The sequence below is a fragment of the Dermacentor variabilis genome, unplaced genomic scaffold (assembly GCF_050947875.1).
Source record: "Dermacentor variabilis isolate Ectoservices unplaced genomic scaffold, ASM5094787v1 scaffold_22, whole genome shotgun sequence".
NCBI lineage: Eukaryota > Metazoa > Arthropoda > Arachnida > Ixodida > Ixodidae > Dermacentor > Dermacentor variabilis.
The window spans coordinates 591,424-653,671 of record NW_027460390.1 but is presented as its reverse complement, the minus strand read 5'-3'; the positions used below and the strand labels follow the sequence as shown (position 1 = coordinate 653,671).

The 62,248-nt window shown below is 46.0% G+C and overlaps 2 protein-coding genes across 2 annotated transcripts; both read left to right on the top strand.

Moving 5' to 3' along the window:
• The first annotated feature begins 23,132 nt into the window (after positions 1-23,132).
• On the top strand, positions 23,133-50,508 carry LOC142568591 (sodium/nucleoside cotransporter 1-like). Its single transcript, XM_075678470.1, has 8 exons — positions 23,133-23,482; positions 29,209-29,350; positions 31,631-31,813; positions 32,783-32,944; positions 39,244-39,369; positions 45,310-45,437; positions 49,329-49,500; positions 50,461-50,508. The coding sequence occupies exons 1-8, from the start codon at positions 23,133-23,135 to the stop codon at positions 50,506-50,508; spliced, it is 1,311 nt and encodes a 436-aa protein (XP_075534585.1).
• Positions 50,509-51,993: 1,485 nt separating this feature from the next.
• Positions 51,994-61,844, top strand: LOC142568596 (putative nucleoside permease NupX). Its single transcript, XM_075678474.1, has 3 exons — positions 51,994-52,146; positions 55,434-55,614; positions 61,691-61,844. Exons 1-3 carry the CDS (start codon positions 52,003-52,005, stop codon positions 61,759-61,761), a joined length of 396 nt encoding a protein of 131 aa, XP_075534589.1. The 5' UTR covers positions 51,994-52,002; the 3' UTR covers positions 61,762-61,844.
• The last annotated feature ends 404 nt before the right edge of the window (positions 61,845-62,248 follow it).

Sequence of the window (62,248 nt, the reverse complement as noted above, 5' to 3'; positions counted from 1 at the left end):
ATTCGCAAAACAGCACTAACAGCCTTGCCAGCTCGTGGCAGCTCGCATATATGGGGGGAGCGTGGGAGAGGGAAAACGCGACATAAAAAGCAAAGAATGGTTATTACTATAGCCACGGCAGGAATTTCGAACAAACGGGATAAACTTATATTCAAGGTACGGTACGTTTCTTATATTTCTTAAAGATAAACACAGTGCAAATTGGTCCAGCGGACAACTTGCGCAGGGCGTGCAGACGCAAACCCAAATTAAAACACCGCAACGTCTAGACTACACTGCGCAACCGGCCGCCCACCAAATCTGCACTTCTATACCCGCTGTGGTAGTTTTGGGGCTATGGCGTTGCTCAAGGTTTCGGATTCAACACTTCTGCCACGATGCGATGCGCTGTGTGAGGCAATGACAGTGCAAACCTTTGGGCAGGCTATGAACAATGGCGCATATAACAACGCCTCAAGCTAACATACCTCGCTGTGTGTTCTGTGTACTATGCAGAAAAGCACAAGTGGTGCACGCAAGGCAACGTTTAGCATCAACTCGCCACTCTGGATCGTATTGCATTAAACGCTGAAGAACTTTCGCCGTCAGCATCCCCGCAAAGAATCGTCAATCAACGCAAACAGCACAGAAAGCTTCGCTTACATCGATTCCCACAGTGCGTGGGATCCGCATATAACTTTTGTTTGCAAAATCGGGCAAGTAGCAGTGCCAACGGACGTTGTCTGTGTAAAAAAAAAAGCAAAATGATTTTGCTTGAATGGATGAGTTCAATATATAACGCTTAGCACTGTTACTTCTCTGGTTTGTCAAAAAGAAAAAGTGAATTTCCCTTCGTCTGCGCCCATCACAGTCATGATATTGTGTTATATTTAATTATGTCGACAGTACAATATAAACTTGCAGCAACAATTTCAGTAAGAACAGGGCAGCAGTAATAAATGCGAAATCTTTCTTTAGGGCACCTAAATCACTGTGAGCTCGAAAGTTTGATATATATAGGGGCATCGGACTACCAATCCACAGTGAACATACAGCCGCAAGAATTTTTCGAAATGATACTTCAAAATATTTATGAAGAACCAACCCCTGTTGCTATAGGTGCACGGTTGCTATATTTAAGCCTTACGGAATTTGTTAAAAATCGCCTGTAGCAGATGACATAATTCTAGTCCCTGTGCTGGATTATTCAGAGAAGCGGACGTTACTTGAACGAGAAATCAATCCACGTATACAGCTAATTAACAAAACTCACTAATTGACTTCCTAATTAATTATCTTATGGTATATATGACAATTCATTAATCGTAGCTGATGAGTTTGAAATGTACCCACTTGGAATGAATTTCTAAAATGACAACAGTTTGGTATATGCGCCATAAAGCAGCCGTAAAAATTAGTTGTTCCACTTTTTTTAAAACAACACCCTCTTTTATGGATTGAAACGCAAAAACAATCTTAAGTAATTAATTTATCGTCATGTTGGCGCTATCGTCCCTCGCCTAGTGACCGATCTACAGCTTTTACCCTGGTCACATCACGCGAAGGACCACGTTGGCGTCACGACGTGCAAAAAAGGGGTCGCGAAAGCCCGGAGAGGAGCATTGGATTCTTTTTTTTTTATTTGTGGCTTCCCCGCAGCGCTGCCATGTTCGGAAAAATGATTGTTGCAGCGTTCTGTACACGGTGTGCGTGTATTTAAAAAGTGTTCAAAATGTCTAAGTAGGTTGAGGGGCCCTTTAAGAGTAAAACGCATGTGTCTTTGTTGAACAACCCCAGCTATTAAATGCGATCTGGCAGCGAAATTTGAGCAAGAACAGATCAGCGGTAAGCACGAAATATTTTTTAAAGGACAAATGCGCTCCCTTTTTCTACGGTGACCTGCGTTTTGAAGACACGGTCTTCCTAGCTGACTTCAGATGGGTTTTGGCGTATCCGGAATCTGGGTATCTTGTAATCACTTCCAGAAGAAAAGCGGTTGGTTAGGTGACGTGTAGTTGTTGTATTAACATGAAAATGGTATTAACTGATTCCTCTGCATGCCGAGAGCACGAAGCAATAGTCAGCAATTAAGGACATTATAAGAAATGCACAGTTTCGCCCGAAAGGCGGAGCATCGATTGCGATAGGAAATAATTTTTATCGACCGTATAAGCTTGTAAACATAGACATACCAACTAAATTAACAAGCATGGTGTCACGCGCGCACAAGCAAACTAACACATCTCACTCGACCGCGGAAACTCGCTGTAGAAACGCTGAAGTGAGAAAGCACGGCAGCAGCAGCGAGCGAACTGACCTTCGTGCTGCATATCGCATCAACGCGAACTAATAACCCTGTCAAGCGTGCAAGTTAAGTGCACTTACGGAGAGTGCACTCGGTTTTAAGTGCACTTTCCCAAATCCAAACGTCGCAAGCGGAGTGTACTCGCAGAAGAGTGAATTCAGGTCGGAGTACGTTAACGGAACGCACTTTCCTGATCGAGTGCGTAGCCTCGCCACCAGCGGTTTCAACGATACAACATGTAATGCATAGAAAACGGACACGGAAGTTCATTCAAGCTGTTGAACAGCTTTTACCAAAATAATCAGAACAAAACTCGCTGATATTCCGTTCTAGCAGGACCAAATGCCGCCTTGTCGCGCATCACCATCTTGTTCTGGATTGGCTTGGCATTCGTCTTGGCCGGCCTTGACTTGCAACACTCTTATGATAAAAATATTTTCGTTTTTGTTGAGTAAATATGAATTATTACTGTTTTTTTTATTTATAACACAACTAAAGCAATCGCTTCTCAGAAGGTATTTTCAATTTTAATCTACATATATAAAAAAACATGACTTTAGTCTTTCGCCATTTTTTTTAGGGCGAGCGCGCTCTGTTTTCCCGTTTAGCACCGCATAGTCTAAAGTGTCACTCAAGGTCCCGAAGTGCACTTGTCCGCTTGACAGGGGTATAAGGCGCGAAAACACAGCGCAAGGCGGACTCTGTACCCGTCGCAGATGACTTTGAAGATACAGCAACCCGGAGTAGAGCGCGCCCCCTCCCTACCCCCCCCCCCCCCCCCGGGGGGGCCTTGCGAGCGACGGAAGACGGCCCTCTTCCACCCCACTTTCCTCGCTTGCTTGCCCGAGAATGAGCCGCGATCGCCGGCTCACCCTCGCATGTTTCACTCGCACATACAGCATACGGTGTACGGTGACGATTTTATCGCCCTTGGACTTCATGCTAAACCTCACGGCGACGCCCACAGCGACGGCAGAAATGCGCCTGGAGTGTCCATGTAATTGCTATCGCAGTAAAATAGGTATCATATTAGTCGTAAACAGGGTGGGATGTGAGTTTCTGTGTACCTGTCGGCCTCTGCCATGCCACTGCCAAGTGCCATTATACTGCCGCACGCTCCGCCAAATGGCGCGAAGTGTCCGAGGAGACGCTAATAGCATCCATCCATCCATCCATCCATCCATCCATCCATCCATCCATCCATCCATCCATCCATCCATCCGAGTTCGGCATCAAAGAACGTCAAACGCAAAATCAGAGAAGCTGAGACAATCTCTTGCGGTGGCGGCAGTGGAAAAGAAACTTGCTATGAGTAAGCACCTAAGAGGAAAAAACAAAATCAGGAAATAAACACTTTATGATAACTGAAAGGGAAGCCCTTTAATTTTCGAAGAGAGATCAGGATGCCTTAGAGCGCTTAGTTATAAAGCAAGGTTCTCCAAGGAAGAAGTAGCATATGCTTGCCGCGGTAAAGTTAGGGAAACGATGGACTTGTTTGATTAGAATGTGAAGATATCTACCTAGCGGTGGGTTTAGGCTCCTTTGGCCTCCTTGAAGCCCTTGGCTTAAGTGATAGCAGCGGGAAATTAAACAGGCCTGCAAGAGAAATTAGTAAGAGGCGATTGGCGTACACTCGCTGTCGAAACGCCGGAATGAGAAAGCGCGCCAGCAGCAGCGAGCGCATTGATCTTCGTGCTGCCTCTCGAGCGCTTCAACGCAAAATAAGCGAACAGCACTCACGAAGCTATCAGCACTCGGCATACTCTGTCCCCATTGTAGATAGCTTCCTAGATAGGGCCTGCGCGGCCGCGCCATACGCAGCCGCCGCTGGAGTAGACACCCCGGTGCCTTGCACGCGATGGAAGACAGCGCGCTACATACCTCCCCGCCTTTCTCCCTTACGCGCGCGAGATTGAGCAAAGCCTCCTAGATAGCAGGCTTGTACACTCTGCTTTATGAAGTCATGCTACTTGGATAGAAATTTCCGCTGTCAAGCCCAACGTGATGATAGGGACGTCCCCCAGTAAACTGCGGTGACGTCAGAATCACCGCGGCTTACTCGGGAATATCCCTATTATATTCTATATGGCAGTCGGTCAAGGTAGCATGACAACATGGATGGAAGTGTACAGGCCTTGTGTTATCTGGGAGGCGTTCATTGGATTGAGCCACCATTGTCGGCATTACCGTCGCACGCTTTCACTCACACATACAACATACGGCACGCGGCGACGATGTTATCGCACTCGGACTCAATACGGAACATCACGGCGACGGCGTAAATGCGCCTGGCGTGTCCATACAATTGCTATCGCAATAAAAGAGATTTCAAGGACGCGAATTTGCCTTCGCTTCGAGCGATCAACACCGCACCGCCCACTTCCTTCAGCAACTAAAAAAACAAAACAAAAAGAAAACTATAACTAAAAACAAAACAGTCTCGAAGGCCATGCCTTGGCGTATTGCAGACCAGTCAGCTAGATTCCTAGAATACTGGGCGAGTGGGCAAATCTGTTCGCGAAAACGTGAGGGAGCGCGAAGCGCCTGGCGGTTATTTAAATACGGGGACATATATGTACATGCTCGCGGTGAGCACTGAGCAGTGGGTGCCTCCGCTCGGGAAGTTTTGGTCATCTGCCACGCGCTGGGTAACGCACACTCTGAGGTGTGCATCAGCTCCAAATAACGCCGATCTTGCAGCACCTTGTTGCATAAAGCCAAGAAAACATTTGCATATTGCCCTTTCCGCTCCATCTTTACATTTACCTCTGCGCTAGCGAGCTTGATAGGCGGCTGTTGCAGTCGCTGTTTCCGCGCACGCATGGTTCTCCGCGAGCGCGTTATGATATAAAACGTCTCCTGACCAACGAAGACAATGAACTTCTGAATCGCGGAATAGAGTAGAACAAAGCGGACTCACGGGAAAATATAGCAAAAATGTCATCATCATCATCATCATCATCATCATCATCATCATCATCATAATCTTTTTATGTCCACTGCAGGACGAAGGCGATCTCCAATTACCCCTGTCTTACGCTAGTTGATTCCAACTTGTGCCTGCAAATTTCCTAATTTCATCACCCGACCTACAGACCCTTTTTGTACACGCCGTGGCAGCAGTGTCTTCATGACCCCAGGAAACTTCCGGTCATACATTTCCGACAGTCAAGTTATCCAAGAAAACTGAAATATTTTCTCGCATAGTTTACTGTAGGCACATATTCTTCATGTGTTCAGATAAGAAAGTGCGCCATGCGTCGATCTCATGTATGGGCTTTTTTTTGTTGCACTGAACAATAAAATTAACTTGTCGAACATTCCAACTTTATAGCAAAACTGATGCAGCTGGAGGGTTCTGTAAACTTATAGGCTGTTGTAACTTGCGCTGTTAGAGAGGGTTTAACCGAAAGTCTTCTGGGAAGCCTGTTTGTAAGCATAAAAAAGGGTCGATAGTTTTCTGCCGTCCTCAACAGCGCTTTCCTTCGCTTGGCACCGATTCTCTAACTTTAATGGTCCACCAGTTATCTACACTACGCTTTACATATGGCCCGCCCAGCTGCATTTTTTTCTCTTGGATCTCTGATCCACACTGCTCTCTTCCTGTCTCTTAACGTTATGTCTAACATTTTTCGTCCCATCACTATTTGCGCGGTCCTCAACTTGTTATAGAGCTTCTTTCTTAACCTCCAAGCTTCTGCCCCATCTGTTAGCACAAGTAGAATGCAGTGAATGTACACTTTTCTTTTCAACGACAGTGGTAAGCTCAAAGTCAGGATTTGGTAATGCCTGTCGTATGCAATCCAACCCACTCTTATCCTTCGTGAATTTCCTTATCATGATCAGGGTCCTGTACAGAGAGGCTGGCTGGCGATACTGAATTTTTGCAAAGGGAAGCGCAGAAGCGTTGCGAAAAAAGGGAGACCTGCACAGGAAAGACGCTCGTATTTCCTGTCCATGCTCTGTCCAAGTGGATTCGGCCGCATCAAGGTTGCACCGTTCGAAACTGCTGGCGATCCTGCTCGCCGTGGTCGTTCGCACTCTTTCGCGCGCTGCTGCTTGCGATCAGACTGCTCAGATTGTGTTCCTAATTACATGTGACGTGTTTTTATGTCTTCAGAATAAATTCATTTCTGTGGTTTTATGTCGTGCTGTGACTGTGCGTGCATTGCGGCCGCGTTGTCGGCTTTCATTTTGCTATGTTATTGTATTTGCCTTGGAGGACAATTATTTTGCTTGTTCTACAAGCAGCATGTGTCTCTCGTGTTGTATTCTCGCGCATATAGTTCTCCGTCAGTAGCTTTTGCGAAACGCTGATGACGTAATTTTGTGGTTTTTATCGTCTTTATTGTGTTTCATTCGTTACCACAGTGACCATAGCTTTGTAGTCGCTGTTGTACACCGCGATCGGTTATACTGCTGTGCTAGACATGTTCTTGCGAAAGGTTAAATCTATACACGACCGGGTGACACGTCGTCGGCACATTGACGTCCGTGTAGCCCTCAATTCCAAACCGTTCCAACAGGAACGATACAATGCACTTGCCGCCGGGGCGTGTTAGGTCGACGTTAAGGTCGACGATTGGTCGGTACACTACTGCGTTTTATCATGCTTTTCGACCCTCCAATGGGAGCGAAGGAGCGCCGCCATGCCACATTTTCTATATGGCCATGGAGGTCATGCGTCATAACATGGTCGATAAGATAACATTCGGAGAGACCGCCGCGACTGTAAACATAACGCGGAAATGTTAATGCACATTATACATAGACGGAAGATAAAACATTCAGAGCGACCGCCGCGACTTCTTTTATTTGTTTTTCGCGCATGCGCATGGGGTTGCGCCGGAGGAGTTTTCGGCGTACAGGCGACAGACGGATGGCGGACGGACGAATCGGCTAGCTTCGCTGTAAAAAAGCTCATCCGCGCAGTGAATTCGCGCTCGCTAGCAGACGACTCACTTCATCATGAAAGCAAAATTGAATACATCGAGTAATACAATCCGTGCCTCAAATATATATGTTTGGCGAAATGGTGCAAACTTATATTTGTTCATGAAATAAAGCACTATTTTAAGAGCCTACAATACTCATGGCCCTCGGCGCCCGCAGCGAAAGCACGTCGAATATGCCGCGAAGCGATTCTCCGCCCCAAGTCTGTTCGCTCGCAGCGCTCCCGCGCAATTTTTCCCATCGCGGCGCCTCAACGGGACAGCGCCGTACGACCCGCCCGACCTTCTAATCCTCCCCCAGTGTTGCTGAACAGGACAATGTCGTCTGCAAACCGAAGGTTGCTGAGATACATTCGCCATTGATCCTCCCTCCTAATCCCTCCCAGTCTTGAATACTTCTAAGCAAGCAGGGAAGAGCATTGGAGAGATTGCGTCTCCTTATATATATATATATATATATATATATATATATATATATATATATATATGAAGTTACTCGAGAAGCGTTTGGCAAAGAACGAACGCGTTATTAAAGGTTAGTGAAGCTTTTATAGCCTTTATCTTGTGACGTCCCCGCAGCCACTGCCGATTCACAACAATATATATATATATATATATATATATATATATATATATATATATATATATATATATATATATAGGCTAATTCGGTCTAGGCTAATTCGAGTTCTTACCATCCTATGGCGCTGTAGTGACCATAGGATGGTAAGAACTCCAATTAGCCTAGACCTGAAGAGGGAACGGAAGAAACTGGTACATAAGAAGCCGATAAATGAGTTAGCGGTAAAAGGGAAAATAGACGAATTCCAGATCAAGCTACAGAACAGGTATTCGGCTTTAACTCAGGAAGAAGACCTTAGTGTTGAAGCAATGAACGACAGTCTTGTGGGCATCATTAAGGAGTGTACAATAGAAGTCGGTGGTGACTCCGTTAGACAGGATACCAGTAAGCTATCGCAGGAGACGGAAGATCTGATCAAGAAACGCCAATGTATGAAAGCCTCTAACCCTATAGCTAGAATAGAACTGGCAGAACTTTCGAAGTTAATCAACAAGCGTAAGACAGCTGACATAAGGAAGTATAATATGGATAGAATTGAACAGGCTCTCAGGAACGGAGGAAGCCTAAAATCAGCGAAGAAGAAACTAGGAATTGACAAGAATCAGATGTATGCGTTAAGAGACAAAGCCGGCAATATCATTAGTAATATGGATGAGATAGTTCAAGTGGCTGAGGAGTTCTATAGAGATTTATACAGTACCAGTGGCACCCACGACGATAATGGAAGAGAGAATAGTCTAGAGGAATTCGAAATCCCACAGGTAACGCCGGAAGAAGTAAAGAAAGCCTTGGGAGCTATGCAAAGGGGAAGGCAGCTGGGGAGGATCAGGTAAAGCAGACTTGTTGAAGGATGGTGGGCAGATTGTTCTAGAGAAACTGGCCACCCTGTATACGCAATGCTTCATGACTTCGAGCGTACCGGAATCTTGGAAAAACGCTAACATAATCCTAATCCATAAGATATCCGTGCATAAAAAAAAAATTCACCCCTCGTTACGAGGCACAGAACAAATCAATGAGGATAAGTGGCTCTCCGCTATCAAAAGCCCCGATGCCGGGGCGCAACTATGGGCTGTCCAGAGGGCCCACGATGCGGCGGCGGTCGGGCATGGCCTGTCCCAACGTGGGAGCGGCCCGCAGCGCGCTGAGTCGCGTACCTCAGGACCTTCATTAAAGTTTTGCATCCATCCATCCACCAAAGGACTACAATGCTTACGCATTCCCACACGTAAGCGGTTCTAAGTGTATCTGCTGAATTGTTCCATGTGCTTACAAGCAAGGCGGTATGAAGACGGCGTGTTCAGTGCACTTTGGCTTGACTCAGCTCGTTATCCAACACATTGATAAGTCCACTGTATAGCTGGATCGAGAAAATTTACGAGCCGAAGAGGTCGGGCTCTCTAGGAGGGGTGTGAGCTTAAAATGTTCGGAATGCGAACTTTTGGCTTACCTTCATTTTATGAGCACAACTGTGCTTTCGTTAGCAAAAGCGCCATTCTGACCAACTGGTGAGGGCAAGGGAACGGTTCGCTTTCCGAACCATTGTAAAAACGCAGACGGCGCTGCTGACATTGTTGGCATTGCTTCGCATTGCTGCCTGCCTCTCGAGTATTTTTGAAGATGGCGCCACAGCACCTGAAAAAGTGGACACCAATTCGGCAACACCATTTCGGGGCAGCTCAGGGTCCGGAGAGGCCAAAGCAGGATAAAACACCGTCCCAAACATAAGCCATGGGGCAGCGGGACCACGGCGTTAAAAGAAGGCCCACCGAAATTGGAAAGCCACTATTTGGGACCTGGTTTTTTGCGCTATTACCCTAGCTCGAACACAAGATGTAATGTAGTGTAAGTAAAATGACGTGCTACATCATTAAAGAAAAATTAGGGCGGAATTCATCTCATGATGACTGTCCACGGTAATGCGAATAGCGTCCGAGCAGTGTAGCGAGACACATCGTATTCTTGAAGTTACGTTTATTTAAAACGTGTAGTGGTAATTGCGAGTCTTTTAGTGCTTCGGCTACATGCCAAATAGTGCGATATCATCCGACTTTGCAATGGCACTTGCTTGCCAAGGTCCCCTATGAGTATGACCGCATGACGACGACTGTATGACGCCGACGCAGTGACAATGGAATGACGAAGAATGAGCGCTGTGAAGGGACGCAAAAGGGCGGCATGATGACGATAGCATGACGACATTGAGATGACGACGACTGTGTGACAACAGTGGCGTGACGACGATGGAACAACCACGGCGGCACGATGAAGACGCTATGACGACAGATGCGCGACGTCGTCAATGACGACGATGGCAGGAAAACGGTGGCCTAATTATGATTGAATGACGAGAGCCTGATTAGGATAGAATCGACGAACAGGGAATGACGTCGATACATCGACGAAGATGGTATGACGACGCTTAAGGCGGTTTTGATGTCGCTTAAGTGATGATCGTGAAACCACTTGATGGCGACAATGGAATGATGACAACGATATAGCAACGACTGTGTGACGACTATGGCTCACGACGATGGCATGACGAGAGTCGGATGTCGAAGTTACAATGACGACGATGTAATGACCGCGACGGCATCACGACGACGTATGGCGACGATGCAATGAGGACGATGGCGTGACAACGGTATGAGGGCAATGCGATGACTACGAGGGTATGGTCACAATGTCATAACAATCAATGTGTCATGAAAACTGTACGAAGACGTTGGCATGACTCACGACGGCATGACGAGAGTCGAATGACGAGGCTGGTGTGAGCACATTGGAAAGACCACGACGGCACGATGACGACGGTCCGACAACGGATGCATGATCGCGACTGACTAACGATGAAGGCATGACAAGGGCGTAATAATCACGATCGAATGACGACAGTATGATTACGACAGAATGACGAAGATTGAAGTTGATGGAACGACGAAGGCGTATGGCGACAGGGGCGTGACGACAATGGGATGACGTTACTCAAGTGATGACAATGATAAAACGACAGCATGACGACGACGGCATGACGACGACTGTGTGGCGATGATGGTGCGATGACTACGGTATGACGACAGTCGCATGACAAAAATTCCGCAGAGACACTCAAGACTGCTTACATGTGGGAATGTGAAATCATTATAGTCGCTTTGGTGAAATGCTTCTTTCTGCACGTTCCTTGTCCGCGCGAGCTCTCGTCTGCGCTTTAACTGTGCCTCGATAAGGCCAAATAAAAATGCGTAAAGCGTCTCATCGCGCTCGCTTGCCCGCGAGGAGTTCGTTACTCGAAGGATCGCTCAGCGGCATTCAATTGCGCATTAAAGGGACACTAAAGGTAAATACTAAGTCAAGCTAAAGTGATAGATTAGTGCTCGAGAACCTCTAAAGCGTCAATATTATCGCGAACAGAGCCTCAATAATGAAGAAAGCGAGATAAACGCAGGACATGATTAGAGACTCTCGCGGGACATTCAAGCACTTACCCGATGACGAAAGCACTCCTCAGTTAAATTCTGTCACTAGTAATGAACTACTCGTTGCAAGAAACACCCTCGTATTGTATTATAAGATTAAGTAAAATGATGCTTGTCCAGTTCCATTTCATGTTTCGGAAAAAGAACTCATTGAAATTACCGTTTACAACAACGCGGGCGATTGAAAGGTTTCGTTTTCGCTCGACTCTGCGCCGCCTACGCTTTCGCGTTTCAACACTTTCCTGATCGCGTAGTGCTGCGCTGGCTCGCGAAAGTCGCACAAACTGCAAGTGGCAGAGGATTCTACTTCCATGTGATGTCGCGGAATGCCCGAAAGGTCTATGCCACTTGACCAAAAAGCTGTTGCAGCGGCGAATCCGCCGCTCTGTCGTGGCTCGGTGCTGCCGTCTGTCGGGAGCCGTTTTACTCACCGACGGCAGCAAAGGATGGTGATGGCGTATGCAACGTCACCAATCCCCCGGCTGGGTGGCGGGAGATTTTAATTTATAAAAAGGTATTCAGACCCTTCGGATACAATTTTATCGTAAACTAAGTCTTTTCATGGCAGGAAATAAGCGTTGCGAGGTTTCTGGAAAGGTAGTTAAACAGGCCAGGTCGACTTAGTATTTGCCTTTACTGTCCCTTTAATGCTTTTAGAGCGCAGCGCCTTGGCGCCTGTTCCTGCGTTTCGCGTCAGTGTCGGCCTCGCCGTAACCAAGGTCATCATCCGCGCGCTCCTGCTGCCATCTCTCGCGCGCGGCGCGAGTCTTGATTTCCCCTTGTTCTCCAAAGCCGGATCACGTGTTCTCGTCTATCCTCTCGCCCCTTTCCTCCGCGCGGCGCCGTTGCGGTTACTCCCGCCGCTACCGTCCACTCTGTCCTCTCCGTGCCTTCTCCCGTTATCGTGGCATTGCCGCGGTGCCGGCGGCAGGCGCTCCTTGCCGCCTCGCGCGTGAACCACGTCTCTCCGCTTCTCCGTCTCCGCGTCGCGTGATTGTACGCCTCTCAGCCGTGTCTCTCACTTCCCCGTTTGCGGGGCGGGTTCCTCAGTGGCATTTGTCGTCTCTGGCAGTGCTTGCGCCTACTTGCGCCTAGCTGCCCTTCTCCCGCCTCCACTCTTGCCCTATGCCTCCCCTTACCTGGCACAGTGGCGTTGCGGTGACTCGAAAGACAGTTATAGAGTTTCGTCCCCTTACTTCTACTTCCCACCCTAACTTTGTGCGGCCACATTGGGGCCTGTCTGTGAGTGATTTTTGGTACCATCATTCGGTCACGCCGCCGACATACAACGCCAGATTTTCGCGTAGTGGGGTATATAATGCTTTCGAATTAAGACTGTAATAATGACGATGCACTTACCAAGACATGATCACGACCATGAACCCTAGTGGCCCAAAAAATAACACAACTTGAACAACTGGGTCGGAGTAGACGTTATGACGACGACAGCATGACGAAAATCAGATCACGAATCTTTAATGATAATGATTGAAGGACAACGACGACATCATGATGGCGGTGGGACAAGGAATGCATGACGATGGCGGGACGACGATGGCGTGAGGAGAGTCTGATGACAAAACTGGAATGACCATGATGCAAAGACGTACGATGGCTTCCCGACCACAAGCTCATAGTGGCACAAGCTATTAGGCAATTTGGACTACTATGTACAGGGTAGAAGGTGTGACGACGGCATGACAGGAGTGTAAGATCACGAAGCAGTATTCACGACGATGGAACGATCACGATGGCATCACGGCCAAGAGCACATACCTAGTGGCCCAAGCAAGTAGACAACTGGGTACTGGGTTGCCGTAAGATGCTAGATATATATATATATATATAGATAGGCTCAAAACGGCTGAAGTAGGCAAGGAATGCTATTCGCATTGAGAGAACGGCCTATGCGAGGCTGGCATAAGCATGTGCAAGTGAAAATTTACAGCGTGTAGCAGAAGCCCACCGCTTCCATCGCGCTACTGGAGTGCAGGTAGCCCGCGGGCATTAACGAAGATGACGATCTCTATTGGCATTTCCTTGCAAACGCGGCGGCGACAAATAGTCACACAGCCAGCTTGAGCTGATCAGGTTTGGCTGCACGCACCTATTTCAGTCTAGCATTTTGCCTATGCCGCCTTGATCTTTTCTCTCTTCATTAAAGCCTCTATCTCTATATTGTACAGTTACCTCTGCCTGTAACAACCCCGCTTCTATGGCTCTCTTGCTTATCTCGACCACAGATCTATTAGTAGTGGACATTAATGTCAGCACCAAGGCGTTGGTCCCAGGTTCGAGTCCCGGACCAGGACGAATTTTTCTTCAATGCGGAGCTTTCTTTCTGAGAAACCCGTATATCTTTCCTTTGTAGCTTCGTGCCGTAATTCAGGTGGATGCCATTTTCTCCCCTTTCAGATCAATTAATACTTCCCCCCCCGCTTTTGATCCCAGCGCTTCTAGAAGGCGGACGTTCTTGAATTGAATTGTCAGGTTTTTACGTGCCCAAACCACGGTATGATCATGAGGCACGCCGTAGTGGGGGATTCCGAATTAATTTTGACCACCTATAGGGTCCCTTTAACGTGCACCAAATGCACGGTACACGGAGGTCTTTTGCATTTCGTCCCTGCTGAAGTGCGGTACGTGCCGGGTATGCGGCGTTCCTCAATGAATTCTCTTTGACACCTGCTTGGGTCACTTGGAACTATGGACCGCCTGCGATTTCTCGTTGTCCGTGGGCCGAGAGCTCGCTTCATAGCACGTTTCCTGTAGCTCTGGGTATGTGCCACTGCAGGTGCGGCACATTCGGCACCAATTACACACGCACCATAAGGTATATTAACGACGCCAACGATCTGCAGGATGGATGCGCCGCCAACTTTCGTTTCCACCGTTTACATCCAATTTACACCGTCTCTGTTGCTCTCATTTTCTTTTTTCACGACCTCCGGGTTGTCTACTTACACTTCCAACGACCCTGCTGTGCTTGGTCGCCAATTTTCTTGACGCCTTCCTCAATTCTGGGTGCACGCTTTTGAGGTACAAGTATTTGCGCACTTTAGCTGCCCCGTTGTGCATTTCCTTTCTTTGGTACCGTGCCAGAGAAAAAAATAAGATGCCCTTCGCTGGTTGAAATTCACGACACAACAGATCAGCACATTACGTTCGTTTGTTATGTCGATTTAAATAATAATTTACTCATAATATTAATTTCATAAACAATAGGAGAATCACTTTTCACATTTGTCTCCCACTGCAGATACATTTGTGATCCTATCCCATGGCAGTGGGTTGCGGTATCTTACTTGGCACCAACCAACCTTCGAACATTCCTCTTCGAGCACCCGGAAACTACTGTCATGCATACGAAAAAGTATCTCTCTCCCGAATTCGACTACGGCATTGAAGTGGTAAGGCGCCCCTTTAAATATCTGGTGTGCCAGTTTGTCGTTGAATGTCAGCATGCCACGTGAATTGAATTTCGCCACGCAAGTGCTTCATGACATGAAAACTGTTTACAGCGCAAATACATGCAACCACAAAGTATAAGGGACAGGACACAAGCGCTTGTGTCCTGTCCCTTATACTTTGTGGTTGCATGTGTTTGCGCTGTAAACAGTTTTCATGTCAAGTATGCACCAACTCGCCCAGAAAGAAGTTTTAATGAAGTGCTTCATGCTCAACATCATGCAGGTTCTCCCGAGTGGTATACAGTGCGCGTTCGCTTGATGCGCTTGACGTTTTGGCTGTGTTCACCCTGGATACTTTTCTTCGTCTTTAAATGTTTTCAGAAATCACCTGTGGCGATAGGCCAACTGCGCATTTTCTAAATGATAACCTTATCAGGCTGGCATTGCTTAGACGAGGAAACAGGACGTGGACAATAATGAATAGCAAAATGACGCTATTTTAATCGTGAATAACTCTAGGAAGCGCATTGCCAATACACGACTCAAGCCGATGAGTGCTAATCCGTCAATTTATTAAGGGCCTTGCATCTATAACACCAATATATCTATAGGTGCTTTTTTTTAGCTGCACCAAGTTTTCTTTTTCTTTTCTTTTTTTTTTGAAGATTGCCCGCTACAGATAGCACAAGTCTAACCCTTGATCTAAATTATTTGGTGAGGCGGCCTATATTTCTGCGAGAAATCAACATGCTTAATTGAATAATTAACAAATTTGCGCCAAGTAACTTCTTTAATTAGTTACTTTACGGCACATATTGCGATATATTAATTATAGCTAGTGGGTATGCGAGGCATAACAATTTAAAATGAATTCTCAGGACTACGCCAGTTTTGAGATACTAATTTTCAATGTGCCCACTGAAATGCATTGGCGCTCTAGTTAATTTAGTGCATCAGTGCATAGAACAGGCTTGCGTAAAAAAAGTGAGGGGAACAACAGTGCATTTTTAACAAAAGTTCGACGACGCGTATCTCTTACCCGCCGTGGTTGCTCAGTGGCTATGGTGTTGGGCTGCTGAGCACGAGGTCGCGGGATCGAATCCCGTCCACGGCGGCCGCATTTCGATGAGGACGAAATGCGAAAACACCCGTGTACTTGGATTTAGGTGCACGTTAAAGAACCCCAGGTGGTCAAAATTTCCGAAGTCCTCCACTACGGCGTGCCTCATAATCAGAAAGTGGTTTTGGCACGTAAAACCCTATAAATTAATTTTTTAACGCATATCTCGAAACAGGTGCCATCCTTAGAATTCGTTCGAAGTGGATATTTATATACCGTTCTTTTTTTCAATGCCACAACTGGTAGAACAACCGACACGCATTCCACTTAACGCCGCCGAACACTCTTGACTCGGTCTCGACAACTCACCCTGACATAATCTGAGCCATTACCTACCCACCTGCGATATAAGTGATCACTCCTTATACTTGCATTTTCTATTGACAGTCCAGCTGTATATATAAACAAAAGAAAAACAGAGGAAGAAATACGTGATTATACAAAGGCGAACATCGCTGCTTTAAATAAAGAAAATTAACAGCATTTCTTGTCATCTTGCTACTGAATCTCGATGATCGTTCAATTCAAAAGAATTGGGACATGTTCGCCACTAAAGTTGATAAATTGACTGAAACGCATATTCCATCCCGCACCGTCATTTCTAAGCTTCGTGCGCCGTGGTACAACATTCACGCCAAGCGCCTATGTCACCGTAGAAAGCGCCTTCATTGCTCTGCAAAAGAAACTCGTCTACTGATTTGCGCTGAACTGCTCATAAGGATACACTTGAAACATACGTACCAGCATTAACGAACGAGAAATCGAATTTTTTTTATCTAATGTAACTCCGTCTGCGTTAAAGGCTAACGTTAAAAAAATTTTGGAGCGTAATTAATTCTACGTGTGACGTGCATGCAGCCTTGGAAGACTCGACCGGTTTTCGTATTCCGGCTGAACACTGCGCGGTTACGCTTAACGAAACATTTGTGCGAAATTTATCCATCGCTTGGAGTAATTGCCTAACGCCTACTCGGCAATACGGCCACGTGGCTAGGCCTCCAGTGATTTTCGAGACTCTCGGAGTTGCAACACTCATCAACTCACTGAAACAACACTGCTCGTCCGGTTAGGACTCTGTTAACGCAACATTTCTCAAACAATACTAAAGCTTTTATATTTGGGTATTTGAAAAAAAACTGAGCAATGACTGGGTAAATGTAATCTGCCCAGCGAACGGAAAATCAGGAAGGTGGTTCCTCTCCACAAATCAGGTAACAAGAATTTATCGGCTAATTATCACCCAGTCTCACTTACTTGCAACTGCTGTAAAATGCTAGAGCACACAATGTTCACGAATATTGTTAACTTTATAGAATCTAATGCATTTTTTTTCGCAACAGCACAACATGTATTTAGAAAACGTTCTTTTGTGAAACACAGCTTGCATTATTTACGCACAAATTGCATCGTATCCTTGAGCGTTCATTACTAGTAGAATGCATCTTCTTAGTCTTCGCAAAAGCATTTGATAAAGCATGCCATAGTTATTGCTTTTTAAACTAAACTAACTGCCCATTGACATTAACTTCTCGATGTGGATTGAATGTTTCCTTACTTATCGCATGCAATTTATTTCTAAAAATGGCTATAACTCGTCACTAAGCGATGTAACCTCCGGTGTGCCACAAGGGTCAATTCTAGGTTCTCTCATATTCCTTATTTATATCATCATCATCATCATCATCATCATCATCATCATCATCATCATCATCATCATCATCATCATCATCATCATCATCATCATCAGCAGCAGCAGCAGCATCATCATCATCATCATCCTTAAAGCCCCCTTTCGGGGGGGGGGGCATGAACAGAATTACAGAGTAGTCATGATAGCAAAAGTGGTATGGGCGCTAAAGGCAACAAATAAATTAAAAGGACGTGGCACAGGTGTGAGTATATAAGCTGATTAGGTTCGAAAATGGGCTGTCAGTAACTGCCTAGATTTTAGGCCATCGCGCTCATTAACTATTCATTGTGGCAGCTCGTTCCAGTGCTACGTTGTGATGGGCAGGAAAGATTTATGAAATGAGGTGGTAGTTCCATGAAAGCACTGTATAGCTTAAGCTGTTGAAAAGTCGACGGGAAGTGCGCTGAGGAGGAAAAAGAAGTGTATTACGCAGCTGGGGAAAATTGTAGTAGAGGTTGTGAAAAAGACTCAGTTGTGCAATCGTGAGGCGAGCTGACAAGGCCGGAAGGTGAAGAGAACATTTAATGCTACTGACACTTGTGTCCTAATCGTATTTGCAAGTTGTAATTCGCGCAGCCTGATTCCGCACAGATTCTAATGCGTTAATCAAGCAAGTCTGATGGGGGCTCCAAATTGGTAACGCATATTCGAGTTTAGTGCGAATGAAAGTTAACATATTAATTAACGACCTCCATTCCTCGTTGTTGTCTATAACATTCACCTTTTTACCGACGATTGTGCTACAGTCGATGAAGCTAACCACCTCCAGTCTGACCTTATTATTATGACTAATTGGTGCAAAGATTGGTTAATGTAATTTAACGTTAACAAGTGAAAAGTTATGCGTCTATCACGAACAACAAATGGCAAACATACATATCACGTAAGCAGTGTTCCCCCGAAATTGGTCGACTCATATAAATACTTAGTTGTGCTCATCACGACTCAGCATGGACGGTGCATACCAACTACGTTATTAACAATGTTAACCGCATGCTAGGCTACCTACGTCGTAACCCTTTAACCGCCCCTTCGTCTCTGAAGCTACTTCTTTATAAGACACCAGCACGTCCCAAACAGGACTATGCAAGCGCTGTGTGGCAGTATACTCAGGAAAAACTAATTAGTGCATTATAAATTGTTCATAATAGCTCAGTTCGTTTCATCTTGTGTTTCTATACAGGGTGCTTTTTTTTTTTAGTTTCACCAAATTTTTAAAACTTCCTGTGGCAGGTAGCCATTCTAATCCTTTATTTAAACCACTCGATGAGGCGGCCATTACTTGTACAAGAAACCAAAGTGAATAAGTGAATAATTAACATACTTACGGTAATGATCTTTTTAATTCTTTATTTTACGGTGCATATATTGATCTACGGATAGTAGTTAGTGAGTTCGCAAGGCCTATTCACTTGGAAGGACTTCTCTGGACTGCACCAGTTTCGAGATATTAATTTTCAAAGTGTTCGACGAAATGCATTGGTGTTCCAATTACTTTTGTGCTTCAATGCATCAAACTGCGCTTTCCTAAATAAGTAAGTCGAACGCCAACGCATATCATCGGATACCTTGAAAATGAATATCTCGAGATTGGTGCACTCCTGAGAATCCGTGCTAAGTGGATACTCCTTGCGAACTCGCCGGGCTATATTTCGTAGATTGGAATATGTGCCGTAAGGTAACTAATTACACAGTTAACGTAATTACGTTAATTATTCAATTAGGTATTTTATTTTTTGTAGAAGTAATGGCTGCTTCATCGAGTAATTCAGATGAAGGGGTAGAATTGTGCTGTATGCCACAAGCAATTAAAAAAATATTGGTGCAGCTAAAAAAAGCACGCTTATATGAACAGCAAATATGTCTGCTATAAAAGCTATGCTTGCGCTCGCGCCACTATGATATCGTCGTAAAAGCTCGTGTTTAGCTCTCTTTGACAAGCGTTACCATCATTCGAATTCACGTGAAGAAATAATTTCTCTACCACAGCACTCTTCTCGAATTGATCATCGTTATAAGGTTGGTCATGAATCATGTCACAATAACTGTTTTAGAGCTCTTAGGAGCCCGTTCCTTCGGCAAGCGTCGGCGGCGCAACCGAACGAACGAGCACAGCGAAAGATGAAAGAGCGAACACGGAGCGGCAGAGAAAGACGCGTGCCGCGAACGGCGGAGACCAACGAGAGCGGCCAATTCAGTGACGTGTGCGCGGGAAACTGGTGTCATGCGGGCCAGCCCGACCGCTCGGTGCCTATTCGTATCTGGGCTCCCCCGGACCGCTCGTTTCGTACTATCGTTTGCTCGCGTCAGCTTTCGCTCGCGCTTGTTTGGTTTGCTTGGTTTGGTCTCGTTCGCACTTGTTTCGATTGCCATGGTTCGTGATTGTTTTGTCATCTGATTGTATGCGCGACGCGAACGGTGTGGTATTTTCTGGAAGCCACGTGGCACCAGCGATTACCCTGGAACCTTCGACGATTCCTGTAAAAAAAGCCGACGCGCTTGACCCGCAGTTCAGATTTTCGACGATCGCCAACTCTGCTACATGTCTCCCTCAAATTCTTTGCCTCAATGTATCGCGAAACGAAAACACGTATAGCGCTGCGCTCAAATTTCGCACTAGGGTGTATCGTAATCGTCGTTGAATTTTTTCCCATTCCTTTTTGCATCGCGCATCCGTTGACTGGAACCGCCTTCCCGAAGAAGTATCTGTTCATGATAGCCAACAATTTCGAACTGCTTTAGCTAACATTGTATAAGCAGATGTTTCTTCTTTTTCACTATATAACCAACTGCTAATATGTGTATACCGTGTGTCCCAGCTAACGTTAGCCGAGGTACCCAAAGAAAAAAAAGATTAAAAAATCACGGTGCAACATACGATTGTAAGACCTACGGTGTTATGTCGCCAGACCTCTGAACACCGAAAACCATTGGTCTTATAATTGTATGTTGCATTGTGATTATTTTTATTTTTTTTTCTACTTTCAACACCTTGGCTAACGTTAGCTGGGACACTCTATATAAAATGTATTTCTTATGACCGCTTATTCAGTATTTTGTGATGCCGTAGCTAGAATTGCAGAAACAGAAGTCTTTAACTTATTTTTTTTTTAGTCACAGTATTTTTTCATGTTTTTTTCGTTTATTGCTGTAACCACTCCCCTCTGTAATTCCTTTGGCTCTGAGGGTATAATAAATAATAATTCTGTCTATATAAATCACCTCCTTCTCACGCTGTAGGTATACTTATATCCGAGTACATATTTACTTGAAGGCAGCAACGGGTATTTCATCGAAACCCCATAACTTAATGAAAACAATATTTATTAGAGGTAACTGGATGATTTCTTTAATATTCATTTTTTGTAAAAGGCGATGATAGTGGCAGCGGATGTCGGCAAACGCTGAGCACGTACTCAGTACAAAGGTAAAATATTCAAGCTTACTTACGATTAATTTGTCAAGTAAGAAATCTAGGCTCGTATTCCCAAAAAGATATCACGCTATAGAATTGTTAGTAGGAGCGAATTGTAGCCAATCATGATATCGGACATAGAATTAACGAAGAAGGCTAGCCAATGACAAAGAGCACTGAAAACCGAAAAGCTTTGTGAATTCGGCCCTACATTATTATTCCGAAACTAGAGCGAATTCAAGGAGCGCTTTAAAGGATGCTCGTAAAAGCACTAAAAATTCCTTCGGTTATAAAAGTATACATGGATTACCAGAGTAACGCAAGACTAATATTGCGAAGGGCACAGTATACCTATAACCTCATAGTCAGCGAAGTGAAAAAAAGAATCGCACTAAAGCATTAACAATTTCGGCAGACGCCACATTTCTTCCACGCATATTAGAGGAGAAAATCCGCGTTCTTTTCCTCTCTCTAAATCAGTTCCATCGCTTTTTCTTTGTTCATTGATAGATTACGTGAATTTTTGCCTTTACAAATCGCTGCTAATAAGATTTGAACAGACTGCGTCAATAATTTTCCGCAAGCAGATTGAGCGCTGTAGATAGGAAAGCATCGTTACTATAGAACATCTATGAGGCACTTCCGTGCCTCACAGATGTTCATAGTGCCTCATATGAGGCACGGAAGTGCGCAAGGTGTTTCTAAAACATAGGGCGCTATAACGTAAAACTATTCCAAACTTTTCTATTCCAATTCTGTTATCAGCCCTCCACGATTGGTCAAAAACTTTTTTCGACCACCCCCACTTCACCTGTCTGTCACGCGACGTCATGAAAACCGCGATACCTCCCCATCTGATATGAAGTGTACACACTGATTATGCATGATTTGACAGAAAAAAGAAAAACAGTTACTTCTGATTCGACCCCTTTTCGCCATTAGTCCTCGGCTATTGGTAAAAAGTTTTCGGGCTGCACCCACTTCACCTGCCTGTCACGCGACGTCACAAAACCGCAAGAACTCACCGCGTCAAAGTGACGTGTACGCGATAAAGATGCATTAATATGCCGAACAAAACTGAATTTTCTTCGGAATAACCGCAGGCTGCCCCGTTCCGAAAGGAATAAAAGATGGCTGCCGCCGGTCGCTCAGACGCTGGCTACTCGCACCTGCCGGAGAGCTTGGGTGTATTTGCGTATAATAAAACTTCTTGCGTGGCCGTGTAACGTTTTGGAGCACTTTCGGCACATTTACCCCTCATTCTGCCAACTCTTCTTTGCTGAGGGTCCGCTTTAGCGTCATTCTTGAGCTTCCGTTGCATGCCGCCGCGATTTTCGACCAGCCACCGCAAGCTAAGTAAGGGAAAGCCGACCAATCGTAGACGCCGGCACCACCCTCTTATTCCGGTTATCGACTTTCAGTGCAGTGGCTCGGCCCCATCGAATCCCTCTCCACTTGAGCGTTCTCCTCGCCTCTTGTCAGCCAATTAGATACGTCAAGCCGCTCAGTGTAGGCAATGTTATTCGTTTTTCAAGCAAACAAAAGTGACCTCCTATGAACGAGGAGAGCGTTTGATTGGTCTGTTCAGACAACCCTGCGGGTGACCGCCTGGTGCTTGCGTTGGTGGTTACGCAAATTTGACGTCAGGAGATTGGAATAGAAACATATTGGAATAGTTTTACGTTATAGGGCCCATAGTTGCAATATGGTTCAAAAACACACACAAAAAAAGGCAATCACAGTACAATTATTTTGTTGGTTTCACTATGTCCATCGTTTCAGAAGTATATACAATTGACCGTGAAAGCTTCAGAACCACCAGCCAAACTGATTCGGAAGAACGTTATTTTTTTTTCCAAATGCGGTTAAGTATTAAAAAAGGGCGGCACACGATGCAGTTTCCACACTCCCTCTTGATACACATTTGAGTGCGCCGCCGTTTCGGTAGGAGATCCTGTGCGGTGGCGAAGCTCGCACGCTCTTTAATGACCATAAGGTCTGCGTGCCTCAAGGTGTACCTCCACGGAGAACACCCTCGCTCACGAGGAAGAAAGGCGAAAACGGAAACAACGGCGACGACCGTAGACGATCCGTATATAGACTGTCTCGTTCACTCGCGGCCTGGCTGCTTCACCAGCGCGCCGCTCTGTTCTTCACCTGCGGCAGACCACCAGTCCCGCTCCGGAGGAGACGTTGCGGGAGATGCCGCACACGTCCCCCTTGAACCCCGACGAGGGCGCCGCGGTCCGAGAGGCTGCCGCCGCGGGCCGCCCGCCGCGCTGGTACCTGGCGTACCGCGGTCGCGTGAGACCGCGCCTGTGGCTGTGCCCGGTGGCGCTCTACACCGCGTACCTGTGCTGCGCGGTGCGCCTGTCGTGGCACGCGTCGGACGACTGGTGCTCGGAGCCCCGGTTCCAGGCGCTGGTGGCGCTCACCGTGTGCTCGGCCTGGGCGCTGCTGCAGGTGGCGCGGCTCGTGGGTAGTCTTTACCGCAAGCGCGGTGCCAGGATCGACCATGCGCTGGACCAGGCCGCCGAACAAGGGTGTGCCGTGTGAGTGACTTCTCCTGCCCGGGGAGTATTTCTGGTCGAAATTCCAGGTTCGTGATGTTCCGGTATAGGCGCACTAAACGGCGCACGGCTTTAGGCACCGAGAGACGAAAGTATACGAACGAAGCTATAGGCTGATGGGTCGTTCGGCGTACGAAACCCCGTTACAATTCGTCGAACTGGAGAAACCGATAATGCGAATGTTCGAAATTTCGAATATTTCTGCGTCGATTTGATCCTCTGATATTCGATTTGTTCGAACGTTCCACTGCGACTGAATGTACGTGGGGTTGTTACTTCTGCTACTGTTGCTGCTCAGTTTAATGAAAACACACGCTAAGTGCACGAAGTGGCCTATCCTTCATTTCCTGCCACAAATAAATAACAAGTTTCTGTGTCCACGCGTTTTCTGACTCAGCGTGAAGACACGAAGAACCTTCTTGCGACAGGAATAAGCCCATGCAACTGGTAATCTGTTTACTTCAAATATTCACGTCGCCGAATATGGCAGAAAGTCTCCTATATATGTCATGGTTCAGCTTCCGGGCCTAACTGCAATTAAGAGGTGCACTTGAAGCGTTGCGCGGCTTCGTCGCCTGAATAGCATTCAACTTCGATAATGCTCAGCTTGATGAAAACATCCCGTAAGTGCGCGAAGTGGCCTATCATTTATTTCCTGCCACAAAAAAAAAAAAAAAAATCAGCTTCTGCGTTCACGCGTTTCCTGTCTCCCACTACAGCGTGAACAGAGCGCTCTGTGTTAACGTGTGCGTAGCATGCGATTAAATCAGGAAAATTAGTGCGGGTTTCATAAAAGGAGTCAGGGCGCCATGCATTTTTTTAATCGGGAAGCGAAGTTTGCGAAGTTTATTATTTCTAAGATATAACTGTGATAAATACATAATTTCATGTGCTATAGGAGGTCCCAAGGTAAAACGTGCCGCCAGGGGCACCTCCTAATCCAAAGCGCGGAGCTGCTGAGGGAGATAAAATAGAGACAACCGAGTACAAGTTGTATGGGAAGGTCGAAAATGTAATGTAGTGGTGGAAATTCGCCAAGGATTGAAGCAAGGATGCCCTCTGTCTACATTATTGTTCGCGCTTTACGTTAAGGACAGAGAAAAACGACTGGAAAGCAGTGACTTAGGGTTTCGTTTATCCTACATGCGTGATGGACCAATGCTGCAACGGAAGGTCCCCGGACTGATGCAAGTGATTTACAGAGGTCAGTGCAAGGTATTTAAAGAGACTTGCGGGTATGTGTGGAAATGCAGCGACAAATGTAGGTCTTAAGTTCTGAAGTTTAGCACAGAGAAATCGGGAATTATGATCCTTAATGAAGAGACGAGTAATTACGGGGTGTCAATTCAACAGCAAATCATACCCATAGTCAAGCAATACAAATATCTCGGCGTATACATAAACGAAGAAAAGACTTACCCAAACGTCCGCCAAGATAATCTGAAAATAAAGGGCAAGCGGAATGCAGCAATAATGAAACGCAGAACACTTTGGGGACACAGTATGAGGTAGCGCGTGGAATCTGGAAAGTAGTCATTGTGCCAGCGCTAACGTTCGAAAAGGTCATCCCGTGCTTAAAAGTCGGATATCTCGTCGGCACTGGAAGTTAACTAAACATCGGTAGGCCGGTTGGATTTGGCAGCACACGGCAAAGCCACAAATGAGGCAGTCCAGGGTGACATGGGTTGGACCTTCTTTGAAGTAAGAGAAGCGCAGGGCAAAATTAGTTTTGAAGAAAGACCTCGGGAACATGGATAAAAATAAATGAGTGGCTAAAGCGCACAAGTATGTGCATCTGAAAAGCGTGGACACAGATGGAGGAAGAGGTCCAGGAAGTTGGCAACCAAGTGCTAGTATAATTGAAAGTGAAAATAGACAAGCAGGATTCACCAGAAAGAAAGTGAGAGAAACAGAGACAGCGAATTGGATGCAAAGAATGGAAGCAAAAAATACCATGGAGATTTACAAGAATGAGATGAAAGAGATTAGAAAGGAGAATCTGTACGATAACACGAAGGGAAGTATCTTGCTATTTGATGCTCGGGCTTGTTGCCTAAGGACAAGAACATACCGGGACAAGTATTCGCGACTAGATGAGGCATGTGTATGCCGCGTCGAAAATCCGGACACCACTCAGCACATCTTAATGGAATGCGAAGGAATTCGCCCAGTGAGACCCGTAGCTAACGTGCACTTTCCAGAAGCGCCTGGATTTCAAGTGGATGGAAGCGTCAACCGTCAGCAGTCGAGATAAGCAAGAGACGTTTAGAGTATTGGTGAAGAAAAGGCAAGGAAGAGGTTGATGCGACCAGGTCCGTTACAAGCATAGGTATGGGTGCAAGGTAGATAGAGTTTTAAGAAAGAGAAGAAAAAATAGAGATGCATACAAAAATGCTAGAATGCAGGGCACGCGTCTAGCACACCTGAGTAACTCAAGCAGGCTAGGTGACTGTTTGTCACTGCCCCGTGTCAAAGGGGATGCCAATAAATCATCATCATCATCATCGTGCATAACTTGACACACAGAAGTCAGTGTTGAGCTGGTAATACTAATTACAAAAATGGCAAACACAAAGTCGAATGAAACTTAAGCAAGTTATGCGACTGCTAAACGCAGCAAAAAAGTGCAGTTTTAAAATGCAGAATGCAGTTACAACGTGTGAAAAAACAAAACACAATAAATTATAATTATATAATACAAATGTATACCATCCTACGATGAAGGTCCTAAAAATTGCCAATGGCCACAATCTGCCCTCGATGAAAGTCAGATATATGTCATTTCCGAAATGCAACCTACCTACCAGTACGTCTAACCATATGTATGAATTGAATTGAATTTTATTTGTCCTGCCTGGTTACAGGAACAGGAGCAGAGGCTAAAGGCTACAAAGCCTGACAAAAGACCTTTGCTGCCCCAGTCTGGCATGCAGACCGATGAAGGACAATGATAACAACAATAAGATATTGCACCTCTAATAATTTCGAAGAAAATACACTTTCACACACGCGACATTCACACTGCCTTCTACAACTCAATAGAACCACAGACTTGCAGTACATAACGCGAAATAGAAGAAATGTATGTTTATCACACAATGGCAAAATGACCTAAAGTCTTAAAGTATGAAAAGGTAAATACAAAACACTCCATTATATAGTTATCCAAACTCAATTTATAACTTGCGTGTGTGTATGGACTTGAAGTTGGTACTAAATGCGTAAGATGAGACCTATAAGACCTAGATGAGATCTATGAGACAGTGTATAGCTAATATATAGCATTGCAGGTACTTGGTATTCTGTATATTGTTTACCATAATTTGTCGTCAGTGCCAGTATTTTTCTGCGTTGCCGACGTATATTGTAATATGCACCCCCTGATGTATTCTGAAAACACCGAGGTCTGGTTTGTAGAAACCATTGTAAAAGTTTCAAATGGTATAGTTGCGTTACTTTTAGAATTGAAGATTTTTCAAAAATTCGTTCATTTTTCTAGTCACTAATAAGGTCATTATATTTGTCCGAATGCTCGCAAAACTGATGTTTGCAGAAATATCAGTTTTCGATAATTACTTTGTGTGGTTGTACCCCATTTCCATATGCACCGTGTTGCTATAGAAGTGAACAGAGCATAATATAATGCATTTCGTAACCACTTTGGTATGACCTTGCTGAGTTTCTATAAGCAACTAACAATTCTAATAAGTTCTATCGCCAGCTTTTCTAAGTGCCTATCGCACGCCAAACCTCCGTTCAACCATACTCATGAGAACTTCTTTACCTGCTCTAAGTGTCTGGCTTCGAAAAAAAAATAGATGTATTTACATGGTCTGTTGACTGGAGCAAATATTATCTATTTTTGTCTTACTAGCATTTAGTTGCAATTTATTTCAACTATGGCAGCACAGTAGCTTATTTATGTAATGAATTACCTGGTTTTAAGGTTAATGAATGAATTTACTGCCGAAAAATAGCCTTAGTGTCATCTGCATACATTATTAGCTTGGCAGAACGTGGAATATATGACATAAATCATTTGTATAAATGATAAATCTAGCCAGATGTTGACCCCTGCGGTAGTCCTCTGGTTATATCGGCACAAGATGATGCACTGTTATTTATACTAACCCATTGATGGCGGTTGGTTAAAGTGCCCTTCATCAGCTTCAGAACCACTCCACGCACACCGTTTTTGCTATTTTTATACTTAGCACTTTATGGCGTACTGAACCAAGTGCCTTCCTTGATATACAAACCCAAATGTACAGAGCCTGCTTTGGACGCTACCCGTCGTGGTTGCTCAGTGGCTATGGTGTTGGGCTGCTGAGGTCGCGAGATCGAATCCCGGTCACGGCGGCCGCATTTCGAGGGGGTCGAAATGCGAAAACACCCGTGTACTTAGATTTAGGTGCGCGTTAAAGAACCCCAGGTGGTCGAAATTTCCGGAGTCCTCCACTACGGCGTGCCTCATAATCAGAAAGTGGTTTTGGCACGTAAAGCCCCATATTCTAATTCTTTTTTGGACGTCTTTAATTAGTTTGTTTTTGAAGTTCAAAAAAAAACTTTTTTACAAGATTTACTTTTCTAGAAACCATGCTGGGCATCACTGATAACATTGTATATACTTGGTAAAAAGTCTGCACAACGGAGCGTTTGTTGCATTCCCAAATACTTTAGATAAAACTGGGAGAACGCATATCGCAGATTGGTCTGCAGTTTTGTTTTAGTGTTCAGTAAAAATATGGCCCACTGTGTATAGGCAAGTAAAACTGCGCGTTATTGACCAACAAGCAGCGAAAGAAACTGCCGACGACGCTAGAAAGTAACTTTACTGTGGTCATTAAGGTCAGCTGTTTCATGGTGCACCTAACTGCTGTTAGTGAATTATCAGTCCGTCGACTGAAACATACACTAATAAAGTTCACTCGCTTTTGCATCAAATCTATATTTCTGATTGACGGAATGCGACGTCGGTCGCATTCCTATGAGGGCGGAACACGAGAACGCTCGTGTTACGAGCATGGGTGCATGGTAACGAACCCCAGTTGGTCAAACTTAACCCAGGTCCCTGCACTGGGATGTCCCTCATAGCTTCTGTGTCGCTTTGAGACTACAGATCGATGAAGCAACCCCCAAAATCTCAGAGCGGCCTCACGCCGTGTTTGACTGCATGAGTAATGTATACAGCAAAGATGAAAGCGAAATTTAACGCCGACTTCTTTGCAACGATAGCTGTATCGGTATTATAGCCCCTGGAAAACGGCCTTTCGGCGTATTGCGGTGTTGGCTTGTTGCATCCGTCGTAACTTAACGCGTGCATATATACTCGACTGGTCGTCCCAATAGCTCCTCCCGATTTGGACACACCGCGCTCGCTCTGAATCCGACTTGGAGGTCAATCGGGCCTGTCGCAGTAGCGCAGTAGCGAGATCTGGTTTTGTGCAAGAGCGCCGCTCAGAAGACACTGCGAGCCGCTGCAGCTGAGCGGGCGATCAGACAACACAAGCGAGAGTGACGTCAGACCACTCGAACGAGTTTCTTTAGTCAGCGCAAGCGGCGCACATCAGTGTGGGCACTGGGACTCGGGCGAGCACACTAGATGACTACGCCGGCGCGGGTGCGCATGGCGTGGTCACGTGACTAGAAGTGAGCAAGGTCAGTGAACCGCTTCTCCGCACTGGCATGCCACCAACGAATGCTTGCAGGGTCTTCTGGTGCGTGCTGTACGCCCTGCTCGTTGGCTGCATCATGGTGGACAGCCTTCCGGACATACATCGCATCTGGTCCGCCTTGGGCGTCGGTGCCATAGTGGGCATCTGCTACATCTTTTCGTGCGAGAGGCGCAAGGTGCGCGTATAACCACCCGTATTCGATTCTTCGCAATTATTGTTCCGCGCGGCGCATAAGTGTCACAGTTTCGTGGATTAACTGTTCGCTGTATAGCGCTGGGCTTTCGCCATTGGCATGCCAAGTCCTGCTGGAACAAAAAAAAGAACAAAGAAAATAAAGAGAGAGAGAGAGAGAGAAAAGAGGTGACAGCTTTGCGCTTGCGCGCGTACGTAATGGAAGCTGTTCTTATCGCGACGCTGCTGCGCAATCCGATGCGCTGTCGGTGACATTAGCTACATATATAGTACGCTATGTCATTATCATCGTTGCAGCAACACTGTGACAATGCAGGTTGTTGAGAAGGTACTGGCATGAAAAATTAGGGCCGGCCATAATTCCGCGTTAGCGACAGTGGCAAAAAAATAGTCGCAGTTTCGCCCAAAAGGTGAAACATCGATTGCGATAGCAAATCATTAGACAGCTGTACGTAGTAAGCTTAGTAGTTTTATCGGCTGTGTAAATTGCAGCAAACATTCGCTTACTAAATAAATTAACAAGCGTGGTGTCACGCGCGCACAGGCAAACATGAGCAGATCTCACCCAATGGGCGCGGACACTCGCTGTCAGAACGCTGCCGTATATAATGAAGGGCGGCAGCAGTGCCGGGCGAACGCTTTGTGCTGCCTTTAGCGTCAGCGCGTATTAGAAACTTGGGATTACGCTACCTCCGACCCTAGGTGGGCGAGAACATAGCGCACACGAAGCCACAAGCCATAGGGGCTCTTGATGTCTTTATACCCGCCGCAGGTAACCTCTAAAAGAGGGTGCGTTTGACCGTGCTCAGCCCAACTACGCGCACCAGCGTCCGGGCTAGCGCGCACACCTGCCGCCCTTTCTCCCCTTTAGCGCGTGCTCAGACCCCCCCCCCCTTTTCGCGCACCGCAATGGGCGAGCAGGATGATGGCGCCCATAAATCCACCATTCTTCTCCCCTCTCACCTTTCTTTCCTCACGCCTACAGCAAACGGTGCCGCGAAACGCGATGGAACCTTATCGTAGTTGGGTTTTATACGGAACATCACAACGACGGCGACGGCGGAAATTCGCCCGTAGTGTCCCTATAATTGCTATCGCAATAAAATACAAACGAAACAGATCTCGTGTCTAACAGGCCGGCGTCACGGATAAACGCAAGCAAATGACCTTGCACTAGTGTCGTCACAGGTGTTAGCGACGCTTGTTCGAATTGAACAAATGGAACAATATCGTCTACTTATCCGACACCGATAGTGCGTTTACAACCTAGCCGATAAGGCTAGGCCGCATACCCATTATGGTACCCACAGCAGTTGAAGGACTATAGCGCCAGAATTCTTTCTAAGAAGTTGTGTGCGAAATCTATAGTGCTACATTATACCTAGACCATGTCTAATTACAATAACACGCGCCCCAATATAATGTAGCTTTGAAGCAGCGTGATCGCACCAACCGTCGCCTCGTTTACAAAGAGAAGCGAGATTGTGTGCGCATAAAGAATTGTGCAGATCTAGCACGCGTGTTGGAGTACATGTTACGCGAAAGTTTAGTGAAACGGTAAAGTAAATGCTATACATAACAAGGATGCATACAATGATGATTACTTTCATTATATACAACTTGTAACGCCATGTAATGGTTACGTTTATGCACTGCAAATGTCCCAACTTATATATTCCTTCTCACATTGGCATATACATGTAAATACATTTGAGGCTTCTACGTCCTTTGCGTCATAGTGGCACGTGCCCACTTTGTGTTCCCTTCATAGAGGATTAAGCAGTAATGAGGCACACGCCCAGTCGCACATACCGAATGTCTAAATAAGTAAGAAAAAATGAAGTGAAAAAAAAATCCGCTGAATATTTTGCACTATTCCGTTGTTTCATTAATCCTGATTCGTGCGTTTTGTTTAGGACTTCCCTGCGTTGCTGACTCAGTTTACGTGAGCCGCTTACTCAGAAGACTCGGAGGAAGAGGAGTAGATGATTGCAACCGCAGGCATTCAGTTGAGGCGGAAGCGATTGGTATAGTAATAGTTGAACCAAGTTGAAAGAGCGACGGCTGCATTCGCGCTCTTTCGTATATGCACTGACATTTATTCACGCGGGCAAGAGGGACGACTCTCTTCTTGTTGTATTTTTTTAATGCGAATGTGTTGCCGAGTTGTTTGGTCTTGCGAATCAACCAGAGGCTACGAGAGTGGCGACCGTGTCCTGTCCAGATTTCTTGGCACGTGGTGCTGTCCGGCATTCTGATACAGTTCGCGCTGGGCGCCGTCATGATCCGCTCGTCGGTGGGACACAGCGCGGTGACGTGCCTGGGCACGAAGTTGAAGGCGGTGATCAACTTCTCGCGGGTGGGCGCCCAGTTCGCGTTCGGTCACGCGGCCACGGGCGTCATCGGTGAATCGACGCCGCGACAACCACACGTCTTCGCCTTCCACGTGAGCACTGGCCGAAAGAGGCCCTCCGTTGAGCACGAGACCTGTCTGTTGCCGCTCCGCATGTGGGCATTCACGTTTCTGCGGTCACAGGCGTACGTTTCAAGCTAGTCCGATTTGGTCTAACGTGCGTCGCTATATGGTCTTGCGAGGAAGTGTGAGGGTCAATGATTTTTTCCTCGCACGTGCATTTCGTGTATTTGTCAGCGTTACTAATGCACTCAATTGGTTTGTTGAGAAGATCGCGCTAAGAAATACTCATACCACGCAACCAGAAGTCTGCCTGACAAGTTCACGCTGAACGAGTACGTGAAGGGGACTCCGCGTTTTATTCTTATCTCGAGACACAACACTATATATGTACGAATAATTTAATCTCGCTCCTGTCCCTGCGGCTTCTTGCGTTCCATGTGTTCCCTGCCAAGATGCTAAATGAAGCTTCAGGTGTTGAAATATTCGCGCGTTAATGTCGTCACTCGAGAAAAGATGTCTAATAATAATATTTGGGGTTTTACGTGCCAAAACCACTTTCTGATTATGAGGCACGCCGTAGTGGAGGACTCCGGAAATTTTGACCACCTGGGGTTCTTTAACGTGCACCTAAATCTAAGCACACGGGTGTTTTCGCATTTCGCCCCCATCGAAATGCGGCCGCCGTGGCCGGGATTCGATCCCGCGACCTCGTGCTCAGCAGCCCAACACCATAGCCACTGAGCAACCACGGCGGGTGAAAAAAAAAAAAAAAAAAAAAAGATGTCTAGAAAACGTGTGACCTTTAATTATTCAGGGGACAAGCTTGACAGAGCTGTCTGTTTTGATGGAAGAGGTACTATATGTACGCGTGAAAGATCTTGCGACTTTTTTTTCTCGGTCAATGGCCGGATTCCTTTTGAGCGGCGCTGATGTAAACGCTCGCGCGTGGCCAGGCCCTTTATATAGTGTATACGGGCGGATTGCTCACGCGTCGCGCAGGTCATGACCATGACCGTGTTCTTCTCCTTCCTGATGTCCCTGGTCGCCTTCTACGGCTGTCTGCGCAAAGCCATTCTGTCCGTTGCCACCTCGCTGCGCTGGAGTACTGGCGTGTCGCCGTGCGACGCCCTCTGCGTCGCCACAAACATCGTCGCCGCACAGGTGGGCATCGCGGGCTTTCTCGCACGACTCATGGGGAGCACCAGGTCCAGCCTATACCGAACAAGTGACGCAGTCTTGGGAATCTGGGGCAGCGGCACAGTGCTCGTCTTTGTTCGTGTAAATATACGTTGGTCTTACTTTGCTGCACTGCATTTTTATTTCCGTACCACAAGCGCCTTGCTAGCCAGACAACGCACTCTGCCATTCCCGAGGCTCCCTGTAGCCTTGTAGGCACCGTAGGCACCGAGTCATTGGTAAGAATATATAAGTACTCATCAAACTAAGACAAAAGATGAAGCGTTCTAGCTTTTTGTCTCTTTCAAATCCGTGATTACAACAAGGAGATGTGTTGACATGTGAGCGGTTATTTTTCTTTTTTTTTTCCGTCGTACAAGCTATACGTAACAGAAACGGAGCAAGAACGGAGGCAATTGCAGTTGGTCACCCACGGGTGCATGGGTCCGCAAACGGATATCACTCGCTCCGACACACTGACGAAATATATTTCAGCTTAGCGTGCTCAGGGGTTCAGCTTTACTCATCATAGGCACGATTCAACCGAGCTAACTCGGACTCAAGCTGACCGAGATTAGGTTCATCCTGGCTGAGCCAGATTAACGGGCTTATGGACTATCACTGCTTCGGGCTCACTCGCGTTCACGAAATCATAGGTTAAGGCTATACTCAGACTCATAAAGTCACAGGTTCACTCCTTTTTGCAGAGTCAGTCAGTTGACTGAAATTCCTGTAACACAGGGTCACAACTCACGCGGACTGATAATTATCAGCTCACCGTAGGGCTATTTGCTCGATTAACAGTGTTGTGTAATGTTGTCACGATTTGCGATTTGCATTGGCCGCACTGCAGCGCCATGCCATTACGCAGAGCTAAGTAAATTTCATTTTTACAGTGACGAAAATGCCACTCTGACCGTGAGGAGAGAAATGACTGGAAGAGGAGGCTGGTGGCGACGCCTGCTCGATTTTCTCACGCCAGCTCGCCATTACGTCATCGATATTGTCAGTCTCCGCTCGGGCATAGTAAAATCTTTATCAGTAAAGACGAAAAATTATGGGGTTTGACGTGCCAAAACCATTTTCTGATTATGAGGCACACCGTAGTGGGGGACTCTGGAAATTTGGCCCACCTGGGGTTCTTTAACGTGCACCTAAATCTAAGTACACGGGTGTTTTCACATTTCGCCCCCATCGAAATGCGGCCGCCGTGGCCGGGATTCAATTCCGCGACCTCGTGCTTAGTATCAGTAAAGGTGGACTACGGTGAATTCAGAAAGAACCAAGGACTGAACTTAGCAGGTCTAAAAAAATTTCACGGAGCGACAAAAATTAGACAAATATACTTTGAAATCCGTGACGTCACATGTATAGTGTGCCAGTGCGAAAATAAAAGAAATAATGAAAGTTTCACCTTAATTTTTCTGGTCAAATGTCTTATTGCCACAAATTAAAAAGTGTTTTTGTAGCATATTTCGTCAATGTAAACGAACTTGGCACGTGCGTTTATTTTTATTGTTCCTTTAACTAGCGTAAAAATGTTGTTGCCTTAATATGTTTCGTGATCAGTACATAGCTGCAGCATCAGCACAATTCACTGGATAACCTGGCACCTTATATGCACGTAAAATTCAATTTCCTTCCATTTGTCACATTTTCTAACATAGGCTCTCATTGTTCCAGTCGACACCGGTCGTGGAGACACATAGATGCAGCAGGGTGCATACGAGCTCTACCTCACGGACACTCAGGAATTTTTTTGCACCTCTGGGCTTCTTTAACGTATACCTAAGTCAAAGTACAAGAGCGTTTTTGCATTTCACCCCCGTCATTGAAGCGCGACGTCGAGCTCAGTAATTCTGCCTAGCATGTACGTAGTATCATGAACTCAAGAAAGACTTGAAATCACGCGTGGGTCAGATGGACTTGATCAAGGCTCCACGAAAGTTAATCTTCACTGGAACTCACTCATAAGGATTTCGACTCACTCACGCTCACTCATGCTCCCTTCGTACTCACTAAGTCGGATTTACACCCTAAAGAAGTCACTCGGACTCACTTTGATTCACCAAGCCAAACTCACACATCCGATTGCTCTTTCGGGCTCGCTCCATGTTCGGACTCCCAACCACTGGCGTCCACTGGAGCCCACTGAGAGCCAGACTCACGAAGTCTTTGTCCGAGTGAGCTCCGGGTGGATCTGCGTCTGACTGAGCAGAGTCGTGTGAGTCCGACAACATACCTCCTGGTTCCAACCCTGCGAATTAAGGGTCCGATTCGCAAGGATTTTGTTACCAAGTTTGACGTAGTATTCTCTGACCGGAGCTCAAGTTGTTCGCTATAACAATTGGCCGGCGCCTTTCGTTTTATGTTTCTCACGTATTCTTCCGTTCTCACTTTATTTCCTTAAAGACCCATTGCAAAGTGTTGCATAAGGGGTGGCAACACAATAAATTAAGACGTTTACAAAATACTGCTATTTCCTACATGAAGGCAGGTGAGTTGGTGACAGCAGCGATGTGGTAGGAAAGGCTGTTCCAGACTGCTCTTTGAATCCGGCTCTGTGAGCACCTTTGTGTTTCCGGGCCGTGATTTATTGGTATTGCTGTAGCGAGCTTCTCCAGGGAAGGGTTCTTGCGTGATATGTATTTTTAATTAACAACATTTCCTGACTGTGAAGTGCACTTGTGCAAGCTAAATAATCAATGACTGAAGATTAGTAACCATACGAAGAGGATAGACAATGATGCGAAATGAATCATAGCGCGAAATTACCTGTTTAATTAACTGGAATGTTGACTTAATTATGATTACAGGTCAAATTTCCGATAAGTTTCTAGTTACTACTAAGGAAACATAAAATTAAAGTAGAAAAAAGACTAAGGGTGGGAGAATATTAGAAGCTTCGAATACGAATCAAATAATACATACTATCTATTCATTTTCGTATTCGAAAATAAACTATTCAGCATTTTCGAATATTTTAAATGAACCTGCTAAAATTTTGACACTGTTCTCCTATGCTATAAACCAAGTTATCTATAAACAAATTATCAGAAGTGAAAGAGCGCCAAAGCTTTTAAAAACAATGCAGAAACAAAACGGGCGATGCAAATTTTCTTTTCAGTTTCGCGGCGGTAGCCTACATGATAGCCAGTGAGTATTGTTTGTAGTCTGTCATTTAGTGTTTCATGTGTCAGTTTTATTTTTGAGGCTACAGCCAGGGATTTTTTTTTCCTTGCACTCCTATTACATGTATTTACGGCACCCATTTCCTTAAAGGAACTAACAACTGGCCAGAATGTGTTGTGAGACTTTGATGGAAATGAAATGACCGTGATTTATAATGATAAGGATCCAGCACGCTCCTTCGCGATTTAAGTAGTAAATATAATTTTAAAATGGCAAAGAAAATCTCAATAACCAGCACGAGGCGTGACCTGGTGGTGAAATCTTGGTACTTCGGATGCATTCCATGAGATTACTGTACGAATTAAGTCGACTGTTATTAAGTACATAAAAATTATTGCTTGAAATTGCAGTTGGTATATTATTAGACACTCGCGCATTATTCTGTGCTTCGGAAATCAGAAACGCACGCGTGCTTACGGCAACACGTTGAACTCCGTATCACGTGTGAAGGCGTCGTTTCGTTTTCAATCCGATTGGTTAAATACCAAAGTAGTTTGAACAGGAAACCACGAAAACACGTAGCTATTTTCGCAGAAATCATTTAACAATTCGTAAAACATGAATCGCAGGAACATCGACTTGATAAACAAAATCATACTTTATCACAGCTATACGGCCACACTTGTCGTCTGCATCCCCACCAATGCCGGCGTAAATCGCTATTACGCTCACCTATCCCCGTTTTCAGTATACTCTCAGTAAACGAATACATCCTCACTGCAGATCGAAAAATTCTGATAAAAATGTTCCACGGTGTTTTCCGCGTTAGCACTTCATGATTAGACACTCTGACCGGTAAGCTTTCCATTGCACTAAAAAAATATGAGTATCATGAAAATTGGTTGTCAGTCCCTCTAAGCAGATTTTTTTTCCACCACTTCCGTTTCTTTTCGGCAACCACGTGTTAAGAGTTTTTGGAAAGTAGTCATACAACAGCCATTCATTCTAGAAAAACTTGTTTACAGCCAGGCTTTATAGATGTTGAAAGCCTATAGGTAAAATGGACGCTGGCGTACAGCGAACCTAAATAATGATGTTTCAGCACACGTACGGGAGCCTTGTTCGCAAAGAAATTAAAGAAAATTGGAAAATGATTATGTACGCGTACATAAATCATCCTCCGATTCCCTTTCCTTTCTTTGTGAACAAGGCTTCCGTACGTGTGCCGATCGAAACATCATGATTTATGTTTGGGGTACGTCAGCGTCCATTTTGCCCCTGACTATGAATGATTTCGTCCACACGAGTTTTCGTCAAACACTCGACTTCATGACTTCGTATTAAAAGCCTATTTGTGCAGCTTTTTAATAACAATTAGCAACATTGTGTTTAAAACTGATTTTTATTACGTGATAGCTGTCTATTTTTTCGGTAGTCAGTACACGCTTGATAGCTAATTAATCCGAAATAAATATTTCTGCTGTATGTACATGCGTCTGCGTTTGACTATTCGATATTCCACTCAATATTTGATACTTACTATTCATATTCAATTCGTATGAGAAGAATTTATTATTCGCCCATTTCTAAAAAAAAAAAAAAAGACGACTTGCCGACTGTGGGAGCTGATCGCTCAGCTTAAGAGGAAGCTTTAACTCGGGCTCAACTCCAACGCGGCCTATTCAAATAGATGTAAAACGCAAACACGTTTTTCTGAGATTACCGCTGGTCCGGTTTTAATGAAATTGGTTGCATTTGAGAGAGAAAGTTCATTTCTAGTGACTGTTGGAAGCGTAATTTCGATTTAGGGACTGCGTTTTGTTAAAAAAATGTTCAAAAATTCGAAGGTTTGAAAAAAAGAAATAGAAGCACGACGTTTACAAACTAATAGCTCTGCGTCAAGAACAGATATCGTGGTTCTGTAAGCGGCATCTATTATAACGGTCAAAACGGACAAATTTGGTTTGCCAACTTGTATCTTACGTGGGTTACGCTGTGTACAAGGGTTCTGCAAAAGCTGTATTTCCATATTACCAAATTTTTTCAGATTTATGAGTAACACATCAATTTTGCCCGCTTTAGATGTACTATTAGATGCAATTCACAGAATTGTGGTATCATTTTTGGTTGCTGAGTTGGAGTTGTAAACTTAACAGCTCCGTTTCCTGAAAATTTTCGATTTTTGCCAATTTTTCTTTTTTTTTTTTGCACCAAGAGGTGCAGTGATTAAAATAAGATGTATACTGCGTCGGCATTGTGGGTGCCAGCGAGATTGCCACTTCGTGTTCCAGCTGATGTGCCCATAAGGTTACGCGATTCACGGATCGCGTGGGGATACAATAATCATCATATTAATCGCCGTAATCTATAAAGCACATCCACTAGCAATTACATATACCTATCGTAAGAAAGATGCACAATCGCATTAACGGCGTCAATGGACGAGTGCGCCATCAATGTTTTCCTTTTAGTGTGTTTGCTGGCTTATCAAGCCTCTCTGCTCACAGTATGAGTGAACTTCGTTGTCATATCGGAGATGTAATTTACCTGTCCAGCTGAAAGCTTACACACACACACGCACACACGCATATATATATATATATATATATATATTCCAGTTGTCTTAATAAGGCGATGGCGCTTGTACACGCCATAGGAACACGCTCAATAAAGTTGAAACGCAGTAAAGAACACGGACAAGCATGCGGACACATACACGAGCCCCCCGTCTTGTCCGCGTCCTTTATTGCGCTCTTCAGTGCGTCTTACCAACAAGGCCGAACACTTCCGCAAGGGAACATGACTGCTGGGTGCAATTCCTTGGATTGTTGCGATGAAGGAACATGCATATGAAGTAATGAATAGATTGTTTCCCCAAAAGGAAAATGAAGACTTAGGAGGGAGAGTAAGAAACGACAGTTCAAGCGCTGATCTCAACCAACTCGCTCAGCAACAAGCTCTCGTGCATGTGAAGAAAGGTATTCTCGAATCCGTCGGTCGTCAAGGCATTCGGTTTCAACTATAGTGAATACGAACTCAGGCGCGCATTTTTCGACAGCGCTGACACGCATGCGGCGTTGCAGTTGCACTCTTTTCTTTTCGTCTTGCACGAACTTCTCTCAGAGAGTTGACACGGGCTTTGCTCGGCGCAGAACGACCTGCCGTGGATCCTGCGCGGGTACGTGGGCGACATGACGCTGTCCCAGCTGCACACGGCCATGGCGTCGGGCTTCGGCAGCCTATCTGCAGCCACATTCGCGGCCCTCGTCAGCTACGAGGTGCGCACTGAGACATCGTCGAATAGCGGCTGTTCCGCATATATATATATATATATGTATACGTGCATCTCGCTGTAGTGCGAACACGCTGTCTATTGAGCGCCCAGAAAAGGCTGATCTTCAAGGTGGTTGTCTTGAGGATAAGCTTTCGGGCACTCATCCTGCAGAAGTGGACAGACGGATGTTTGCGATGCATGCTACGCGTGAAGGCAACCCACCCGAGCTCCCTTCCACGTTGTCGACCCGGAGCGCTGTACTTTGTGGGTGCAGTGCGCTAGCCCGCATTTATGGACCTTAACGCGGACATAAGCTTCTTTCCTTTTGCTCCGGAAATCTTGGTGTTCCGCAGTCACATGACGGCCCTGTTTGAAGCTGCCGCTGGGGGCTTTCGAACCAGTTAGTGCTGCAATGCGGGCTTGTTGGTATGGCATCTTGGAATACTTTTGTAGCACGTCCGCATGACGTATGTCCTGGTGACACAGGGGAGGACGTAAGAAGGCACAGGGAAGACAAAGACGCGGATAGGGTCGGGGTAGGGACGTATAGGGCCGTGCCTAGCATCTGCTCTTAGCAACATTTATTTCGCAGATTTTGACACTCTTGCCTGAACTTGCCTATTGAAGGGGCAACTATTTTTAAAATTTTTAGGTACGTCAATTATGTCTTGGCCCTGTAGGGCTAAACAGCGTTATGGGGAGTCAAGTATACTTGACTGCACGTAACCGAATAACATAACAGCATCAGCACATTCCGAATGAATGTGCTGGTGTTTTTAATATTGTACGCGACTGCCTTTGTCCACTTGAACTAACCTGCGAAATGTTTCTTGACGGAACGACGAGGTTCCTAGATATAAACTTCATCTTTAATGGCAATCACACTCGCAGGTCATATGATCCTATAGTAGTATACAACTTAAAAAAGAACAACAGTTGGCAAGCAAGACACAGGGAGCGCGCGGGGTTGTTACTCCGCCAGCCAATCACAGAAGTAAACAATATCGTCGTCATGCTACCATTTCCAAACGGCGTCGTACTTGATACCTCCTGAGCGTCTGCTGTTCTTGAAGAATCTTTTCATCGGCGGAAGCGATGAGGTGTGCAACAGACATGAACAAAGTGTATGGAGTCTGAACATTTCTCTCTTCAAAAGTTCGCGGTATACAGTTAACTTCACTGCGGACACCGTCTTACTCATGAACTTTCACTGCCAACTGAAGTGGAACTTGACAATAAATAGTTGCAGCGAAGCAAGCGTTTTATTTAAGTTCACTAAAGAATTAGGCTTTCACCGTTCTACTATAATAGACGAGTGAGAACCGTATAAAATTACACGCTTATAATTTTATTTTTGTGGTTACCGCCTTATTTAGGTAACAGGGAAAGTTTAACGTACGAACTATTTGCACCCTCGCGGTGGAACAGTGGCTGGTGGTTATGAGGGCATGGGCGGGGCTTCAGTGCAGACTTAAGTTGTATCCGACTATGACGCTAGTAAGCCTCTTCTAATAAGTTTCTTCTACAGTTCCATTCATCCCATTCTAATCTGCCGAAAAGGGTGATAGCAAGTACGTGCTTCAAAAACGCATTACAAAAATCATGACCACATTTAATGCACGATTGCAGGCCACATGCCTTCGCGAGGCTGGATATCCAAGACATGTCCTGGTATCCGTTGCAAAAAGGCCTGCTCAAACAGGCACATCAGAGGGAAGGCGTGTCTGCAGCGGAAGGGGGTGCCAACATTGACAAGGAAAATGTTGCTGTATGGTCCTGTGTATTCACTGTCTTTCGCATAACCTAAAGAAAACAGGCCAGCAAGCAGACATCAATGTGGTCTTTTCTGCGCCGAACAAACTAGGTGTCGTCTGCCGGAAAAGAAATCCAGGAAAAGTCGCAAAAGCAATATGTGACAGAAAACAGCACAGTAACACGTATATCGAATGTCGTACAGGCGTCATATATCGCATTTCACTAGGCTGCGGAAAAAGCTACATAGGCCATACAGGGAGATGTCTGATCAATAGACTGCGTGAACACAGTAACAAAGTAAAAAAGAAAGCCGCCAGACGGTGTTCTGTCTCTTGCATTGCCTCAAATGTAGCTGTAGTCCCCGTATTGAAGGTACGATCATTCTAGGGACTTACAGGTGCAGCTTAAGTCGCCTGATTATAGAATCAGACTGGTTCGCCAGGTTTGGTGATGCATGCGTTAGCAGACTGTGTATTGCATTGGCAAAGAAATAATTCAAATATGTGCACATGAGCAGGAATCATCAGAGTGCCAGCATTATCTTCTCTCTGCAAGAGGGCTTCGTTTTATATATATATATATATATATATATATATATATATATATATATATCAATTTACTTCGTTTTTAATTAAGCCTGCTGATAAAGGAGGCGCTATTCTTATTCTTAATCTAAGTGACTATATAAGCGAAGCTGAAAGGCAACTGTCAGAACCATACCTTCTACAAACCGCTCCCGTCCGATCCTACAAATGAGTTCATAGTAAAATTTCAAGACACATTCACGCTACTGATAAAAAAGGGAGAAAGAATAGATGAACCGACAAACCTTTCACTAATTCCACTAAGTCCAGTAGCAGGCAGATTTTATCTCCTGCCTAAGATACATAAATTTAACAACCCAGAACGCCCCATTATCTCTGCCATAGTTACCGTAACTGAATATATCTGGGTAGGTATACGGATTGTCTCATAAATAAAATTCCGCCCACTTTTCCTGCATTAATAAAGGACACAAATCATTTTAAGAAACACATTTTGGACGTGAGTGTTCCAGACGGTAGCATTCTGGTGACACTTGATGTCTCGTCTCTGTACGCAAAGATACCACACAGCGATGGCATTTCCGCTCTAATGAAAGGTCTATGGGGAATGTAATTTTGACAAGCCTATTGACGGTGAAGCTATTGGTATTCTCATGAAGCTTGTCCTGGTTAAACAATTTAGAATTCTATAACTCACACTAAGTCCAAATTAATGGAACTTCTATGGGTACTATAGGTATATGTCCAAACAACGCTAATATATTCATGGGCATTGAGGAAGATAATTTTCTGAACTCGCCTTTAAAGGCATTCGTCTATAAGCCTTTCATAAACGACATTTTCATGATTTGGCCACATGGGGAGGCAGGTCTTTTAAGCTTCATTAACATTCTTAATGGTGCCCATCCGTCCATTACCTTCGCTATTCATTACTCATTAATAGCTCTAAACTTCCTTGACGTTACTGTCATAACCTGTCAATGAAGGCTCTCCAAAAAGCTTTTCCGCGAACCAACCGACAGGCACCAAAGCTTACTTTTCCATTAAGTCACGTCCGACATAGCAAGACGGGAATAGCTCACAGCCAGGAACATCGGTTTAAAAGAATACACTCCAGCCTCGATGATTTCCTTTCAAACTGCCCAAGAATTCAACGGAAATACCCACCGGGAATGGTTAATGACGCTTAAAGCGCGCAGACCATGCAACTCAACCGGGTCGATGTTAACGCCAATCCGATGTCTCCCAATACATCCAAGGCTAATCTCGTTTTGACTTACTCTGCGTCAGAACCAAAAATAGCTGCTATATCGAAACGACACCACAACATCCTAACACAAAGCGAACGCCTAAAATATTCTTCCAGAACGGCCGAGGGTCGCGTACAGAAACCTCAGCGATATCCTTTCACCTTCAAAGCTCGCGGTCCGTAAACACGATGGCTGCGCTCCTCGCGGGAATTCGCGATGCAAGGTGTGTGCGCGCGTGGTAACGACGCAAATCATCACCAGCTCGTCCACTGCAGGCTTCCAGGTAAAAAAGAGGGGCAGTTGAAAGTGTAACAGTCCCGACGTAGCATACGTGCTGGAATGCGATACCTGTGACATGCAACAGATTGGCCAAACAGAAACGTCGTTTAGAAGGCGATTTAATAACCGCAAGTCTCACGCCAAGACACTTCCAAGATTGCCCCCTATCAAAACATATCACGATGCCTGGTCACTCCTTTGACAAAATCAGGGCAACGGTATTGGCAGTCAAGACAACGTATAAACGTACAATCAAGGCAAGGGTATAAACGAACGCGCAAGCGCATTCGCTACCTCCGTTACTTAAGTCTTATTTTACTTTGGCGCATTCAGTGCGTTTCTGGTTGCTTACACTGTAAAATAATTTACACCCTTAAAAGTGAAAAAGGGTGTAAATGTGTCCATAAATTACACCCTTGGGGTGTCAGTTATATAAATCACACCTTATAAGTGCGTGAGTTATAGACACATTTACACCCTTTTTCACCTTTAAGGGTTTAAATTATTTTACAGTGTACGGAGCGCACTGGTAACCATCTTAGTATAGTACCCCGTCCTATATATAGTTTTGTTCACTTGTCTTTTTTGCCGTGGGCGCATAATATGATGGCAATGCGTAATTGACACGGTGCGCAACTCGTATCACAATTCTGCTTTACACGCATTGAGGCTCTTATGGTGGGCGTCGTGCGCATCGTCACCTCGCGCATTGTGGATGTTCGCGATTTGTGTATGTTCAATCGATAACGCTTTCCACTTACTGCAGCATAATTTTGCGCATGCGTCGCAACGTTTTATAAATGTTTAAAAAAGGCTGCAAATATGTCTTGCTACATGCCACTCTGACAAAGGCTGGCCCACCAGTCGAAACGTTTGACAGTAAAAAAGAACGCGTTTCCACGTACGTCGTGATTATTCTTTTATGCTATACCTGGCGCGAATATATATATATATATATATATATATATATATATATATATGTGTGTGTGTGTGTGTATGTATATATATATATATTTATTTATTTATTACGTTGATTTATTACATGTTCGCTGATGATGTATAAGAAAGGCATGCTACTCGGAAATAGGGAAGTTAGCACCGCGTCCGTGCCTTTCGTGTGCCTTCTTGCGTTCTCGTCTGTACGCGCTACAGTCCTACTCCAAACAAAATTGGAAGTTGCCGCCCAGACCCTGTTGGTAGCAGATTGGTAGCAGCAGATTCAAACTACAAGGATATTTGTTCGCTTCAGCAGGAAAAGCAAGAATAAAAATCCCTTCGGACGCCAATTTATAGCGATTACCTCGGGTTCGTAAATTGATTTTCGAAGTTACCGCAAGGAACACGCGGGTGTTCTTTGCGGTAACTTTCCAATAATCATGTCAAATGTATATATGTTTTCAAAACGAATAATAATAATAAATCATTATTCACCGACTGGCCTACAACCACACTCTTCTCACGCAACGCTTCCACAAACCGCACACAGTTCACCATTGCTAACACAACACACCTTGCTAGACGCTAACCGGAATTATTTATACATGTCGGCTTAAAGCCAAGGTGAATTCCATCTCACCCGCCGTGATTGCCCAGTGGCTATGGTGTTGGGCTGCTGAGCACGAGGTCGCGGGATCGAATCCCGGCCACGGTGGCCGCATTTCGACGGGGGCGAAATGCGAAAACACCCGTGTGCTTAGATTTAGCTGCACGTTAAAGAGCCCCAGGTGGTCGAAATTTCCGGAGTCCTCCACTACGGCGTGCCTCCTAATCAGATCTTGGTTTCGGCACGTAAAACCCCATAATTTAGTGATAAAGTTCATCTCCGTGCGGTGTTCGCTGCTCACTTTTGAAATGGCCTTTGGAGACGCGCCTTCCTGTGAAAGGGAAAGTGGCCACATACACCCGAAAGTAGGCCGCAGCTACGCAGAAATTTTCGGCGGATGAGTATTTCCAACTTGCGTGAAGCTTCCTTCACCTTGCGCGTTTGCCCCGGAACTTGCATTTGCTCGCATCCTCCAGTCATTGCGAGAACGAGAGACTCCCGCAAATGTGTTGTGTCATAATTATCGGTTTTCCTCGGTTCGTCTCGCCTTATCTTTCGTTTGGCTCATACAGGTGGACGTGGCATCCCTCATCAGCGCGTGCGTTATGTCGGCGCCCGCAGTGCTGGTCACCTCCAAGATGCTTCTGCCAGAAATCGAGCACCCGGACAGATCCTTCGAGTTCCTCCTCAGAATGAAAATGTGAGAGGGCGTCGAGCAACTTTTTCACGAAAAGTCGCATTCTGCCTTTCCTGTCTCAGTGAAAGAGGGGCAGAAAATGACCCGCGCTGGAATTAATTTGACAAGTCAGTTCAGCTGAAAAAAACGTCGCCACATTTGCGGACTATCACACTTGCGTTGAACGCCGCCGTGAGCTCCAAGCGAAAAAAAAAAAAAAAGAAAGCTACGAACTGAGCTTGTGCATTTGTTCTTTGAATGCCTGCCTTGTCTAACGGGCGTTATGCAATGCTCTGAATATCTCTATTGCCGCATCAAGCAAGGTTGCACCCCCTCGGCGTGCTTATTCTTCACTTTTGTGTGTGTGTGTGTGTGTGTGTGTGTGCTACGAGCGGCAAAGACAGCATGCCCACACGAAGCCTTGCACCGGTAAGCTTAAGGCTATAAGAGCTGAATTGATATCCACGGAAAGTGGTTTGTAATGCTACAATTTAGTATGGAGTATTTGTGGGCCTAATGCGAGTAAGCCGTGTTATTAACGATACGAAACTGCGGAGCACGAGCTCGCAGGTTTGTTTGCCTAGCGGCGGCCGGTGCAGACAGATGGGAAGAACGCTCGCTTACCGTGTTGCTTCGATTGCACGTTAAAGAACCCCAAGTGGTCAGAATTAATCCGCACCTCTGCATTAAAGCGTCCCTCGTAACACGCTGTGGTTTCAGGACAAACACAATTCTCTCCCTCCCTCCCGAACCCCCACCCCCTCCAAAGTACAATACAGAAAAAAAAAGAGCCCAAAAAGCGATTCAAAACAGAGAAAGCCAGTACAGCGGTGAAGAAGGAGACAGAACAGAATAACGTTACGCCCTTTATTTTCGCTGACCTCTTATTGCCATGGTAAGCTACGCTACAAAATATTTTAACTTACCATGCAGACATTATCAGCTCTCCTAGGTTGGCATTTCCACTGAACCCGCCTAGGGTTGGTGCAATGCTCTTGCAACCGGCAAGCGTTCTCAGGCAGATCGTGAAATGAAGCAATTACTTTTTCTTGGCTGCTCGCGCCGAATACTACGTCAGTCGTAGCGCAAATTAAGTACGCAGGTAGCAGAGTTTGTCTCGTTCAGAGAGTTCAAATTCAGCGGTAAAACATGCCGCATTCACATTTGTGCCATGCAGCCACGCTGCCTGCCGTGCAAATGCAGAAGCCCAGCGCTTCTGCGTCCGCCTTCCGCCATTTTAGACGGCCAGGGACTGTATAGCCTCTTTCTGATCACAGGTTTACGCCATTAAAAGGCTCGTATGGCTCCGCTACATCAGCATATGCTTGCTTATATCTTTGCTGTATATTTACGTACTGTCCGGAGACCTCAAAATAATTAACGTTAGGTAGACACCTCAAAAACCTTCTGATTTTTATTTTCTGTTGTGGAGAGCGGCACTTTCCCACATTATAGTTGACGCTGGCGCAGCTGTTCGTGTCCTTAGTAAACACCCTTCTTTTTTCGTGTAGCTATAGCATAGTCGCTGCCTCCATGTCTGCCGGTCCTGGCCTCTCACTGAGCCAAATAGGAAGGTTCAGTGGCGACTGCGAAAGCTCGGCCTAACCGAATCAGAGGTTCGTGTTAAGCGAAATTTGCTTGGAACTAATTCTAAGTGGAAGCAAGCACATATTTACGCATTGCTTCTCGCTTTCGAAAATTCGCTTTAACTGGTTTCGTCTTAATGAGAACGTATTCTCACATTCATATATGTTGTATTGGCGGAGGGAGGCGGATGTCTTTGATCGGAATGCAACAGCAAAGCTATTTTTTTCCCGGCACAGCGCAATACGAAGAACAAGAATAACATATAGAAAGAAACCGCTGACCATACACTTAAAAACGAACCCTCAGGTTGCTCAGCGGCTGTGCTCGTTCTGATAGTGAGAACATGTTGCTGGTTCAATTCTAGCCTTTGACGGCCGCAATCCGATGGAAAGGGGGGGGGGGGATTAAAAAACACTCGCGTAGCCGGTTTCGGGTGCGCGATAAAGTGCCCATGTGTTCCAAATTAAGAGGTATCTCCACCGCAACGGCGTCCTTCATTAAACTCACCATGCATCTTTGAGATGTTGAACCCCAATGATTATTATCATTATCACGTTGATCGTTCGAAATAGAAGTACCGAAGCAATAGCCACACATAAACGCTCATTCGCTCAAACGCATAAACGCTCAAAAGATTGCCAACACACGCTTGAACACTCCTGCAGTTGCCTTATTATACTAAACTCGCGTCCCGTCTAGTGGGTCTTCCGAAGCATTCGAGAAGCTGTTACGCCATCAAGGTATGCCCCTTGTGGCTTCAAGGTGAAATAAAATTATGCGGTGTTGCGACGCCATTTACTTGAACCTCGACCGGCGTTAGTTCTCGGTAGCGTGGCGTTGTCGGCAGGCCCCAGGCGTCGGGTAGACCATCGCTACCAGGCAGGCGCGAGATGATCACTAGTGCGAAATTTCGCACTGTTTATTCCATCGTAACAAAGTAGAAAAGAAGATACTACAAAAAGATACATTGCGGGGTGGCTTAAGTAGGCGCGCCAAAATCATAGGCGGGCGTTTGTTGACGCCAACGTCACGTGGCATGTGCTCAGTGCGGTCGGTGATTGGCGGTTGCTTTCTCTTTTAGGCAAAATTGCACGTTCTTGCCTCCGCTGGCGGTAACCCGCGGGTCCAGTTGTCTCTCCGAATCGTCGAGCTCCCCGGGGTGGTGGAAACGTTGTGAGTTATCACAGTTCGCGGAAGGAGTGCCTCCCCTTTTTCCCGCACGCACACCAAGGGGCTGGTAATCGCTGTTACAGCTACAGCCAGACCTGGAACCGCCCGAGTCTCCCGTAGAAATTTGGGCGCTACCTTGCGCTTTCCGATAAGGCATGGCAGAGTCTTTGGACAATCTTGTTATTAGGAATGGGCATTAAACGCCAATCGTAAGAGCGGTTTAACGTCCCATTGCAACGTGCGGCCTATGACAGACGCCGTACTGTCGGGCTTCCTAACAATTTTGACCACACGAGGCTGTATTTAACGACCACCTACATATGTAAATACACGAGCGTTTTTGCATTACGTCACCCATACGAATGTGGCCGCCCCAGCGCGGTATAGAAGTGAATAGAACAGCGCAAGCAAGAAGACTAGACGACTCGTCGTCGGTTTGCTATCCAGTATGGATTACCAAACCGTACGCCCATTCGCATATTCCGGTATCGAACCCGCGACCTCGTGTTCAGCAGCACGCCATTGCGGTTTGATGAGGTTTGCCGCCTTGCGTGTGTGTCTTTTTTTTTTTTTTCGAGCACATAAGTGTCCCGACGACGGAAGTATAAACTCAGCCAATAACATAACCACCGGTGGTTACCGGTGGAAAGCTCGGGTTCGGAACCCACCTGCGCAAAGTTGTCTTTTCGTCAACTAACATTACCCTTTTCTTGAATATTTCTGCACTTCAGTTAAAATAACAGTTCATCTTCCCCCTGTATGCTTTCCCTCACATCATTGTCTGTTGGTATATATAAAAAAAAAAATCAAGCCCTTCGCTGCCCCTTGGTCACTCCACTCACCACATTATTTTTTCTTCATTTTGCCTTTCATCCCATCCATTCACCTCATCTCACTTTATTCTCACAAGCCACAAAACCCCGCCTCCAGGTTCATACCTCGACTGTTTGAATTGAAAAAAAAAAGGGAGGCGCAGCTAAAGTTTCACTGTCCCTTAAGTTCATTAGTGGCACCACATCATCTCTAAATTGCTCGAGCAGTAGATTTTTAGATTTCACTGCGTAACCCCGGAAGGCCTGCTTGTCGTTGCCGTATGTTCCCATAACTAAGTTCACACGAGCTCGCAGTGAATGCCAGCGCATGCTGTTCCAAGCGCAGCCGACAGGAGAAGAACTGGCTCGAGGCGTCGCTCTACGCCATTCGCAACAACGTACGCGTGCTGGCGCTGATGTGCGTCAACCTGCTTGGCATCATCGCCTTCCTGGACCTACTCAACTCCGCGCTGGTCCAGGCTACCGAGACGGTCGGATGGCACGTCGTCGATGTGCAGGCATGCACAAATATATCTACAGAGGCCCGAACGAATGCGAAAGACTCTGCAAAAAAGCCTCAAATGCTTGGCCGTCTAAGCATGCACCCCAGAGTTGAGAGCTGCATTTCGTGTATATGCTTTGCACAGAAATGCCGAATGTACATCTCATTTGCAATCTGCATACCTAATTATAGGCCGTGATAGTGTTTGAGGTTTTTTCGCAGTTATTGCATTCCGAAAGTGTAGGTGTGCACGTATTCGGCTGAGGCACTAACCCTGACCTGTGTCCCTGTGAAGTTATGAATACACAATAATATAACTCGGTGGTCCACAAAGACGGTTCTACGACAGAGGCACCAGCTCGAATGTGTGTTGCTTGAGCAGCTGCTCAAACATTGAGAAAGCTTTAGTAAGCATACCTAAATTATGTACTGAATTGCAACAGTCGAAAGGCTCCGTGTGTTACATCTACCGAACAGCCGTGTCACACATGCAAGAGACTTAAGGGGACATGCGGTTCGAATAATTAATTTTCTTTAAATTATTTTTCGGATTTTGACTGCCAAATTCTGCTTCAATAAGCCAACGTCCTCCAACGATCAATTATCCAACAAACAATTCCACCAGAAAACTGCGCAAAATGAGCCTGTATATAACCGAGGAATGGTAGCTGTAGGGGCCTCAGTTTTCTGTGCATTACTGATGACGGTAACAACCAAAAGTTTGGTCCAGATGGTGAGCTTTCTTGGTGTAACCACAAGCGAGCACCAGCAGTGGCTGAATCGGCTCCAGCTTCAATCTCCACTGCTCACCAGCGCTGAGGCGAAGCCTCTGCTTTTCGCATATGAGAGGCTATACAAGTGAAAGCTGTTGTTTTCTTGTATTCGTGACATATCATAAAATGCGGCCTAGTCTCTCAAAAACAAGATTTGGTTCCTGTGCCCTAGAACAAAATTTTCTTCACGCAATCTTGCGCAGCTGGCCACTTCTACAGCCGTGGTTCACCAAAGGCCACAAGGGCTTTGATGAGGTAGGAGTTGGACCTCCTTCCTGCGCGCGTGTTGATCGCTCTGAGCAATCAGAGAAGATCAGGGGAGAACCAAAATAATCCCTGGAACACAGACAGCTGGAGCTAAATCTCGTCATTGTGGTGTAGCAATGAAAGGCTGGCTCGCAATGGTTCTGAGTCTACCACCTGCGCAGCAGGAGAGCTTGAGGCCTGCACTTCTGCTGGAAAGAATGGTTTGCACTTTGGTAGAATTTCACGCAAATTGATAACATGCTATAGTACTCAGCATGGTTATAAACTTTCAACTTCGTTTTTCTCGTTTTTTCATGCTTACGCTGTTTTTAGTACTTGTGCGCAAAAGTTACTGTGCATAATGTGACTCAATCTCGGTCAAATTTTGCATGCCCGTACACAGAAATGCGTAAACTGCAAGTATATAGGTTTTATTGCAATTTGCAGAAACCTTGGTGATGTGCAACTTGGGAAACCAATCATCATTGTCTCGATGACCAAAGTTAAGCTTATATTTTGAATAGTGAGGTTAAAATAAAACGTTTTTAAAGGTTATTCGCAGTTATTTCTTTGTAAAAAGCAGTATAGCCTATTTTATGACACTCCCCTATTGCTGGCATGGAGCTCAAACATAGCACAAGAAACCCTACTTTTCTCAATTTCAGGAAGCACAGAAAAATAACCATGTAAGTTAGTGAAAAGCTAAACTAATAGTCGAAAATAGGATAAAATGCTATACATTGTCTACAGTTTGTCTAATTACCTTTATTATTAATAAATATGTATCTCTGAGGTGCATCTCCCCTTAAAGGAAAAGCGCGAGGCCGTCTGTGCAGATAAAACTAACTGTACATGCTGTCATCTGAAGAAGCTCCAAGCTTTCTTTTTCCTGCGGTGTTCTCCTCTGTTATCTGACAATCAATAATTATTTAAATAACTTTCCAACGGATAACTTAGCAGCACAGTTGGAACACATACTGGTCTGAAGGTTAGCCGTTAAACACTTATTTAACTCACATTACTAATTAATCATATTTTAAAGGAATGCAGAATCATATATGGTGCTCGTTCAAGCGACTGTAACACCGCACCTTTAACCTGCTAACAACGTGCATAGTTTAATCCGTATACAATGCTGCGTTTCTTTTTTAAACGGATACATATTAGCTCAGACATCATGAATAAAAGAAACATCTAACTATCGTGAGCCCTCACGCAATAGCATCTGCTCGTTTTGCGGCATGCTTCTGTGAAGCACAACGGCTACCAGATTAGAAAGTTAGGTCAGTCTCTGCTAGCTGCATATGATGGAGACATACCTCCCCCCCCCCCCCGAAAAAAAAAGTACGACTCAGAACCAGAGTTAAAGTCTGGCATCGTAACCTGTGTGCTTCGCCTTCTGTTCCTGCATTTTTTTAGCGCTACAGTTTGCAAAACCTGCAAGGCTAACGCAGGGGGACTGAACATATGCGCTCTGCGTGCAGTGGTTGGTGGGCCTGATGCTACAACCAATGGCACTGATTCTGGGGGTGCCCTACAGCGAGTACGTGCTGGTGGCTGGGATCATCGGCATCAAGACCTATGTAGACGAAATGGTCGCCTTCATGGAACTGAGCAACTACGCCCAGGCGAGGCTCATATCGGTACGCTCTCTCGTGTCCAAAGCTAGAGAGGGGGAATTAAGGAACAGCTGATTATCCTGCCACCGTTCCTTGTCTTACCGAAATGTCTGTGAATAGTGCTATTCTGCGTACTGGTAGAAGCGTAGGTCGGCAAACTCACTTTTGAGTCGGCTCATGGACACTTGTATACCGACCAGTGAGTGAGTCTGAGCAAGCACGATTGGGTGGTGCATGTGATTACGAGTCTGAGTGAGCCCTTAAGTAGAATTTTCGGTGAGTCTAAGTCTGAGTGACGCTGGTTGAGTCAGGGCCAGGTAGAGCGGTCTTCGCAGTAGTTACCGCTTCTACGGAGGGCGGCGGCTGTTGTCGCCTCGAAATGAGCCCCTTTGTTCGCTCGTCACAGCCTATGTCGCCCCCGCGTCGTCGACTGGGCGCGCCCAGATGACAGGACAGCCCCAACCAGACGTACGCGCGTCAGGCGCGGAGGCTGCATCGCATGTTGACGCGCGGCGGCGTGGAGACCTTGCACTGCTATAGGTTTCTTGCGCCCGCACCGCAAGCTGCCGCTGGCGTCACCCGCCCGACGCGCCTCACGTGACGACGGCGAACCACGTGAATTCCGGAACGATTCTTCGCGCGGCGTGCAGGCCAGCCCGGGCAAGCTGCGTGCGTTGTGGTCGGAGTTCCGCTCGGGTTTTGGTATTCTATGATGGCAGCCGCAGCAGTCTTCAGTCGTAACGGGTGCGTTATTAACGAAACCTCCATCACCGAAGTTCGGGACCTGACATAGCGTGCAGAACGCGTAAGGCACAGAGCACGCGAGTGATGCTATGCCGACGCTGCTGCAGGTTTCACCGAGTTCACAATACTGACAGTTGAGCTGACTGAACCACTAGGAGTCCTGCAATATCATTTCTAAAATATAAAAACAAATTTTAAGTTAAAACTTATTGCGTGTTATTGCCACCTTTAACACACTGCTTAACGTGACCGTTAAGCGTAGGCTGGGCTGCCTTGAATCCCCGCGACGAAACGCGCGGCGACGAGCGCGCGGCAACTTCCTCCGCCGGACGCGACGCTATACGTCGAGTGAGCGCGGCGCGCGCGGACGCGTTCCAACGCGTACGTCTGGTAGGGGCGAATGCTCATCGCCCTATTGAGACGTAACGACGTGCTGACGTCTTCTGTGAATGTGGCTCCAAGCGGGAGGCTGTGTTGTTAGCACGTACAGTTGACCGATTCTTTAACAATACCGCGCGAGCGGTGACTGCATGGCCGGCCGGTAAGCGCCTCCCAACCGCGCGAAGCGACGAGATCAGCAAGAGCAACGCACGTGCACCAAGTTCGCTGGAAGCCGTTATCTCCGATAGGCCGGGGAGCTTGCACCAACCTAATTGAACCAGGGGATGTGTAGTGCTAGTATGGAAAGAGCCTAAGCCCACGAAACTTGCGCTTCCAGTGAACTTGGGGCGCATACGCTACTCTTGCTGATCTTGTCGCTTCGCGCTGTTAGAAGGCGCTGACCGGCCGGCCGGTCGAGGCTTTCGCAGTATTGTTAAAAAGAATCGATAGACCGTACAACTTGCAACGCGAAATCCTTCTAGCTGGAGTATAGCGACTCCACAAAAGATTTAAAACCAGCTCAGCAACAAATGTAACTATATGCATTTGCAGCCCATTTGTACAATAAAAAATATATTTAGGGAAACCATATTGACAAACTAAACAACAGTGTCTTACAAAAATCTGGGGTAATCTCCGGAATTTCTTTATCCGAGTTAGGGGGAAAGTGTCTTCGGAGGTTGTCAACACTGCCCTACGAGAGGAGAGTGCCCGCATCGAGGCACTCTAGTGGTGCTCGCATACCACTCGCATACTAAATATAGCGGACAGTCGATCTTATACTCCCGAAACACGCCGAGTCCCTAAACCACGGGCCAGTCAAGGTTACAGCTTTGGTGTCCCCGCTGCACATTTGGCGTGATGGAGGCGCCGTCAGAGCATACTGAATACTGACACGTTGTTTACACGTGGTACTTGCGCAAAATCTCGCTTTCCACCCGGCCTGGCAGATAATACATAAACTCGGAAGCTGTCCCGAGGCCTCCGTGTGCCGGTATAATTTTTATTTTCGCATGCTAAATTATCTCATAGGACCAAATCACTCAGTAAAGGTGAACTTCAGTAAAGGTGAAAAAAGCGCGCGCGAGAGAGAGGGAAGAGGTGCGTCCTTCTGTGTGGGACAGTGTGCTGTGAAGAATGTAGGAGCAGCTGAGGGGCCTCTGTCGCTGCGTGACGTCATAAGGAGCAGATTCCTCTGTCGTGAGAATACCGATTTACCGATTTAATAGTTTCGCTGTAAAAAACTGTTCGCGTTAAGTCCGTAAAAAAATAAAGAAGAGCTATGACAGCGACCTTATTAAATACCAGTTTCTTTTTTTAAGCTGCGCTGAAATTTTAAATAATTGTCTGTGGCAGACAACACAGTTCTTACCCTTGAACTAAATTACCCGATGAGGCGGTCATTACTTAATTCTACGAGAAATCAAAATGCTCAATGGAATAATTAACAGAATGCACAAGTTATCTTCTTTAAATTGAATAATTTACGGCAAATATTCCAATTTACGAGTTGTAGCCGGTGACTTCGCAAGGCGTGTCCATTTGGAACTAATTTTCACGACTGCGCCATTTTCGATATAATAATTTTCAAAGTGTCCGACGAAATGCAGTGGCGTTCCAGTTACTTTTTCTCTTCGATGCATAAAACACCGTGTTCGTAAAAAGTAAGTTGAACAACTGTGCATCTTCGTCGAAATCTGACGGCACATATCTCGAAGCCGGTGCCATCCTCAGAATTCTTTCCAAGTCGATACGCCTTGCAGATTCATTAGCTATACAATTCGTAGATTGAAATATGCGTCCTAAAGTGGTTATTAAAAATCATTTTGATTTCTCGTAGAAGTAATGGGCGCCTCATCGAGTAATTTAGTTCAAGCGTTAGGATTGTGCTATCTGCCAGAGGCAATTTTTAAATAAAAATGGCACAGCTACAAAAAAAAAAGGCACCCTATATATAGCGAAGGTAGCAGGCCAATGCGAAAAAAGTTCTTACGAACGAAAAACTGCGAGTTCGACCCCTGTGTTCAGGACATGTGCCAACGAGGGCGAGGAACGTTCGAGTGCACGAAAACCAAGCCGCTTCGTGCCCAAGACGGTCATCACCAGACGCTCTTGCGCGAATGACCATCATTCCGCGGTGACTGCAGCTGGAGCCCGACGCGGTCGCATGTCACTTCTCTTGACAGTCTCGGTCGCTGACCATGGTGACGTTCGCGCTGGCTGGATTCTCCAACCTGGGCTCCCTGGGCATCCAGCTGTCCGCCTGGTCCACCTGGGGACAGCGGCGCCTGGAGGACCTGTCGGCGATAGGGTTGCGGGCGGTGGCCGCCGGTGCCCTCTGCGACTTTATGACCGCCTGCGTGGCAGGTATCTGCACAATCTTCAGAGCTAACCTCGCTCCAGTCGATGTTGAGATAAAGAAACTAAGGCCTCTGATAAGGGCAGTCGCAGTCGAGAGATAGCAAAGTACAACGAAGTCAATGTTTATTCCGCGCGAGAAAAAAAAAAAAAAATTAGAGGACGCTTAAGCTTCGGCTTTAAGAGTATAGAACACGATAGCATTCAAAGATCCATGGCTGCTTCTCCCGGCCAACTGCAGCTAGAGTGTCTGCAGCTTATGTGGCCGCAATGTTTGCTGGGAAACGCTGGCAGCGAGCGCTATGCACGAAGGCGAGCTTTCCGGTATAAAAGCGGCCACTTGCGCAGGCCTACCCCGGAGGTATCCCCCCCCCCCCCCCCCCCCCATAGCCGCGCCAAAAGAAGTTGCACCATTTTCAGGTTTCTGTTATTGTTTCACACTTTTAATATTTCAGTCTCGGAATGTTTACCATAAAAGGCGTGCGCTGTCGGTGTTTTTGTTTCAGGACACCTGTTTGCGGCATGTCATTATCAAATTTGCGAGGAATAACTTTGTAAACATTCTAAGACAAGGTATGAGCAACTTTAGTAAGGAAACGATGTGGCAATATAGCCCGCATATACCGCATGTCATATGGCAAGGCGTGGCAAATACGTATACACCTAAATGCAGATGGAAATTTTCGCTCACGAACAATACCGCCGACATCGGATTTTCTGCGACACGTGATAGCTTAACGCTATCACGTTAAAACGGAATCCGCTTTGGCATTTTTCGTCGGGCCCGCGAACAAGCGCTTTGTGCTTAGACTGACCAGAAAATTGAAGTTTATGTATACCTGAAGGCAACAATAAATTAAAAAAAAAAGGTTAAAATTTAATTTTCTTAGCCATGTAAATTTGGTTCCTTACATCGCCTCGACTGTGGTTTATTCACAATGTTGTCACACACGAAGGAAGAAAATACTTATGCTGTTGCGCGCCCACTTCAACAACACAAACATCAGTCGAGGAGGAAGCGTGATCTTAGTCCTCCAAAAGGACGGTACGTCGGGCATGTTGGTATTCCATACTGAAATTACTGACAGCGCGAAACGGCACGAAATACACAAGAAAGATACACGAACAAGCGCTTGTGCGTGTATCTTTGTTGTGTACTTCGTGCCGTTTCGCGCTGTCAATAGTTTCAGTATTGATTCTCGTTGAGTTGTCGGTGCCTCTGCGTCCCTCACCTGCCGCATATTGTTTGATCGCAATCTGGAATCATCGAAGGATGGCTGTGTTCTACGATGCATTCTTGCTTATTTATATAAGATAATTTAATCCGGCCAGCATGCGTCCAAAGTAATTAGAATATCTATTTACGTCATTATATTAGAAGCGCAGCTATTGGTCACCTGTTTTGGAAATTTATGCTGACAGATGATTCGCGAGCCCTGTCCCAGGCGTCAAAAAGGAAAGAAAGAAAAGGAGAAAAACAAAGAAAAATAAACAGAAACAATAATGACGAATCGGAACATATCAAATTCATTCCTGGCAAAAAGCAAAGCTCCGACAGAGACGAAGCAAAATACCCGGCCGTCATGAATCAACAACAACGAGAATGTTCTAAGTTTCTACAGCCTGAGCTGCGGAACGGCGGAAGACCGTCGAAAGGAAAGAATCACACAGCAGTTATGCATACGCGGTAAACAACCGTTTCTGGCGGATCAACTTTACCCGTTACCACTCCACTCTCTGGGGAAACAACCGTTCGTGGCGTGAACCGTCCGCGACCCGCACGTTGCCTACTTCAGGAGACGCACGCACACGCGACACACTTCAAGCAATTCGCAATCAAGGCGAGGCCCTCGCCGCGGTGAGCGCAGTCAGACGGCATGCAAGCTCGCGCGGTCGGCCTGAGGTGCCCTTCCCGTCAGAAGCCTGTCGCGATAGCAGTGCGCGATACCCGAAGTCGAGCGGCTGTTTCGGACCCGTATACCGCGACATCCATCGGCGACAGCCGACTGGACGAAGTCCGGCTGAAGAACCAGAGCGCCCACGATCGCCGACGCACGAGCAGAGTCTTTCCAAGGGTCTGGCGGACACTCATTTTGACGACAGGACAGGAAGGAACAACAATGTCTTGTTTTCCTTCCTTCCCTGTTGTCAAAATAAGTGTCTGCTTAGTTTTGTAAAACGAAAGAAAAAAAAAACGGGACGGCACGTACTGGGTTGGCGCTTATCCTTTGACCACGCAGCGCTTCTGCGTATGCGCACATGTTGCTTGACGCGAGAACCATGCCCGGCATGTGCGTAATATGTTGTCAAGGGGGGCGGCTTTACGCGATAATGTCACCAAGTCATGTCATGTAATGTCAGTAATGTCACCATTTTGAAAAAGTCCCCGGGCCGAAGGAGCCAAGGCGTTCGCGTTTAGGTCCAACGTAAAGACGCGTGGAGAACTATCTAGCTTTTGCGCAATGCCGACAACCCTCTGCGACAACCTTTTCCACTATATCGTGAAGGATGGACATACGGACGACCGTAGGACATACGCGCCCTGCGTGATTTCGACTACCGATCTCTCGAGTTTACTGCCGTAGAGTGGATTCGCCGCCAAACGTGGCTCGGTGATCGCTAGCTTGGTTACCCGCAACAGGATAGTGGGAATACTCTGGCATGATGTGCACTTGCACCACGACGGCGTCTTTGGCTACTACAAAACGAAAGCGACCACGGGAGCTAGAGGCCTTGATTGCAGAAATTACAACCTTTGTCGAATGTTTTATCACTCCAAGATCCATGACAGATTAAAATTATGCGTGTCTCTGCTATCGCAAACACCAGAGGTCAGCGGAGCTGGAGGAAGGCCAGTAAAGTAGTGCCAAACCACACAAGACACAGGAGCGCCGGCGATGCGTCCCTACGGCGTCTACTACGTCGCCTGCGATTTGTGTGGCCAAAGCCATAGTAGACGCCGCGGTTGTCTCCACTCTGTACGGAGCGGTGGGCGAGGAGGACATCGAGGCACCCCAGCAGCCGCCGGAGAAGAACGCCCCTCCTCCCTCGCCTGCCCCTGCCTCGCGTGCCACAGGAGAGGGCACGCATCCGGGCCGCGTTCCTCGCTCGCGTGCGCGCCACTACTTCTCCCCCGCTAGGCTGCACCCATCCTCGCCGCGTCGCCATGCTACGCTACGCTATTCTTGTACTCTGCTTTCACTCTCTCTCAGCTCTCTCTCTCTCTCCCAGCTCAATGAAGCTGTGGACGTCAAGAGAAACACAGCGAGGTTCTACCATCATCATCATCATCATTATTATGATTATTATTATTATTATCATCATCAGCAGCAGCAGCAGCAGCCTGGTTACGCCCACTGCAGGGCAAAGGCCTCTCCCACACTTCTCCAACTACCCCGGTCATGTACTAATTGTGGCCATGCCGTCCCTGCAAACTTCTTAATCTCATCCGCCCACCTAACTTTCTGCCGCCCCCTGCTACGCTTCCTTTCCCTTGGAATCCAGCCCGTAACCCTTAATGACCATCGGTTGCCTTCCCTCCTCATTACATGTCCTGCCCATGCCCCATTTCTTTTTCTTGATTTCAACTAAGATGTCACTGACTCGCGTTTTTTTTTTCCTCACCCAATCTGCTCTTTTTATATCCCTTAACGTTACACCCATCATTCTTCTTTCCATAGCTCTTTGTGTCGTCCTCAATTTAAGTAGAACCCTTTTCGTTAGCTTCCAGGTTCCTGGAGGCTTACGAAAGGTTCTAACAGCTCCACTGTAAAAGAAATTATTTATTTTATTTATTTATTTATTTATTTATTTATTTATTTGATACCTGCTTCGCCTTTGCAGGCATTACCCCCAGCAGGGGGATACATTATATAAGCAACATAATTGAGACCAATAAAGAAACTAATTACACAAAGCGTGGTAAAAATCACCATTCGACACAATGGATACAATCATAGGCGGGTTTTACGTGCCAAAACCACGATCTCAATATGAGGCATACCGTGGCGGAGGCCCCCGATCACCCCTGATTAATATGGAACATCTGGTGCACCCATATCTAAATACACAAACGTTTTTGCATTTCCCCCCATCGAAGTGCGGCCATGGCGGCCATCAGACCAAGCTACGCCAACATAAAAAAGAAAAAAAGAAAAGGAAGAAACAAAGCAGTCTGGCATGGTGCGGTATCCTGTGTACTGGTGTAACATTCTCGTGCGTTCCCGGACAACCGCTTGTGTACACACTGAGTGTGCCTTTACCTCCCTCTCCTTCCTTTTCATCCTTTAAGCACCTGCCCCCGTGTAGGGTAGCGAACCGGACATGCGTCTGGTTGACATCCCTACCTTTCCTTCCTTCTTTTCATCCGTCTCTATATATAGCACGACCGAAATGGTATCGCAAACGCCACATGGCCACACAATTGGGTAGGCTTAATGAAGCCATCGTTGCCCAGCATATCTTACTTGGATCAAGGAACGTGACTGCTATCGCATATACATGGCTTTAGGCGGGTGACGCAGCTCATTACGACTGTGCCACGCAGCTCAAAAACCAATAATTAGCCACGTGTGCACTGCAGATATTCTTTTAAATATACTGTCTGACTGGTGAATCCAAACCATATACTGCACCTAACTGTTACAATAGTGTGAAATAAGGGCGAACGGCATATCTTGCGACAAGAACTGCTCGTAGACGTAGTGCTTGCATAGCGATGTCGAGCTGCACGTATATGTGCGGGATTTCATTGAAGTAACGCTGGAACTTACAAGCACGTGGTGGGGCAGGTAACTGGCTACTGCAGCCTGGCCGTGTCTATCCCTTACGATGGCGGGCGAAAACCAGCGTCGCGTGACTGCAGCACAGGGCTACCGGCTTTATGCAAGTCCCCTGTGGAGGAACGTGCATACATTAAATGTCGAACAGCCCTAGCGAGCGTGTTGCTTCCACGTGGCTTTATGCCCGTCTAGGTGCGAGGGCTCTATAGCCTGGGAACATTCATGACAAATAATACATCCTCGGCACGCCCTATAACATGCGTTCAAAAACCACAAGCATCCCACGCGGGCCGAAGGTTCTGCAATGTGAAATATAGTGCAGTCTCAGTTGTCGTTCTCTTGTAGCTCGCAGCGGTAAACCATGTCTCCATTTCAGTAATGGCCGGGATAAGTTCGTCAGGGCTTGTTCGGCTGGCTCTCGAGTTCGCTCTGTCCAGCCAGCTGCTGACGAAGGATTTCGGCGCAGTGATGTTCCATACAAAATAATTTTCTTGTTTCGAAATTTTCGTGTACAATTTGGACAAAAAAAAGCAGCACTTATTTATGGAGCGAGTGCGCACGACTCTATAGTAGAAGAGACGGTATAAACTACCCCTCTGCCTTTAGCGTGATTTTTTCTTCAGGTTACAACTTTGATTGGGAGAATAAAAGCGGCATATCGCATTGGATTAGCTGGAGTTGAATTATATAGCGCATTACCAATATAGTCATCTAGAGGTGACAGTCTGCCCACAAGTAAGGCCCGCCTCCATTGAGTAATCCAGTTCAAGGATCCGAATTGTGTCATCTACTACAGGCGATTTTTAATAATTCTGCATAGAGTCTTAAAAAAAAGAATGAAAAAAAGCACTCGCTTTATTGTACTCTTGCGCCCCGCTGTATCCATTTTGTGACGCGCATCTCTGCGAAGAAATCGCCCACGATATATTGAAGTTTCACTCAGTAATAAAATGAAACGCTCGCATTAAATCCTGCGAAAAATTAATAGATATAAAAAAACATTCCGGCTTCATGATCAACCTTAAATTTGATCTCTCCAAGAATGCATTAGGCAAACTGTTGTGTTTATTACATTGTACTTTATTTTTCCAAAATGTTTCTGTATGTCGAATTGGTGTTATCTTTTGTATTTTCTTGTATTCTATAGTTCGTTAATATCTGTGCGCTGCCTGAGCGTTATATACTATATTGTTTTGTTCTTCTCCTTCATGCTGTACTTGCACGTATAGAGTGCGAAATAAATAAATAAATAAATAAATAAATAAATAAATAAATAAATACTTGTAGCGCTGTTTCTGACGCAGGTGCCTTGACCCCAACGAGCATTCCTTCCGAGACCACCATGTTCAACACCACGGAGTTCCTGGACAGTTAGCATATGACATGCATTGCGAACGTGTTCAACAGCACGTCTGCTACAGTATCACCCATACGGCTGCTTATCAACAGATTACTCTTCCTGCCTTTGTTGTTCTTTTTTGCACTTATACACTCTCAGTAAAGTTTATCTTCGACGCGATAGTTTTTTTTTTTTCTTACGTAAACTCTTCGATACCTTTAGTGGACGGTTTCAGCAACGCTGATGTCACGACCGCGCCTTATTGGACGCAGTGTTCTCTTTTGGCTTCTACAATGAACTGGATTTATTTTCTAACTTATTTTGCTGTTTTGCTGGTCAAATACGTCCTACTTAAATGTTTCTTCTTGTGTATTTGGCGTTGTTTCCGTACCGCACGTCTTTGTTTATTTTCCTTTATGTACTGACAGCGCTGGTGCAAGTTTTCGTGCGACTTATATACAGGGCAGTCTTTGTTTTCATTATACCTGAGCCCGTCACTTTCATGTACACTGAGCGCAAGAGG

Excerpts from the sequence above, each read along its gene's own strand:
- LOC142568591 (XM_075678470.1), top strand. The coding sequence starts at position 23,133 with ATGCCGCACACGTCCCCCTTGAACCCCGACGAGGGCGCCGCGGTCCGA. Across the intron at positions 23,483-29,208 it reads GCCGAACAAGGGTGTGCCGT|GGTCTTCTGGTGCGTGCTGT; the intron begins GTGAGTGACTTC and ends GAATGCTTGCAG. Across the intron at positions 32,945-39,243 it reads CAAACATCGTCGCCGCACAG|AACGACCTGCCGTGGATCCT; the intron begins GTGGGCATCGCG and ends TGCTCGGCGCAG.
- LOC142568596 (XM_075678474.1), top strand. The coding sequence starts at position 52,003 with ATGCTACAACCAATGGCACTGATTCTGGGGGTGCCCTACAGCGAGTAC. Across the intron at positions 52,147-55,433 it reads CCCAGGCGAGGCTCATATCG|TCTCGGTCGCTGACCATGGT; the intron begins GTACGCTCTCTC and ends TTCTCTTGACAG. Across the intron at positions 55,615-61,690 it reads TATGACCGCCTGCGTGGCAG|GTGCCTTGACCCCAACGAGC; the intron begins GTATCTGCACAA and ends TTTCTGACGCAG.